At 35.0% G+C, this 63511-nt stretch overlaps 1 protein-coding gene and 6 non-coding genes across 8 annotated transcripts; 6 read left to right on the top strand and 1 right to left on the bottom strand.

Moving 5' to 3' along the window:
- Window positions 1-22417: 22417 nt before the first annotated feature.
- On the top strand, window positions 22418-22497 carry Trnat-agu (transfer RNA threonine (anticodon AGU)). Its single transcript has one exon. It is a non-coding gene; the product is annotated as a tRNA-Thr (tRNA).
- A 2238-nt stretch (window positions 22498-24735) lies between these two features.
- Trnat-agu (transfer RNA threonine (anticodon AGU)) lies at window positions 24736-24809 on the top strand. The gene has a single exon. It is a non-coding gene; the product is annotated as a tRNA-Thr (tRNA).
- A 15049-nt stretch (window positions 24810-39858) lies between these two features.
- Window positions 39859-39932, top strand: Trnat-agu (transfer RNA threonine (anticodon AGU)). Its single transcript has one exon. It is a non-coding gene; the product is annotated as a tRNA-Thr (tRNA).
- A 733-nt stretch (window positions 39933-40665) lies between these two features.
- On the bottom strand, window positions 40666-40739 carry Trnat-agu (transfer RNA threonine (anticodon AGU)). Its single transcript has one exon. It is a non-coding gene; the product is annotated as a tRNA-Thr (tRNA).
- A 2869-nt stretch (window positions 40740-43608) lies between these two features.
- On the top strand, window positions 43609-43682 carry Trnat-agu (transfer RNA threonine (anticodon AGU)). The gene has a single exon. It is a non-coding gene; the product is annotated as a tRNA-Thr (tRNA).
- Window positions 43683-44052: 370 nt separating this feature from the next.
- On the top strand, window positions 44053-44126 carry Trnat-agu (transfer RNA threonine (anticodon AGU)). The gene has a single exon. It is a non-coding gene; the product is annotated as a tRNA-Thr (tRNA).
- A 2241-nt stretch (window positions 44127-46367) lies between these two features.
- LOC132560076 (calcyphosin-like protein) lies at window positions 46368-60585 on the top strand. Of its 2 annotated transcripts, XM_060224730.1 has the most exons (6): window positions 46368-46382; window positions 46502-46648; window positions 48519-48696; window positions 49154-49363; window positions 57133-57228; window positions 58085-58186. In XM_060224730.1, the coding sequence occupies exons 2-6, from the start codon at window positions 46515-46517 to the stop codon at window positions 58184-58186; spliced, it is 720 nt and encodes a 239-aa protein (XP_060080713.1). In that variant the 5' UTR covers window positions 46368-46382; window positions 46502-46514. The 2 variants fall into 2 exon arrangements, with proteins under 2 accessions (XP_060080713.1, XP_060080714.1); XM_060224731.1 differs by lacking the exons at window positions 57133-57228; window positions 58085-58186 and adding an exon at window positions 60463-60585.
- Window positions 60586-63511: the final 2926 nt, after the last annotated feature.

The following is a 63511-nucleotide window of genomic DNA, read 5'->3' on the forward strand; positions in this document are numbered from 1 at the left end:
CGAATCTTTCAAAGTTTCTGTACTATGAGCGATAACCAACATGTGTTGAAGACCTGATACTGTGGTCCTGTTTCTTTTAGAGGATATTTATCATAGAATATTTGGCAAACCATTTTGCACGTATGTCTCTGCGTCATACCAACATGTTCGCACTAATGGTAAGGGAGAGCAGCACCTGGCCATGTCAAAGTTGGTACGGTGAAGAGGCTAACGAACCCACCAGGGGTGCAACGATGGCTTCCTTTAGAGTTGGTCTGTAGGGCCATCCATTGAAGCCAAGCCTGGCTACCGAAACACGTGCATACGGACAAAGTTAGAATATGACGTTTTAATGTAGGTTTCATAATATGAAGATAACAGGAAATCACGTTCCGGTTAATGTGATCATCATAAAGATTGTCTGAGACGTCTCATTTCTAAATCCTTAAGCCTAGTTTGCTATGATATCGGCGAATTTAACAAGATCATGGCTTATCGCGTAGAGTACAGTGTGATACCGATTTTCAAATCATTTAACCATTCCTTTAAAACAAATCATCTTCTCAGAAAATAAATCAAAATGAAGCTGAACATTTCGATCATAATAGATATAATAATATCTTCTGTATACAATGTACTTTAAAATCACCTGTATCAAATTAATTATTTTAGCAAGTTGAAAATAACGTACACATAATTCAAGAAATGAGATGGATTCAACTGACGTTAAGTAGCAACCGAAATATACGACCAAGTTATTTCAACTTAATTGATCACTCTTTTTGACCCGGATGAAATGGCGAGGGGTCTTACTACGGGAGGAAACAAGAAACATACGTGGTCAGGCAGATGACTTCAAAACCAGAAGGAAGGATAAACGTCTTCTGCCCCTTCCACGACACAGGCAATATATATCGTGGTTTTTAGGAACTGTCACGTTCTCAGACCAAGAACCATGTCTATGACAACGAAATCACAAGGCATATTAATGTCACACAAGGAAACAGAGTATTCCCACGAATTAGATATAAATCAACGAATCTTTAAAAGTCATACTTGTATTTTCACTGCAAATAACTGTATTCGATATGCTTTCTTTAATTTCTATATGTCATACAATCGCCATGTGTATATCGTTATAATATCTGGTGGGAAACGGCAAAATTATGTAACACGTAAACATGCATGCTGTTATGTCGGGTTTTCACACTGTCGATGTAGAGATTCCGTGTTCTTTTTAACCATATTGAGCAAACGATCAGGTGGGGCGAAGAAGTACTTTTTACAGATTTCTGAAACACTCAACTCGACCTTCTTAAAATTTGAATTGCTCATCTTATTTTTTTCATTGATTTTGACAAATTTATTTGAAAACAAAATTAAGGATATCCCCGATAAACAAGATCACTTGTTTCAATGATATATGAATATAAGAACACATGATATACTTGTGGTTTGTAATGTTAATATTTGTCTCCTGTTGCCATGATTGGAGATATCGAATTACTGATATATATATATTTCCTGACTTGAGAACTTGTAAGAATTAGGAAGAGTTAAAGGATTGTCAACCATTTCTTGCGAATTTGAAACGGCTTCCACACATAGATTTACTCAATAAAATCTTTCTAATCACGTGAGATCTGCATTTTGTATCTCTTACCTACATATATTGGGTTTCAATACACCAAGCTATCATTTACAGAATATCTCTAATCCCAAAGGCAATAAAGAACATAGCTACCTCAAATCAAAATATGATCTCAAGTATAATGATATGACTGGAACCTAGAAATCGCGAAAATAAAAGAAAATCCAATATGAACGACAACAAAACAGTCTAATATAATATCATTTGGTGTTAAACAAATACTTAAATTAGACTCCAGTTAAGAAAAGATATTGATGGGATATTGGCAGAACGTATGTAGTCATTTCGATTGTAATTCAATAGTATGACGTCAAGTATTTTTTTCCTAATTATGCAACTAATTAAAATATAACAAGTGAAAAGAACATTCTATTATTTAAAATAAAAGTTTACCATTGGATTAACGATAAATATATAATAAATTTTGTCTAAAGCTCGAAATAATATAAAAAGAACTTTAAGTGGTACTGGGAAGTAGCAATTAGTTATTATTTAATCTTAAGTGTTGTTTTTTCAAGGACAGGAAAACGTCTGGTACAGTTATTTAATGTATGGCCAGAACAGATGACAAGATACAAAGATGTATATGATATCAAGAATATTGCTTATCAACAGGTACAAGCGACAGTGATTTAGCACTTTACTAGATAAATAATCTTTATCTATTTCAACGCATCTGAAAATTTTCATATCAGCTTTTCCACATCGTTTTTTTGCATTTTTATATGCTAAATTGTAGCACATGTCTGCTGTCGTTGGTAATTCAAATAATTTGCTACAATTTGTATTTAATCAAAGTGTGAGGCTTTGCCTTTATGGTCCGTATAAATCTAACTTCCTCCACCTTCATGCTCTTCTGTAACCCATCTGTATGTGTAATAGAACTCACACCAGGGAACACGTACTGCTGACTCTATAACAGAAATATGATCATTCTTAAAGCGCACAAGGATCCACTATTCGAAAACAATCGTGTATCCATTCAGGTTCTGCAATCACTTGGTATTTCGTTTTCTCAGATTGACCATCATGTCATATGCTATACTTTTAATCATATTATTGAAATTGATTTTAAGTATTGTCATTTTTTTTTTCAATACATCAAATTACTGTCAATGTAATGTTTTAGTATACTTTAACGCCTTGCGGGCTGACAGTAATGCACTAAAATCTTATTGCTGTAATTGCACTTTGTTATGTGATTTACAAAGCCGTTTTTGTGGGTGCAGAAATTTATCATTGCGCTTAAAGGTCAAAAAGGTGGCAATGCACTTAATTTTGATTGTGGCAAATTAAGAACGTCTACAGAATATGCTTTATAACATGAATCTAATGTGATTATGTTATGGAAATCTACACGTTTGACATTTTCATATTTAAGTGTCCACAATTGACATTACATCTGCTTAACTAAATTAATCTATTGCTGTTTAACATTACGCTTATGAAAGAAACTCTATATGTTGTAAAAAAGCTACACGTTGATGCTTTGGTTTTGATGAATAGAACGTCAAAGCCAAGAAGACCTTCACGTCATTGGATTGAAAATGATGCAAATTAGACTTCTAATTTATTTGTGAATTACAAAAAAAATGTCTTTAATGCTTGATTTTGAATGTCTCCTAAAGTATTTCTTTAATGATGTCCATATTTCAAAATAGACCTTTCTCAATGCATCATAATTGTTGCCGAGATATTATGAATTGTTCTGTTGTTATGGTATTGTGTTTATCAACAAAACCAACATGGTAAACAAAACTGACATTTTTTATATGAGGTATTTATGTCTGTATAAATATGATTTATTGACATCACAAAATAAAACTCACACTCTCTGCAGCTTTATTAAAAATTCCAATAGCACAATTACATTACTGCATAAGGTTGAAAATCATCTGATTACGTAATATGCAATTTTATTTCATTACAATATGATTAAAGAGGTTTATTATGTCGGATATATATTTTAATCGTCCGAAACATAGTGTCATTTTGCAAGAAAACGTACTGAATATGAATATGTCAAATAGGTTTTTCTCTTAAGGAAATGTGGCTTTTGTTTTATCCCCGTTGTTGATGCACAAAATTTCTTTAACATTTTAATTATTGTGTAGATGAAGATAGTTTATGAACGATTTGACTGTGTATAATATCTCCAGTTTTTTTATCACACCTCTACATTATACCCCAATAACTCATCCCTGTCCTGTCCCTACCAATATATTCAGCGTATTCCTACTTCTTTCTAAACCTGTCCGTCGTTCCTTCGTCACATTATATAAATGTTTTCGATAGACTCTCCTCTCTTTCATCTATGACGGATGTGTATAGTATTCTTGAGTGTGACGCCCAGGTGGACCTCATAGCCCTCTACGGAGCCGCCAGTACGTCTCCATCTGACTGCCCCCTATCATACTTAGCAGATAGCGGCGCTGAAATACTACCCTCACAGATGTACAGTCGGTTACAAGTCGCTCAGGTGTTCGCCAGTCAGACTGGCGACACTGGTATTACCCAGTCATTTATTCCCACCAGCTCAGTGTTCCGCACGTGTGTACTTGTAGCCGCTTCTAGGGGCCATCAGGTATATTCCGAATTTAAAAAGCGGTGTGTTGGAATTTTAACAACAATTGAAATTGTATTGAAGCTTTTCCTATTTGTCAATATGGATACATAGAATTTATATAAGGATTTAGATACTATATGGTAGCGTACCTATTTCAGAAATGTTAAGATGCCAACTATCGGTTTCAAAACCTTAAACCTATTATGATGCCAATACAAATATAGAAATCAAAATTCAATTTTTATCGGCATAAAATGATTATGGAAGCAACCGTGAATTTTAAAATAAGCATTGTTTTAAAGTCTCAAGAAGAAAACTATTTCTTTTTTCTCATTATCTTGTGTACATGATAGCTTTTAACATTTATTTTAAATTAAATGAAATATTCAAATATTCCTATTTAAGTAGCTTTCTACCATCAAACCTGCCTCCTAATTAGTGTTCTATTAGACGTCTGGGTTTATAAAAGAGATCCTTTATTTTGAATAATTGTACACTATTTGAATATTACATCACAATGAAACAGGGACAAATAACTAGATACAATATTTGGTTTAAAGACGTTATTTTGTTAGGGTCCATGAAATCTTGTAGTCAACAGGCCTATTTGTTTACCTATTCAGTATGATCTTAGTGTCTAAGGTTGTGCAAATGTATTCTGATACATATTAGGTAAGAAGATGATTCTGTGTGTATTCATTGCTCTAGGTGGGGCAGACACATAAAATTTTATATCTCTTTAAATATGGTAACAGCTGATACACAGCGTGATCTGTTTTAATGAAATTTCAAATTGGAAACAAATAGCTGTTAGCTATCGTTGCCTAAATAGAACATATATTGTTTAAACATGTCAATCATCCTACAGTGAACATAAAACTGGATCAGCACACATGAAAAATGCTGACATCTGGTTACTTAGGATTAATTTATCTACCAGTATAATTAATTTCTAGAATTAATTTTTATTATAGAATCCATTCCACAAGCAAAGGCAACATCGACAGAAGAAAGAAATATAAATGTTTAATAAGTTGTTCAGTTCCAGCAATGTTTCATAATTACAAAAGCATCATTAAATCTATTTATTTTCGACATGATACCTAGTAATGATGACATGAAATAGATTTTCAAATATTCAAAAAGTTTTGAAAGGTAAATTAAAATTTCAGAAGTCATACAGTCAGAATATTGATGTTTCATTCAAGTACATGCGTGTTCGCTCTTGTTGATCATGAAATCATAGTAAGATTAACATAATTTCAAAACCTGTCTGTTTGATAGGCATTAAAAAATTCTGAATAAAGACACAATCCATTTTTGCATCCTGGTTAATGACTCCTTCGTATTTTCACGCTTGTCGTCATAACACGTTTTTTTTCTCTTCGTCTTATTTTTATATCGACGCGGTTTTTTTCTAGTTTTTATCTCAGTTCACATGGTTTTTGCTGATTGTATTTAAATTGTAATGGTTTTGAAGTATTAACCAGTGTGTGGTTTTTTTCACATGTATAGCTGTCAGGTCGTGTTCGGTTTTCGCTTCATTGCACACGCTCCATTGCCCAAACAATCTGATAAGAAACTCGCCGCTGACTGACATGGAACGCAACATTCTAACACTATAACACCGATATCGTCAGTATTTAATCACCCGGGAGGAATTTAACGCCTCAACACTGAACAACATAATCAATTAACCTACGTTATGTTTGTTTTACATCAATATAATAGGAATAATTACACAATAAAGTCTGTGTATCAACGTACCTATGAAACCACAGATAATATTTCTCATAGTGACATTGCCCGTGATATTTCCTTAAAGGTATTGATTAATAATTTCTCAAAAAGACAGAAAATTCTATTTCGTTATTCCAATCAAAATTCTTCACGTTTTAAACTATTTTTGTATATTGGTGAAATGGAATTTCGTATGCCTTACTTGTTCTTGTAGTTTTTTACTTTAGATACTGAAAACAATATATTTTTTGTGAGATCAAAGATGTTCCAAATAAAATATCGTCAAGATCTATTATTTTTTCAGCATCATATTTCTTAAAGCTCAGAAAGATAAGTTCACGAAAAATAAGAGAGTGCAAAGTAGTAAGAATGATGTGTAGAATATATGCTGACTGATAACCTTACCGTTTATCTATCAGCAAACTTTAACTATAAAACATGATTATAATCTTTCACTTAATCTTTTACTAATCATCAAGGTTTAACTGATCATGAAACATTTTACCAACCACATAACCCTTACTTATGAGTTAACCGTTAAACGATCGTCTGACAGGACTAATCATTAAACCAAATTTCTAAACCAAAGTTTATCATTCATACCACCTGATCATTAAACCTTTCACTCGTCGCGTAACTTACCTAATTTATCATTTCACATTCAATTAGTCATTTAAAACAACTTTTATTTTTTATTTTTCTTAACTCATCGTGATACCTCTTACTCCTATCTTAACAGTTGAATTGCTACATGTTTTATAGTGTCTATTTTATTTAAAGTGTTTTTTATCAGGAGGTATGATCAATTAAAATATATAAATTCAAGTAGAAAAATATGAATAATAGATGTGCATTTGGCTCTTTAACACTATATTACTATATAGAAATATTCAAATCTCTCACATTCCTTAACGAGGAAATACAATAGTATACAATGGTAGTGAACGCACGCTTGTAAACAACATGAAACAAGCATGAAAATGTTATTAGAAGTCATTCTTAATATGTACTGCCGATGTAGTTTTACTGTCCTTAAAATTTGTCATTATTAACAATCCAATCCCCTATCAATTTATCCCATCAGAAATTAAAATGCGTGAAACGCGATGCAGGATATAGACCAGAAAATTAACACCGAAAAATAACGTTAAATATAAAGTTGGACCTGTTTGATGCTCGTCAGTATGTCTGCTGGTTCCATTGTTGTTTACCTCGTTCTCATTTAGGACATCACTTAGTTTGGTTGGTCAATATCTATATGGCGGGTGTCGTCGTTGAAACAAACGACGCTTACTATTCCAGCACGCGTGGTCTTATTCACCCTACCCTTTTCCATTGGTCTCCGTATAAATCTTACTATTGTTATTAATTTGCTATACTTTTATCGATTTTAGCTTGTGTTGACGTGTCGGTATTATTTGTTTATCAAATGTTTCATTATTATGAGGCCAAGGATGACTAGTGACTCTAAAAACATCAGTGGTTATTTCTTAATAAACTTATTTAAATTCAATAACAATAAAATTTAATCTTGAGAATCTATAAATGTGTGTATATAATGATCTACTATATTTGGCGTTTCGAGTGATAGACGTATCGGTATGTACAAAATCTTGTTAAACTCATCGAATAATTTGAAAAGAATCAATATTTTTATAAACTGTTTCAATTAAACTAACAAATGAGTAGCTGTCACGAATATTCCTCAAATACATATAAGATATAATAAAGTTTTAAAAATAAAAATAAATATTGAATTTCACACCAAACTATGTAGGTGTGAATGTATGCAAATATGTTGATTTCATAAAACCTAACAAATGGATTCTAGCATTATAAAAACGAGTAAGGCTGACCTTGAATAATGTGACTCAAATCAAAACTGGAGATATACATATTAAAATATGGTTCTTTCTTCCTCTCTACATTTGTGAGTAAATACATATTCTTCCCATGAAACAAACTGATGTAAAAAGTTATGCATTTCTGTAATCACTGTAATTCACAACTACAAGATGTGGCTACATCTGCTAATAACATCTTGATTTCAAGCTCAATTTTCCTCTTTAATCTTAGTGAAATTCGTCTATAACACACACGATCTCAACACGGATTCTTGAGGAACATCTGGTACACCTGTATTGTTTGGATATATCTATGTACAATCGTTTGAAGTCCAGATAAGGAAAAAGCAAGCGAGGGAGAATCTGACAAACCTTGCTGATGGTATTAACAGAATCTTCGTCGGTATGCAGCTGCAAGTTTAACAGTTATGGGACTAACGGCATCGCTTTGTAGGTATAACACGTGATGAGAGCTAAGAACTAAGCGTTATTGTCTGCGGTTTGACTTTTTCATTATTGTTCAGGCAAGAAATAGGTTGTTCACAAACACTTAAGAGGGAACCGATTAATTTATTAAAATTACGCTCACTTACAGCTCTCATACTAATTATGAGTGTTTCATATATCTTATATTGTACATTGTTGTAAATATCTACAAATGTATAACAAAGATATGAAATACACAAACCAGTTTCATAACAAAGAGAAGACAGAACAGCAAATAAAGTAAAGCTGAAACCGAATATGATATATTAATGTTTAAAATAAATTCTTGTGATGCCGAAGGACATTTAATGGTGTTGTGCACCAGGTTTCGGAGTGCACTTTATGCATTGATAATAACAGTGTTCATTTTCATTAAACATATGTGCATACATACATGTACCTATACACTCTTTGGACGCCAGTTGTCCTATTACCAGTCAATTACATGTAATCGTATGATAACTAGAGTCTCTTAGTCATTTCTAGGTCACTTGGTGTGAAAAAACGGCACATCTCGTGTTCCCTGTTAACTTGCCATTCTGGCATGTTAATTTATTAGTTACCTAAATACATATGTCAGTTAAACTGTCAATGTGTGCAGCCATATTGTGTGTTAGGTAGACATTGCTGCAATACTTTCTATATAAGTGTATGATATATAGCTGATTTTTAAAGTTAACGACTTTTTCTGATATTGTGTTTGACGCCATGCAGACGTGGAATGATATATATGACATGTTTTATGCACGTGTTGCAATATAACATGATCTCATTATACCCTTTTTTGATTTAACAAAAAAATATGTAAATGTCTCCTATCTGAGTCGCCCGTGTATTTGTTGTGCACAAATGATTAAATATTGCACATATAATATCTAATATTGTTCGAGAAATTATTTTAAAATTGAGTTATTTATCAATATCTCGTATAAAAACAATAAAGTTTTAAAATGCTGATTTACATATGAGTCATGATCATTTTTACTTCCATCAGTTACAGATCTGGAAATTTTCGTGAAGATAGCAATAAAACAAGTATGGCCAAAAAGATTAAAATTACTTATAAAGCACAGTACAATGATATTTCTTTGTTTCATCCTTGACTTTTTCAATGCAAAAGATACATTTCAACAAACTTGCCAAAAAAAACCCACAAATGAGAAAATTAGAAAGTGTCTATTTAGAAATTTAATTAGTCGATACAACGGCTCTTGTCACCAAAATCACGTGACATTTTGCAAAACCTAAAGTTATGTTGCTGACAAACAACGAATTACAGAGCTATTTCTCTACATTAATTTACCTTAAATAATGGTAAAGCATGACATGATTAATAGCAGGATTTTGGACATTAGAAAACAAATTTTACTTACTAGGTACATTTAATAATTATTACGAGATTGTCTAAATACGACGGAAAACGATTAAGACCACTTTGTGCCTAGTATTAATCATTTTCAGAAAAACAAGTTTCTTTCTTGAAACAACATTTTCATTTTTCACATAAACGAGGTTTTTTTTCATGCACTAGAGAACAGATTCCATGTTTATTTTTACTGTAATCCTTCTTGGCTTCCAAACCAAAATTTACGAAATAAAAGCAAAACATTCGTTGAATTCTGTCAGAAAGGTTTCGCTTCCTTGTTCTGCTATTTTTTCAGAGCACAACACAAATAACTGGTTTTATAAATTTTATTCCGACTGAAAATATGCAGGTATCTTATTAAAGTTTTGAAACAAGAATGAAATCTTTGTAAATTAAAATATTGTTCAAACACTCACTCATATGGGAATTCAAAATGTGTTAAATAGATATCTAGAATGTACTAGTGTATCAAATTAACATATATTAACACAGTATCCTTTTGACCATAAACAATAAAATGTCTTTCGGACTAATAAAACCATTATCTTTCTGTTTTATGATAATTAACATAAGGCTACGATACAGGGTATAACTATATCTAAATAAATGAAAATGAACATTTCTTTTGAAAATTATTGAATTTGACAAAAAAAATCTTCTTTTCCAAGAGTCACATCAAATCACAATGCACATGATAAATACTGCTCTAAAATAAACACCAACATTTGAAAGCAGATATAAGACGGTACACGGATCATAATTCATAAAGCAATCCTTGGACAAGTCGGGACAGAGCTGATGTATCCTCTGTGAATCATTCGGGAAGTGGAAGAGCATTACATACATCAGAATTGCACAAGTTTTCTATATGAAAGGAACTAGACAAGAACGTTCATATGCACGGCATTTGGGTAACGTACATTTGTGACATAACCTTGTGTTAAAGTCAGACATGAGGTGTATAATATAGCGATACAACAATAATAAGCTGGATTGAGACTCTGTAGTATTTGCACTACTCTCTCTTCCGCTAGTAATTAGGATCAATATCCCCCCATTTATCGCCCCATTAAGGTCTTTATCGCAGCTATCATAACTACTTTTATCAATGACTCTCTGATTTTCCCACACTCGTCGTTACAGCTGGCGGAGACGACACCAAGAAAATGTCACCATCATCAGTTTCACATACCGATAGAACCATACAATAACTGTATCAATTAATATCTTCTTCTCAAGGCAATTGTTGACACTGTGCATATCATCTTTCAGAGCAAAGTACCGGTGTGTCTGTCGCGAACTGAGAAAGGCCCATAAACCCAATAAAATTTTACCTGCCTATCAAAAGGATAAATATCTACTTTAAGTAAACTAAACTGAATCAATTAATAGCATTTCACCTTTTCCACATGAAAAAAACCTTGTTGTCGGTCATAAAATCTTGAAACAGCTGCTTATGATCGGTATTGTAATAGTATGTACAAAAGGCCTATAGAAAGGTTGATTATGTGTCTTAGCCTAGCGAGCCCCGCTATTTACACGAGTGGCTGTCTAACACAGTTGACGCCAGTCTGTCTACTAAACACCTGTGCTGGGGCGAGATCCGACCACATGTTATCGCTGAAGTTTTGACATGCATTCTTACACTCAAAACCGCTCCAGGCTTTGATAGCTTTAATACACACACGTGTGTGTATGACGAGTAAGGTCTATTGCTTGAGCCGTCAGTTAAAGCGACCATTTCCGGATTTCCCACAGTCCGTCCATCGTTTTGTTTATCATCCCACACCTTGTACTATTGAGATTAGGGGACGCTCACCTGGCACGAGGGTATCAACCATGTCCGCATCCAGCCAACATGTCGCCGACTCTTTATTTAATCCGTCACGGTTGCTACTAATAGTTTATTTTGAAAATATGATACCCCCTGTGTGTTTGTGTTGGAGGTAGTAGCCTCGGACTTACAGAGGTGTATTATATCATAGACCTGTTATCAATTGATATATCAATTATGTTTTTAAACATTATTATCTGATTCTTTTGTCATTAATATAATGATAATATTCCATTGTTTCACGAATTGATTGTGTTTATATATAGGATAGTCCCCGGGATGTTTATATCTTAAAACTATCAATCAACATCAATTACATTCTTTACATAATTACATTCAGTGTGTATAATATAAGAAATATATTTACGAAGAAAAATGAGTCCTCAAATTCTGGTTTGTTGTATTTTCTCACAGGATATGTACATTGAACCTTCTATCAGATATGCAAACACTGATATAGTATTTGGGGTCATGACCCTTCCTCTGTGAGCTCATGACTTCCACTTAGAAGGGTCATAACCCTGCCTGACTGTCAGATAAAACAATATGATAGTCATAGATTAAATCCATATTTGTACCAGTTCGAGTTCGCTGAGATTATTACAAGAGATAAACAGATTTGACATGTCAGATAACGAACGCTTATCCCTAAGGACTTCAAAATGACAAGACGAGTTCATTCCGGCTTCCGTATACATTTCTCTATCACATTCTCGTAAATAGTATACTTGTTGATTTCGAACGCTATGCTTCATATGGCGTTCCTTCACCATACATAGCTCCGGGGATTTCATCAGGTGTTCAGTGGGTTAGGTCCGGTCATGTGTAACATGACAGTGTATGATAACAGCATTTATATCGGATTGGTGCATTTCAATAAAGTTTAATTGATTACATAGATGTATTTCGATCGCGTTCAAAGGTCGACCTCATGATGGAAAAGAAGTCAGAGATAGCGCCTAGAGGTTTACAATACAAATCTGCCAAGGGTTTCTATGGAATGGTCTTCAATCAACAATGTGGATTTTTTCTTTGTTTTGATCTGTTTGTCAACTCTTAGCAAAGCATGACTTATGTTGATATTGTTAAATCCTGTTGTATGTTGTTGCTTTGTTCATGATGTTGTATGTTGTTGTTTTGTTGACCCTGTTGTATGTTGTTGCTTTGTTCATGATGTTGTAGGTTGTTGTTTTGTTGACCCTGTTGTATGTTGTTGCTTTGTTCATGATGTTGTAGGTTGTTGTTTTGTTGACCCTGTTGTATGTTGTTGCTTTGTTCATGATGTTGTAGGTTGTTGTTTTGTTGACCCTGTTGTATGTTGTTGCTTTGTTCATGATGTTGTAGGTTGTTGTTTTGTTGACCCTGTTGTATGTTGTTGCATTGTCCATGACGTTTTAGGTTGTTGTTTTGTTGACCCTGTTGTATGTCTTGTTGTGTTGTTGACCCTGTTGTATATTGTTGTAAACAAGTAAAACTTCATTCTCATTGTGATGTAATCTATGATGTACTTATATCTAAGCTTGTTCCTGTAACATTTTTTCATTGCTGTGGGTTTTACTTTGAATATCGAAACTATGGTATTGTTTGGATTTGACTGTTGACGCTGTACTGTTGTTTGGCTTTGACTGTTGACGCTGTGATGTTGTTTTTGACTGTTGATGCTGTGATGTTGTTTTTGACTGTTGACGCTGTGATGTTGTTTTTGAGTGTTGACGCTGTGATGTTGTTTTTGACTGTTGACGCTGTGATGTTGTTTTTGACTGTTGACGCTGTGATGTTGTTTTTGAGTGTTGACGCTGTGATGTTGTTTTTGACTGTTGACGCTGTGATGTTGTTTTTGACTGTTGACACTGTGATGTTTTTGACTGTTGACGCTGTGATGTTGTTTTTGACTGTTGACGCTGTGATGTTGTTTTTGACTGTTGACGCTGTGATGTTGTTTTTGACTGTTGACGCTGTGATGTTGTTTTTGACTGTTGACGCTGTGATGTTGTTTTTGAGTGTTGACGCTGTGATGTTGTTTTGTTTTTGACTGTTGACGCTGTGATGTTGTTTTTGACTGTTGACACTGTGATGTTTTTGACTGTTGACGCTGTGATGTTGTTTTTGACTGTTGACGCTGTGATGTTGTTTTTGACTGTTGACGCTGTGATGTTGTTTTTGACTGTTGACACTGTGATGTTTTTGACTGTTGACGCTGTGATGTTGTTTTTTGTTGACGCTGTTGTTGTTTTTGACTGTTGACGCTGTGATGTTGACGCTGTGATGTTGTTTTTGACTGTTGACACTGTGATGTTTTTGACTGTTGACGCTGTGATGTTGTTTTTGACTGTTGACGCTGTGATGTTGTTTTTGACTGTTGACGCTGTGATGTTGTTTTTGACTGTTGACACTGTGATGTTTTTGACTGTTGACGCTGTGATGTTGTTTTTGACTGTTGACGCTGTGATGTTGTTTTTGACTGTTGACGCTGTGATGTTGTTTTTGACTGTTGACGCTGTGATGTTGTTTTTGACTGTTGACGCTGTGATGTTGTTTTTGACTGTTGACGCTGTGATGTTGTTTTTGAGTGTTGACGCTGTGATGTTGTTTTTGACTGTTGACGCTGTGATGTTGTTTTTGACTGTTGACGCCGTGATGTTGTTTTTGACTGTTGACGCCGTGATGTTGTTTGGCTTTGACTGTTGACGCTGTGATATTGTTTATGGTAGTGTGTGTGTGTGTTTGTTGACGCTGTGATATTGTTTATGGTAGTGTGTGTGTGTGTTTGTTGACGCTGTGATATTGTTTGGCTTTGACTGTTGACGCTGTGATATTGTTTATGGTAGTGTGTGTGTGTGTTTGTTGACGCTGTGATATTGTTTATGGTAGTGTGTGTGTGTGTTTGTTGACGCTGTGATATTGTTTATGGTAGTGTGTTTGTGTGTTTGTTGACGCTGTGATATAATTTGTGTGTGTATGTGTGTTTGTTGACGCTGTGATATTATTTGTGTTTGTGTTTGTTGACGCTGTGATATCATTGTGTGTGTATATATGTGTGTTTGTTGACGCTGTGATATTATTTGTGTGTGTATGTGTGTTTGTTGACGCTGTGATATTATTTGTGTGTGTATGTGTGTTTGTTGACACTGTGATATTATTTGTGTTTGTGTTTGTTGACGCTGTGATATCATTGTGTGTGTATATATGTGTGTTTGTTGACGCTGTGATATTATTTGTGTGTGTATGTGTGTTTGTTGACGCTGTGATATTATTTGTGTGTGGGGGTGTGTTTGTTGACACTGTGATATTATTTGTGTGTATGGGTGTGTTTGTTGACACTGTGATATCATTGTGTGTGTGTATGTATGTGTGTTTGTTGACGCTGTGATATTATTTGTGTGTGTATGTGTGTTTGTTGACGCTGTGATATTATTTGTGTGTGGGGGTGTGTTTGTTGACACTGTGATATTATTTGTGTGTATGGGTGTGTTTGTTGACACTGTGATATCATTGTGTGTGTGTATGTGTGTGTGAATGTTGACGCTGTGATATTATTTGTGTGTGTGTTTGTTGACGCTGTGATATCATTGTGTGTGTGTATATGTGTGTTTGTTGACGCTGTGATATTATTTGTGTGTGTATGTGTGTTTGTTGACGCTGTGATATTATTTGTATGTGGGGGTGTGTTTGTTGACACTGTGATATCATTTGTGTGTATGGGTGTGTTTGTTGACACTGTGATATCATTGTGTGTGTGTATGTGTGTGTGTTTGTTGACGCTGTGATATTATTTGTGTGTGGGGGTGTGTTTGTTGACACTGTGATATTATTTGTGTGTATGGGTGTGTTTGTTGACACTGTGATATTGTTTGTGTGTGTGTGTATGTGTGTTTCTTGACGCTGTGATATTATTTGTGTGTGTATGTGTGTTTGTTGACGCTGTGATATTATTTGTGTGCGGGGGTGTGTTTGTTGACACTGTGATATCATTGTGTGTGTGTATGTGCGTTTGTTGACACTGTGATATTATTTGTGTGTATGGGTGTGTGTTTGTTGACGCTGTGATATCATTGTGTGTGTATATGTGTGTTTGTTGACGCTGTGATATTATTTGTGTGTGGGGGTGTGTTTGTTGACACTGTGATATTATTTGTGTGTATGGGTGTGTTTGTTGACACTGTGATATCATTGTGTGTGTGTTTGTTGACGCTGTGATATTATTTGTGTGTTGGGGTGTGTTTGTTGACACTGTGATATAATTTGTGTGTATGGGTGTGTTTGTTGACGCTGTGATATCATTGTGATATCATTGTGTGTGTATATGTGTGTTTGTTGATGCTGTGATATTATGTGTGTGTGTTGGTGTGTTTGTTGACGCTGTGTAATCATTTATGTGTATATGGGTGTGTTTGTTGACGCTGTGATATCATTGTGTGAATGGGTGTGTTTGTTGACGCTCTATTATTTGTGTGTGTGGGTGTGTTTGTTGACACTGTGATATTATTTCTCAAAAGGTATTGACACTATGTTGCAGTTTGTCTATGGTATAAACGTTGTGACATATCTTGTGTGTTGCTGTGACATGGTTTGTCCATCTGTGTTGACGTTGTGGCATGGCTTGTCCTTGTGTTTCGACGCTGTCACATTGTTTTAACAACATGATACAGCTATCTTTGTTGTGGTTTTTTTTTTGCTGGTGGGCATGTTCTTCTTGACTTCTGTATCGTTTTTGACCGATGATACAGCTTGCCCTCACGCTGGTCTTGTTTGTCCGTTTGTGTTCATCCTGCCCTCCTCAACAATGATTGTCTCCCCTGTGTGTTGAGTCTTGTGATATGCTTGTCTCTGCATGTTGACGTTGTGATAAATCCGCCTGATGTATATATATCATACTGAACATATTAATAAGATGTCTGTTTTTCTTGTTATTGAATGCATTTTCAAAAATCTTAATCCTAACTGAACAAGCCGCATCTCTGGAACATCTTTAAAAAATGACGAAAAATGTTGCAAACATCCATTTGTTATCCACTTTTGAGCTGTTTCACAGTGAAAGTAATCAATACTTTTGTATTAGAATATGTGGTTACAGAATTGCATTAAAAGTACAGTGTTACAGACTACTCCCATCAATATCACTTCTTTCTGTGGTGTTGAATGATAGCGTTATCTATTTATTGAAATAATCAATCATTATTTCGTATTGTTGTGCCAAAGCAGTTTCTGATGGATACGATATGGTTTGTCCTTTGGCAGTTTATTGGGATTTACACTTTAAACTGTTGGTGTCTTTGGTACTTAAGAACGAGACAAGTAATTAGGTTTTTGAAAGGGATCCGATATACATGTCAGAGACACAGAACATTAGCCGTTTTATCATTTTTTCCGTTTTTGTCCCATTCCGTCCTTGATCATATTAAGATATTATTCGTTGTATATCCCTCAAAGCATTAGTAGTAAAAAGTTTTATTAAACTCTGCATGGCAATTAAGCATGTTTATCTAAACGACATCCTACAGTGAATAAAAAAATCATGGAAAAAAGCGGGACCTAGAACAATAAAAATAGAAAAATCACTTATAAATAAAGTCGGTCAAATGACACGAAATAAGAGTACAAAACATTATTTAACAGTTTACGACATCTTTCGAATTCTTAATTATGTTTTTAAAATACTGTTGTTTTCCCTATCAACCGTCGTGTGGTATAGATCCATGTGATATACTTGTTTGTCTATTTTAATGGACAACAACAAATTCCTATTTAATTCTTCTGGAAGTAATTTACCGTCTTTGGTTTTAAAAGGTTTTTTAATAAAAAAAAAAGAGTTATCGTTAATATCTTCTACCTTTTAAATTATGCAAAAATATTTCTTCACAGAGAAGAATCTTTTTTTAAGTTTAATTAAAAACAGGTATTAAATTTGCCTGTGAAGCAGCAGTCTTTACATGTAAGGACACATACTTGTGGCTAATCGGCCCATATCAGAAGTGTCGGTCGGTTGGGTAGAGATTGTAACGTAATTTCTGGATTACATTATAAATCCGGCTAATATTGTAAGATAAAAAGCACACAGGGGTAATCTTTACTGGCGCTGCAGTAAATACAAGAAAACAGTACTTAGTCGTCCGGTTTGTGTATATTTTTATAGTACTTAAGTGTATGGATGGCGCCAGTCTGGCGGGCCTCGGCTCTTCTCGCAGGTGTGTAAGTGTGAGGAGGCATAGCGTATTGTGAACGAACAATTCATAAAGTAATTGTCCGCGGACACCTGTGCGGAACCAGTGCTTACATGTATATGTATATATACGTACAGTACGGGCACTGCCCCATTGTATATTCAAAGCCTTGTCAACTTTTGAATTTTGATAAGTGAATTCAATATTTCAAAATATGTATTCATGAAAATCATAATTCTTTAAATTATTAGCTTTAATTCCATTTTAAATACCTTTTCTCCGAAAAGCAATTAACAGTTTTAAATAACTTTGTTTCGTTTTGAGATATTTGCTTTTAAAATTTAATGTTTTAAAGTTTGAAGTTGACAAAGCTTTTTGTACTTGACCAGTCTCTGTAACGTTATTGACAGACATCTACATACTGAAATCTCTATATACCGGTGATCGTGTCAATATTTTAAACTCACAAATACCCCCTCTTTAATTATAAATCTCGTAAGAATCCCTTTCTTATTTCATTTAAGGATGTTTGTTCTACATACTTAATGGTATTTTCGTCTTAGTCTGTATTTCTGTACCTAAGTATACCACCTGTCTAAACTCTACTTATCTGTATACTGTAAGGAACTATTGTTATGTTAAATGTGTATTCATGACATTGTATTGAAGTTTTAATGAGCAAATGTAAGAAGTGACACTTTAAGGATATTTGTTTGTGAGATATCAGTGATAAAAAAATAATTAAAGGTTGCAATAATTGCTTGCTTCATTATCCGTTTCGCCATGGTTTGACGTTATCTTACAAGCTATTGAGAAAAAACGAAAACATGATGCTTTGCTATGAAATTAACACATTGTGTAATTTTATTACCGTCAACCTTGAAAACGAAGAAAAGTTTTATTAGTGACAATTAATAGTTTTTTCTTCAATTTTCGTGGGAAGGTTTGGCGGTACAAGTAAATGATAAATACATCTACATATATATATATTACATGTATTAGAGTATCATTTCATTTTTAAATATAGTGTTATGAAAGCTATTTTATTTCTCTTTCTACATTAATACGTTCAGACAATTTGAGAGGCAAATATCAGGAAGTTGACAGAAACAAAAACAGGGAAGATTTTCCAGAGTTGCAGATAGATGAAGTTTTCCAGGAATTATTACGATAGCTATCGTAATATCAATGGGAAATTAAACAAAAGAAAAAAGTTTTACTTTCTTATAAAAAAAACCCAACAAGACTATACCAACATGTGAATATAATTATAATCCAAACTCAAAGTCAATAAAACTAAAGCGAAATTTGAAGATTTACAAAGAGACTTATGAAAAAGAACAAAGATAATAAGACCATGTGTTAGGTAAGAGTAGGCGTTTTCTGCTTCATTGACGACACCCGTCAAGTAAATCTGGGTCAGCCCAAGTAAATAATGTCACGTTCTCAAATAAGAACAAGGTACACTATCAACAAGCAAACTAACGAGTATCAAACACGGCCAGCTTCATAGCATACACATAAATTAGAAAATTTGTCAATGAAATCACTATGACGGCCGTAATGCTTTCCCATAATTTTCATCAACCTGCATCGTTTGAACCCTGTGTTATGTGTTTGCCAGTCAGTTGACGACATCAAACAAGAAAATCATGACATTGGGAATAGGCCCCTGAATAGCGAATCAACTACAAAATGTGAACACCACAGGTTGGGATGCAGTAATGTTGCTAGCCAGAAATGGAAACTTTACTACAGGGGAATTGAAATCATATCATTTGGTGAAAAGCTGTCCATGTTTGTTTCGTTGTATGAAAAATCGAGATAAGCAGCTGATGTATAAGGTCTTTGGTATCGGTTCGTTTTATTAGACGATCAAAAAGTAAATCAGAAGTGTTGTTTTTTAAGAGATCACACATTCTGTATTCACTTTGAAATATTCATAATAGTTCGTACTTTCATATATGAATCTGCTGTTTGTTAATAACTTTGCTGTTTCTATAAACTGTAGGTAAGTGGATATCACTTCAATGTCGTAAAGACATATACTAACAGTCAAAATTGATTAAGGGGAGACAACTCTAGCTGCATCTTTTATATATGAACAGATCGGGCTGTACTGAACCCAAAACTGGTTGTCATCTAAATGCATGTAATCTTTTTTCCCTTTTTAACGAATATGGCTACTTTTTTCTATTAACTACAATCTTTTAGCGTCTTCCCTGAACTTTTTAAAATATTTTCATCATTGTACAAAAGGGAGCCAAACAATGAACTGAAATGTTCCATCCTTCCTTATGAAGCCAATTCTCAAATTAAACTTTGAGACCTTGGTCTCCCGAGTTGATGACGCTCTTTCACAGGCTCATACTTAACAGACTGCATGGTCTCATTCTCTTTTTATTTCTTAAAGAGGTCTTTGTGTTTTATTTGTTCACATTTTACCCCGTTTCATCGATGTTAAGTTTAAATTAAGACTTTATTAACATATCGGTATATTCTTGTTTTTTTCTTTTTTGTTTTGTTTGTTGTTTTTTTTTATCTCCACTTCTCCCAAAGGTTTTCAATTGACATGTCTACATGCAATGCAATCTATAAAATTCTAATTTGCAATTCGTCGTAATCTGCATATTACGTTTTAATTTATCAAAATAGTAGCTTCAGACCATACTTATGTTCTAGACGTTCATCTTAAAATCACTCGATATTGGTAAATTATTACATTTGATAAATACATGGAACAAGTCAACTCCTTATCTACATTTAGATATTTCTTTTCCACATTTTAAATTTTCCTCAGTTTTAATTCTTTGTATCACTGACATGTTGCAGTTCACAAGTTGGTTATAATGTATCTAATTCTACATTGGTATTGCAAGGCGGTATTATGTGTTTACACAAACCTGACAGTAGTAGAGATAATATCATTTTTGTTGTTTCTTTATGCAACCTTTCAGGAATTAAGAGTTAAATGACTCTGTAACTATAGCATTCCTACCACGGATTTTATAGACACAGACATGATACATTCAACCATTACAATAGAGTGGCATAACAACAGACAACGGGCTTCCAAACAGAATATGTGTCACACTACATTATATCAATGAAAGAGTCGGCTATCTCACGGGACGCAACTTTTTGAGATTCTACAGAGGGAAGGGAGACAACTCGAATATGTTTCATCCTTGGTGGCCACCCAACGGTGTATATGATGCCTGAAGCACACAATGGGTCCTCAATTCTAGTATTCCATATTGAACACTCTTACACTTGCTAGTTGATGAATATTGAAGGAAAGTTTTAAGGTCATCATACTGATCTCATCGAGAAAAAGTAAAGGTTACAGAATGAAAACTCGTTGCGAACCTTGAATAAGCATAACATCACTTGTGAAAACAGTTAGCGAACTTTTAATTACGTTCGTATGGAGGAGGAAACGATTGATATACCCCCAGAAAAGCAGGAAGTAATCAAGTTTCTGGAATTTGGTACAATATCTTACAAGTTCTACCGCGAAATAACGACTTGTTCAGAAACCCTTTCACTCGATATTTTCCCAATCAGCAATAAACATTCTAGGCCCGGTGTAAAAATAATCTCATTATATTAATGAAAAATGGATCAGTTGAAACAAGGAATTTTTCAGGGTTCAAATTTAGTAATGATCCTTGGTTCCACTTTTAATTTTTCTGATTAGTTACAGAGTTTAAAATGTGCACATGCACTTGAAGTTCTTCTGAAATTATTGAAAAAAATAAGAAAAAATACGAAATGTATTGAATTTTGGAGCTAGTGTACCTGCCCATTTAGTTTTTTTTTTAAATATTCCTTTCGATCAATTTTTATTTTCTTCGGTTGCCTCCTAGATTTCAAAATTTAGGTCTTGGCATAAGTGACCTGTCCAAGCAGAAGGAAACAGTTGCATGGTGCAGTTTAATTAATTGATCGGCTATGCTGTATCTAATCATAAATTTTAATTGAAAGGTCTCTTTTACATGTATGACTTTTCTATAATTTTAATGATGGAGATATCTTATGCTAGCATTTATAAATATGAACGAAAATGAAGAGCAATTAAAGGTAGCCTGAAGGGTCCTTAATAACATATAGTTCTGTTTGTTTTCCCTGCTTTGAAAGAAATAATTTTAATGCTGGAGTCATGTTACGGAGGTTTTGATAATTTTGTTTTTATTTGTTCTATCTATGCTGATGATTCCTCCTTTATACAGAATATGCAAAAGTAATAAACGTTCTTTTTAAATTATCTGATATGTTTTCACAAAATACAAAGGTCATTTAATTGTGGAGCTAGCGCACTTTGTCATTAATATTTTGATGTTTCTTTCGAACACATTGGATCAGCACCTGAGGAACCTCCGAGGTTTAACATCTGGCCTTAGCACCGCTGATGAGTCGAATAAGACCCAAACAAGTGTATGATGTATGAACGTACGGGTATAAATGGTGATTAAGGAGTTTTCTTGCTATCAGAAATTATACAAAAGAGTCACACTAGCAAAGATCTGATTGATGGAATTTCCAGATATCTGTTTATGTTTATAAATGAATATGTTAGATATTAATAAATAGAAAAATATAAACAAAACAAGTCTACATGACGTATGTATGTTTATATACGTGTCCTATATATTTATAATTTCCTTTGTACGTTCTCTATTGACATTTTAACGATATATATATATATATATCTGTTTCTAACCTAGCCTAACTGGTCAGGATATATACATATCTATAAATAGACCTATAATCCATCTTCGTTACTTATCGCCTCCATAGCTCAGTTGGTTAGAGCGCCAGTCTAGTAAACTGGAGGTCGAGGGTTCCCCCTGGAGTCCCCCTGGAGCCTCCTATTTTATAAACACTTCTTGTTCCATAGAAACATAGAAAATGTATTTAGTATTTATAAACGATTTACTTAATGAGATAGGGAATTCCGACTTAGGGGCAGTAATTGTAGATTTAAATGTCAATGTTCCTACACAAGCAGATGACATCTGTCTGGTAAGTACAAGATCTACAAATCTTCAGAAAATGATATTTATATGTGAAAATTATAGTAGAAAATGTCGATTTTCTTTTTCTGGTTTAAAAAGCAAACTTGTAACTTTCACAAACCCAAATATTAGAACTTGTATTGTGTACAACCATCTTTATCTTTATGACTGTATTATGCCACAGGTTGACGAAATTACTCATGTGGATATTTTATTAAATTCTAAACGAAATTCTTTTGAGAGAACAACACGTGCGTGTAATAAATTAAGATCGGGCACGATGGCACTTACACGTTCTGGGGCTCATCCTTGTGCTCTTAACCCCCTTACAGTTGCAAAATTGATAAAAATTAAAGTGTATCCATCTGCCCTATTTGGATGTGATCTCTGAAATTTAACAAAAACTGAGATATTAATGTTGGAAAGAGCACAACATTTCATCGTTAAATCTATACAGGGGTTTGAAAAAAGAACAAGAACGGATATGTGTACATCTCTTCTTGGTTGGACCTCTATTGAGGCATATATTGACATTAATTTTTTTTAATTTTTTGGTAGATTGTGTAGAATGAATGCAATGTCGCTGGTTTATAAAATTTTTATTACAAGAATCTTTTTGTTTGAATTAGATAGACCGTACCAACAGGGATTTATTCCTGACATAGTAAGGATACTGAGAAAATAGTCATTGTATCACTATCTCAGCGACTTTGTTGAAACTGGAGTATTTCCAAAGAAATGTACTTGGAAATTTATTATGTATACTTCTGTAATGAAATATGAAGAACATAATTTAAATGAAGGTAGGAAAGATGATATTGATTTCTCAAGATTCGTTGAAATACAGGACCAGCTTAAACCTAACGTCTTATGGAAACTAGCGCTCCAGTTTCCCCAACACATGGAAAATATACAATATATAATGAAAATAGTAGTAACTATTCGAAACTTGACGACAATGGAATTATGTCATAAATGTGGGTTTCTATATCATGACCCAATAGCACATTTAGTACTACAGTGTAACTATACTTCAGAGTTGGGAGATCAACTATGGTGCTGTATAATCAATGTCAAGGATATACTGTTTAGTGTATATTTACACTCCCTATCAGACTCCGAAATGCTACATATATTGATTGGAGGAAAGGTTAACCACAATATTAGCGAAGAAGAGTTGATCGATTTTAGATTAATATCAATCACGTATGTTTACAAAATGTGCAAATATTACTATACCTAATGTATGAATCAATTATATTAATTATGTTATAAATGAAGATATATTGTATGTGTATGACATATTTACATAATTTTGTGTAAATTTGTGGGTTCCCCAACCCCTGTGTGATACTGGCCCACAAATCTATCCTTCTAGTGCATACCTTACACATTATTGTATTACACAAGTGTATTAATACTTATTTATCATTATGCTGCTGATATTGTATGTCTCAAAGTGAATCCTAATTCATATGACATACACTTGACATGTGGAATTAAAACTATAACTTACTATGTATATGTAAACTCTTCCACATATACTCTATGATAATTTATCAATTTGATGTTTCACGTCCATGTGCACCTATATATACATGTATATAATATTTATCATATATTTATACTATAAAATGTTTTCTATCCATGTTCTATACTCTCTGTACTCTTCATTTTGGAGACAATAAAGAGAATAATAGAAACATAAAAAATGTGAAAATGCATAGTTGATTAGGTACAGAATTACCATTTTTCAACAAAGGACTAGAATTCTACCGGTTGATGTACAACGAAAGTACAGATTAGCAGATGGTGCTGTTAGTGACTGATCAAGCCTACAATACGAATTATGAATTATGTCTGATATTTCATTATGTTTATAAAAGTTAGATATAATCAATAGAAAGAAATAAACAAATCGACTGGACGTATACATGTTTATATGATATATATAATCTCTATTGACTTCTTAATGATATATATCTGTTTCTGACTGAACCTAGCTAACTGATAAGGAGATATACATCTCTATAAACAGTCCTGAGGGAAACAAGTGTTTACTGAACTATAATCATCTCAGGTGACTTATCGGCTCCATAGCTCAGTTGGTTAGAGCGCCAGTCTAGTAAACTGGAGGTCGAGGGTTCGACTCCCTCTGGAGCCTCTTATTTCTTGTTCCATAGAAAAAGTGAATTACCATTTTGTAATAAATCACTAGACTCATACATGTTGGTGTCCATGAATTGTAGATAGCGCTGTGAAAGACCAGGTAAACCTATTTAAAACTCAAAACCTTGACACAAACAGAAAAGACAAGTGACCTTGTTAAAATGACCAACAGCTCTCAGGTATTGTCTAGATATTTTAATATCTGAAGACGAGCAATGCCAACGTTGTCTTGATTTTGCTAATTGTACTATCATGTGATGTAAACATAATTTATTCGCTAATACACAAATGAGATCATACCGTATTTTCCCGTAAAATGTCAGTAAGTACTATTGTTTTCTCCACTGAAATGTTAGTGATGATCACCGTCTTCTTTCGTAAAATGTTAGTGATGATCACCGTCTTCTCCCTTAAAATGTTAGTGATGATCACCGTCTTCTCCCGTAAAATGTTAGTGATGATCACCGTCTTCTCCCGTAAAATGTTAGTGATGATCACCGTCTTCTCCCGTAAAATGTTAGTGATGATCACCGTCTTCTCCCTTAAAATGTTAGTGGTGATGACCGTCTTCTCTCGTAAAATGTTAGTGATGATCACCGTCTTCTCTCGAAAAATGTTAGGGATGATCACCGTCTTCTCCCGTAAAATGTTAGTGATGATCACCGTCTTCTCTCGTAAAATGTTAGTGATGATCACTGTCTTCTCCCGTAAAATGTTAGTGATGATATTACCGTCTTCTCCCGTAAAATGTTAGTGATGATCCCCACCTTCTCCCGTAAAATGTTAGTGATGATCCCCACCTTCTCTCGTAAAATGTTAGTGATGTTCACCGTCTTCTCCCGTAAAATGTTAGTGATGTTCACCGTCTTCTCCCGTAAAATGTTAGTGATGATGACCGTCTTCTCCCGTAAAATGTTAGTGATGATCCCCACCTTCTCTCGTAAAATGTTAGTGATGTTCACCGTCTTCTCCCGTAAAATGTTAGTGATGATGACCGTCTTCTCCCGTAAAATGTTAGTGATGATCACTGTCTTCTCCCGTAAAATGTTAGTGATGATCCCCACCTTCTCTCGTAAAATGTTAGTGATGTTCACCGTCTTCTCCCGTAAAATGTTAGTGGTGATGACCGTCTTCTCCCGTAAAATGTTAGTGATGTTCACCGTCTTCTCCCGTAAAATGTTAGTGATGATCACCGTCTTCTCCCGTAAAATGTTAGTGATGATCACTGTCTTCTCCCGTAAAATGTTAGTGATGATCCCCACCTTCTCCCGTAAAATGTTAGTGATGATCCCCACCTTCTCCCGTAAAATGTTAGTGATGATCACTGTCTTCTCCCGTAAAATGTTAGTGATGATCACCGTCTTCTCCCGTAAAATGTTAGTGATGATCCCCACCTTCTCCCGTAAAATGTTAGTGATGATCACTGTCTTCTCCCGTAAAATGTTAGTGATGTTCACCGTCTTCTCCCTTAAAATGTTAGTGATGATCACTGTCTTCTCCCGTAAAATGTTAGTGATGATCACTGTCTTCTCCCGTAAAATGTTAGTGATGATGACCGTCTTCTCCCTTAAAATGTTAGTGATGATCACTGTCTTCTCCCGTAAAATGTTAGTGATGATCACCGTCTTCTCCCGTAAAATGTTAGTGATGATCACTGTCTTCTCCCGTAAAATGTTAGTGGTGATGACCGTCTTCTCCCGTAAAATGTTAGTGATGATCACCGTCTTCTCCCGTAAAATGTTAGTGATGATCACTGTCTTCTCTCGTAAAATGTTAGTGATGATCACCGTCTTCTCGCGTAAAATGTTAGTGATGATCACTGTCTTCTCCCGTAAAATGTTAGTGATGATCACCGTCTTCTTTCGTAAAATGTTAGTGATGATCACCGTCTTCTCCCTTAAAATGTTAGTGATGATGACCGTCTTCTCCCGTAAAATGTTAGTGATGATGACCGTCTTCTCGCGTAAAATGTTAGTGATGATCCCCACCTTCTCCCGTAAAATGTTAGTGATGATCCCCACCTTCTCCCGTAAAATGTTAGTGATGATCCCCACCTTCTCTCGTAAAATGTTAGTGATGATCACCGTCTTCTCCTGTAAAATGTTAGTGATGATCCCCACCTTCTCTCGTAAAATGTTAGTGATGATTACCGTCTTCTCCCGTAAAATGTTAGTGATGATCACCGTCTTCTCCCGTAAAATGTTAGTGATGTTCACCGTCTTCTCCCGTAAAATGTTAGTGATGATTACCGTCTTCTCCCGTAAAATGTTAGTGATGATTACCGTCTTCTCCCGTAAAATGTTAGTGATGATATTACCGTCTTCTCGCGTAAAATGTTAGTGATGATCCCCACCTTCTCCCGTAAAATGTTAGTGATGATCCCCACCTTCTCTCGTAAAATGTTAGTGATGTTCACCGTCTTCTCCCGTAAAATGTTAGTGATGATCACCGTCTTCTCCCGTAAAATGTTAGTGATGATCACTGTCTTCTCCCGTAAAATGTTAGTGATGATCGTAAAATGTTAGTGATGATCACTGTCTTCTCCCGTAAAATGTTAGTGATGATCACCGTCTTCTCCCGTAAAATGTTAGTGATGATCCCCACCTTCTCCCGTAAAATGTTAGTGATGATCACTGTCTTCTCCCGTAAAATGTTAGTGATGTTCACCGTCTTCTCCCTTAAAATGTTAGTGATGATCACTGTCTTCTCCCGTAAAATGTTAGTGATGATCACTGTCTTCTCCCGTAAAATGTTAGTGATGATGACCGTCTTCTCCCTTAAAATGTTAGTGATGATCACTGTCTTCTCCCGTAAAATGTTAGTGATGATCACCGTCTTCTCCCGTAAAATGTTAGTGATGATCACTGTCTTCTCCCGTAAAATGTTAGTGGTGATGACCGTCTTCTCCCGTAAAATGTTAGTGATGATCACCGTCTTCTCCCGTAAAATGTTAGTGATGATCACTGTCTTCTCTCGTAAAATGTTAGTGATGATTACCGTCTTCTCCCGTAAAATGTTAGTGATGATGACCGTCTTCTCGCGTAAAATGTTAGTGATGATCCCCACCTTCTCCCGTAAAATGTTAGTGATGATCCCCACCTTCTCCCGTAAAATGTTAGTGATGATCCCCACCTTCTCTCGTAAAATGTTAGTGATGATCACCGTCTTCTCCTGTAAAATGTTAGTGATGATCCCCACCTTCTCTCGTAAAATGTTAGTGATGATTACCGTCTTCTCCCGTAAAATGTTAGTGATGATTACCGTCTTCTCCCGTAAAATGTTAGTGATGATCACCGTCTTCTCCCGTAAAATGTTAGTGATGATTACCGTCTTCTCCCGTAAAATGTTAGTGATGATTACCGTCTTCTCCCGTAAAATGTTAGTGATGATAATACCACCTTCTCGAGTAAAATGTTACTGATGATCCCCACCTTCTCCCGTAAAATGTTAGTGATGATCCCCACCTTCTCTCGTAAAATGTTAGTGATGTTCACCGTCTTCTCCCGTAAAATGTTAGTGATGATCACCGTCTTCTCCCGTAAAATGTTAGTGATGATTACCGTCTTCTCCCGTAAAATGTTAGTGATGATCCCCGTCTTCTCCCGTAAAATGTTAGTGATGATCACCGTCTTCTCTCGTAAAATGTTAGTGATGATCACCGTCTTCTCCCGTAAAATGTTAGTGATGATCCCCACCTTCTCTCGTAAAATGTTAGTGATGATCCCCACCTTCTCTCGTAAAATGTTAGTGATGATCACTGTCTTCTCCCGTAAAATGTTAGTGATGATCCCCACCTTCTCCCGTAAAATGTTAGTGATGATCACTGTCTTCTCCCGTAAAATGTTAGTGATGATCACCGTCTTCTCCCGTAAAATGTTAGTGATGATCCCCACCTTCTCCCGTAAAATGTTAGTGATGATCACTGTCTTCTCCCGTAAAATGTTAGTGATGTTCACCGTCTTCTCCCTTAAAATGTTAGTGATGATCACTGTCTTCTCCCGTAAAATGTTAGTGATGATCACTGTCTTCTCCCGTAAAATGTTAGTGATGATGACAGTCTTCTCCCTTAAAATGTTAGTGATGATCCCCACCTTCTCTCGTAAAATGTTAGTGATGATCACTGTCTTCTCCCTTAAAATGTTAGTGATGATCACTGTCTTCTCCCGTAAAATGTTAGTGATGATCACCGTCTTCTCCCGTAAAATGTTAGTGATGATCACTGTCTTCTCCCGTAAAATGTTAGTGGTGATGACCGTCTTCTCCCGTAAAATGTTAGTGATGATCACCGTCTTCTCCCGTAAAATGTTAGTGATGATCACTGTCTTCTCTCGTAAAATGTTAGTGATGATTACCGTCTTCTCCCGTAAAATGTTAGTGATGATGACCGTCTTCTCGCGTAAAATGTTAGTGATGATCCCCACCTTCTCCCGTAAAATGTTAGTGATGATCCCCACCTTCTCCCGTAAAATGTTAGTGATGATCCCCACCTTCTCTCGTAAAATGTTAGTGATGATCACCGTCTTCTCCTGTAAAATGTTAGTGATGATCCCCACCTTCTCTCGTAAAATGTTAGTGATGATTACCGTCTTCTCCCGTAAAATGTTAGTGATGATCACCGTCTTCTCCCGTAAAATGTTAGTGATGTTCACCGTCTTCTCCCGTAAAATGTTAGTGATGATTACCGTCTTCTCCCGTAAAATGTTAGTGATGATTACCGTCTTCTCCCGTAAAATGTTAGTGATGATATTACCGTCTTCTCGCGTAAAATGTTAGTGATGATCCCCACCTTCTCCCGTAAAATGTTAGTGATGATCCCCACCTTCTCTCGTAAAATGTTAGTGATGTTCACCGTCTTCTCCCGTAAAATGTTAGTGATGATCACCGTCTTCTCCCGTAAAATGTTAGTGATGATTACCGTCTTCTCCCGTAAAATGTTAGTGATGATCACCGTCTTCTCACGTAAAATGTTAGTGATGATCACTGTCTTCTCCCGTAAAATGTTAGTGATGATCACCGTCTTCTCCCGTAAAATGTTAGTGATGATCCCCACCTTCTCTCGTAAAATGTTAGTGATGCTCGTAAAATGTTAGTGATGACCGTCTTCTCCCGTAAAATGTTAGTGATGATCCCCACCTTCTCCCGTAAAATGTTAGTGATGATCACCGTCTTCTCTCGTAAAATGTTAGTGATGTTCACCGTCTTCTCCCGTAAAATGTTAGTGATGATATTACCGTCTTCTCGCGTAAAATGTTAGTGATGATTACCGTCTTCTCCCGTAAAATGTTAGTGATGATTACCGTCTTCTCCCGTAAAATGTTAGTGATGATCACGTAAAATGTTAGTGATGATCCCCACCTTCTCCCGTAAAATGTTAGTGATGATCCCCACCTTCTCTCGTAAAATGTTAGTGATGTTCACCGTCTTCTCCCGTAAAATGTTAGTGATGATCACCGTCTTCTCCCGTAAAATGTTAGTGATGATCACCGTCTTCTCCCGTAAAATGTTAGTGATGATCCCCACCTTCTCCCGTAAAATGTTAGTGATGATCACTGTCTTCTCCCGTAAAATGTTAGTGATGTTCACCGTCTTCTCCCTTAAAATGTTAGTGATGATCACTGTCTTCTCCCGTAAAATGTTAGTGATGATCACTGTCTTCTCCCGTAAAATGTTAGTGATGATGACCGTCTTCTCCCTTAAAATGTTAGTGATGATCACTGTCTTCTCCCGTAAAATGTTAGTGATGATCACCGTCTTCTCCCGTAAAATGTTAGTGATGATCACTGTCTTCTCCCGTAAAATGTTAGTGGTGATGACCGTCTTCTCCCGTAAAATGTTAGTGATGATCACCGTCTTCTCCCGTAAAATGTTAGTGATGATCACTGTCTTCTCTCGTAAAATGTTAGTGATGATTACCGTCTTCTCCCGTAAAATGTTAGTGATGATGACCGTCTTCTCGCGTAAAATGTTAGTGATGATCCCCACCTTCTCCCGTAAAATGTTAGTGATGATCCCCACCTTCTCTCGTAAAATGTTAGTGATGATCACCGTCTTCTCCTGTAAAATGTTAGTGATGATCCCCACCTTCTCTCGTAAAATGTTAGTGATGATTACCGTCTTCTCCCGTAAAATGTTAGTGATGATCACCGTCTTCTCCCGTAAAATGTTAGTGATGTTCACCGTCTTCTCCCGTAAAATGTTAGTGATGATTACCGTCTTCTCCCGTAAAATGTTAGTGATGATTACCGTCTTCTCCCGTAAAATGTTAGTGATGATATTACCGTCTTCTCGCGTAAAATGTTAGTGATGATCCCCACCTTCTCCCGTAAAATGTTAGTGATGATCCCCACCTTCTCTCGTAAAATGTTAGTGATGTTCACCGTCTTCTCCCGTAAAATGTTAGTGATGATCACCGTCTTCTCCCGTAAAATGTTAGTGATGATTACCGTCTTCTCCCGTAAAATGTTAGTGATGATCCCCACCTTCTCCCGTAAAATGTTAGTGATGATCCCCACCTTCTCCCGTAAAATGTTAGTGATGATCCCCACCTTCTCCCGTAAAATGTTAGTGATGATCCCCACCTTCTCTCGTAAAATGTTAGTGATGATCCCCACCTTCTCTCGTAAAATGTTAGTGATGATCCCCACCTTCTCTCGTAAAATGTTAGTGATGATTACCGTCTTCTCCCGTAAAATGTTAGTGATGATTACCGTCTTCTCCCGTAAAATGCTGGTGATGATATTACCGTCTTCTCGCGTAAAATGTTAGTGATGATCCCCACCTTCTCCCGTAAAATGTTAGTGATGATCCCCACCTTCTCTCGTAAAATGTTAGTGATGTTCACCACCTTCTCCCGTAAAATGTTAGTAAAATGATGATGTTCACCGTCTTCTCCCGTAAAATGTTAGTGATGATACCGTCTTCTCCCGTAAAATGTTAGTGATGATAACCGTCTTCTCCCGTAAAATGTTAGTGATGATCACCGTCTTCTCGCGTAAAATGTTAGTGATGATCACCGTCTTCTCTCGTAAAATGTTAGTGATGATTCACCGTCTTCTCCCGTAAAATGTTAGTGATGATCACCGTCTTCTCCCGTAAAATGTTAGTGATGATCACTGTCTTCTCCCTTAAAATGTTAGTGATGATCTTCTCCCGTAAAATGTTAGTGATGATCACTGTCTTCTCCCGTAAAATGTTAGTGATGATCACCGTCTTCTCCCGTAAAATGTTAGATGATGTAAAATGATGTTCACCGTCTTCTCCCGTAAAATGTTAGTAAAATGAGTGATGATCACTGTCTTCTCCCGTAAAATGTTAGTGATGATGACCGTCTTCTCCCTTAAAATGTTAGTGATGATCACTGTCTTCTCCCGTAAAATGTTAGTGATGATCACCGTCTTCTCCCGTAAAATGTTAGTGATGATCACTGTCTTCTCCCGTAAAATGTTAGTGGTGATGACCGTCTTCTCCCGTAAAATGTTAGTGATGATCACCGTCTTCTCCCGTAAAATGTTAGTGATGATCACTGTCTTCTCTCGTAAAATGTTAGTGATGATTACCGTCTTCTCCCGTAAAATGTTAGTGATGATGACCGTCTTCTCGCGTAAAATGTTAGTGATGATCCCCACCTTCTCCCGTAAAATGTTAGTGATGATCCCCACCTTCTCCCGTAAAATGTTAGTGATGATCCCCACCTTCTCTCGTAAAATGTTAGTGATGATCACCGTCTTCTCCTGTAAAATGTTAGTGATGATCCCCACCTTCTCTCGTAAAATGTTAGTGATGATTACCGTCTTCTCCCGTAAAATGTTAGTGATGATCACCGTCTTCTCCCGTAAAATGTTAGTGATGTTCACCGTCTTCTCCCGTAAAATGTTAGTGATGATTACCGTCTTCTCCCGTAAAATGTTAGTGATGATTACCGTCTTCTCCCGTAAAATGTTAGTGATGATATTACCGTCTTCTCGCGTAAAATGTTAGTGATGATCCCCACCTTCTCCCGTAAAATGTTAGTGATGATCCCCACCTTCTCTCGTAAAATGTTAGTGATGTTCACCGTCTTCTCCCGTAAAATGTTAGTGATGATCACCGTCTTCTCCCGTAAAATGTTAGTGATGATTACCGTCTTCTCCCGTAAAATGTTAGTGATGATCCCCACCTTCTCCCGTAAAATGTTAGTGATGATCCCCACCTTCTCCCGTAAAATGTTAGTGATGATCCCCACCTTCTCCCGTAAAATGTTAGTGATGATCCCCACCTTCTCTCGTAAAATGTTAGTGATGATCACTGTCTTCTCCCGTAAAATGTTAGTGATGATCCCCACCTTCTCTCGTAAAATGTTAGTGATGATCACCGTCTTCTCTCGTAAAATGTTAGTGATGTTCACCGTCTTCTCCCGTAAAATGTTAGTGATGATCCCCACCTTCTCCCGTAAAATGTTAGTGATGATCCCCACCTTCTCCCGTAAAATGTTAGTGATGATCCCCACCTTCTCTCGTAAAATGTTAGTGATGATCACCGTCTTCTCCCGTAAAATGTTAGTGATGTTCACCGTCTTCTCTCGTAAAATGTTAGTGATGTTCACCGTCTTCTCCCGTAAAATGTTAGTGATGATCACCGTCTTCTCCCGTAAAATGTTAGTGATGATTACCGTCTTCTCCCGTATAATGTTAGTGATGATCCCCACCTTCTCCCGTAAAATGTTAGTGATGATCCCCACCTTCTCTCGTAAAATGTTAGTGATGTTCACCGTCTTCTCCCGTAAAATGTTAGTGATGATCACCGTCTTCTCCCGTAAAATGTTAGTGATGATCACCGTCTTCTCCCGTAAAATGTTAGTGATGATTACCGTCTTCTCCCGTAAAATGTTAGTGATGATCCCCACCTTCACCCGTAAAATGTTAGTGATGATCCCCACCTTCTCTCGTAAAATGTTAGTGATGTTCACCGTCTTCTCCCGTAAAATGTTAGTGATGATCACCGTCTTCTCCCGTAAAATGTTAGTGATGATCACCGTCTTCTCCCGTAAAATGTTAGTGATGATCCCCACCTTCTCCCGTAAAATGTTAGTGATGATCCCCACCTTCTCCCGTAAAATGTTAGTGATGATCACCGTCTTCTCCCGTAAAATGTTAGTGATGATCCCCACCTTCTCTCGTAAAATGTTAGTGATGATCACCGTCTTCTCTCGTAAAATGTTAGTGATGTTCACCGTCTTCTCCCGTAAAATGTTAGTGATGATCCCCACCTTCTCCCGTAAAATGTTAGTGATGATCCCCACCTTCTCCCGTAAAATGTTAGTGATGATCCCCACCTTCTCTCGTAAAATGTTAGTGATGATCACCGTCTTCTCCCGTAAAATGTTAGTGATGTTCACCGTCTTCTCTCGTAAAATGTTAGTGATGTTCACCGTCTTCTCCCGTAAAATGTTAGTGATGATTACCGTCTTCTCCCGTAAAATGTTAGTGATGATCCCCACCTTCTCCCGTAAAATGTTAGTGATGATCCCCACCTTCTCCCGTAAAATGTTAGTGATGATCCCCACCTTCTCCCGTAAAATGTTAGTGATGATCCCCACCTTCTCCCGTAAAATGTTAGTGATGATCCCCACCTTCTCCCGTAAAATGTTAGTGATGATCCCCACCTTCTCCCGTAAAATGTTAGTGATGATCCCCACCTTCTCTCGTAAAATGTTAGTGATGTTCACCGTCTTCTCCCGTAAAATGTTAGTGATGATCACCGTCTTCTCCCGTAAAATGTTAGTGATGATCCCCACCTTCTCTCGTAAAATGTTAGTGATGATCACCGTCTTCTCTCGTAAAATGTTAGTGATGTTCACCGTCTTCTCCCGTAAAATGTTAGTGATGATCCCCACCTTCTCCCGTAAAATGTTAGTGATGATCCCCACCTTCTCCCGTAAAATGTTAGTGATGATCCCCACCTTCTCTCGTAAAATGTTAGTGATGATCACCGTCTTCTCCCGTAAAATGTTAGTGATGTTCACCGTCTTCTCTCGTAAAATGTTAGTGATGTTCACCGTCTTCTCCCGTAAAATGTTAGTGATGATCACCGTCTTCTCCCGTAAAATGTTAGTGATGATTACCGTCTTCTCCCGTAAAATGTTAGTGATGATCCCCACCTTCTCCCGTAAAATGTTAGTGATGATCCCCACCTTCTCTCGTAAAATGTTAGTGATGTTCACCGTCTTCTCCCGTAAAATGTTAGTGATGATCACCGTCTTCTCCCGTAAAATGTTAGTGATGATCACCGTCTTCTCCCGTAAAATATTAGTGATGATTACCGTCTTCTCCCGTAAAATGTTAGTGATGATCCCCACCTTCTCCCGTAAAATGTTAGTGATGATCCCCACCTTCTCTCGTAAAATGTTAGTGATGTTCACCGTCTTCTCCCGTAAAATGTTAGTGATGTTCACCGTCTTCTCCCGTAAAATGTTAGTGATGATGACCGTCTTCTCCCGTAAAATGTTAGTGATGATCACCGTCTTCTCCCGTAAAATGTTAGTGATGATCCCCACCTTCTCCCGTAAAATGTTAGTGATGATCCCCACCTTCTCCCGTAAAATGTTAGTGATGATGACCGTCTTCTCCCGTAAAATGTTAGTGATGATCCCCACCTTCTCCCGTAAAATGTTAGTGATGATCCCCACCTTCTCCCGTAAAATGTTAGTGATGATCACCGTCTTCTCCCGTAAAATGTTAGTGATGATCACCGTCTTCTCCCGTAAAATGTTAGTGATGATCACCGTCTTCTCCCGTAAAATGTTAGTGATGATCACCGTCTTCTCCCGTAAAATGTTAGTGATGATCACCGTCTTCTCCCGTAAAATGTTAGTGATGATGACCGTCTTCTCGCGTAAAATGTTAGTGATGATGACCGTCTTCTCCCGTAAAATGTTAGTGATGATCACTGTCTTCTCCCGTAAAATGTTAGTGATGATCCCCACCTTCTCCCGTAAAATGTTAGTGATGATCACCGTCTTCTCCCGTAAAATGTTAGTGATGATCACCATTTTCTCTTGGGAAATTGAAGTTATTATCATATGTAATCGTACTTACGAAATTAACTAATATATAACAAATAGATACATTTCAAAATATGGAAATTATAAAGAGCACCTCCATATGTTATTACAAGATAAAATTCATCTTTGAATTCAACTATGAATTTTGTTACTTGAAACTCAACTGCACATATCTAAAGAACGCTTAACTATGTGTTGTTTTCTGAAGATTGCTTCTACGTAATTCATTCATATGTATATTTATTGTAATTTTTTGCATTTCTGTTGTGTTGTATTTCTGCATTTCTGTTGTGTTGTATTTCTGTATTTCTGTTGTGTTGTATTTTTGTATTTCTGTTGTGTTGTATTTTTTTGTGTTTTATTTCTGTTGTGTTGTATTTCTGTTGTGTTATATTTCTGTAGTGTTGTATTTCTGTTATGTTGTATTTCTGTTGTATTTCTGTATTTCTGTTGTGTTGTATTTCTGTATTTCTGTTGTGTTGTATTTTTGTATTTCTGTTGTGTTGTATTTTTTTGTGTTGTATTTCTGTTGTGTTGTATTTCTGTTGTGTTATATTTCTGTTGTATTTCTGTATTGTTGTATTTCTGTTATGTTGTATTTCTGTTGTATTTCTGTATTTCTGTTGTGTTGTATTTCTGTTGTGTTGTATTTCTATTGTATTTTTGTTATGTTGTATTTCTGTTATGTTGTATTTCTGTTGTGTTGAATTTATGTTGTGTTGTGTTTCTGTTGTGTTGTATTTTTGTATTTCTGTTGTGTTGTATTTCTGTTGTGTTGTATTTCTGTTGTATTTTTGTTATGTTGTATTTCTGTTGTGTTGTATTTTTGTATTTCTGTTGTGTTGTATTTCTGTTGTATTTTTGTATTTCTGTTGTGTTGAATTTCTGTTGTGTTGTATTTCTGTTGTGTTGTATTTCTGTTGTGTTGTATTTCTATTGTATTTTTGTTATGTTGTATTTCTGTTATGTTGTATTTCTGTTGTGTTGAATTTCTGTTGTGTTGTGTTTCTGTTGTGTTGTATTTTTGTATTTCTGTTGTGTTGTATTTCTGTTATGTTGTATTTTTGTTGTGTTTTATTTCTGTATTTCTGTTGTGTTGAATTTCTGTTGTATTTCTGTTGTGTTGTATTTCTGTATTTCTGTTGCGTTGTATTTCTGTCGTGTTGTATTGAAAATCCTCTAATAGACAGTTTATTTGTATGGAAATTTGTTCCAATGTTGATGAGATTATTGTTACTTGAACGACTTATCGTATTTTCGAGAATAAATAAATAAATAAACTTGCAGTTGCATGTTTATATTGTCCGCTGTGAGACAAATACAACAACATGTAGCGTTTGTTTATCTTTTCATTTCTTTTTAATACTACTGATAAAGATATACAGTATACATAGATACATACGGTGTACGTGAAAATGTAGTACAATTACCCCGGGAAACTAATGATTAAAAACGTGCATCACTTATTATCTACATGGCACGTGTACGATATAAGATTTATCGGCTCCTTAGCTCAGTTGGTTAGAGCGCCAGTCTAGTAAACTGGAGGGTTCGACTCCCTCTGGAGCCTCTTATTTTTTAAAAAGTGGTGAAAACAAAAACAAAGAAAAAAGCTTGCAATCTATCGAAAATACTCAAGTGCGTTTTCGTCTGACATTTCGTAGAATGCTTAGAATCTGTTACAAAAATAAGTTGAAGGCAATATGGAGATTTAACATTAGCGTCGGCCCAAACGTGGGATTTCAAAATCTGATAGAGCCTCGTTCAGGACAATTTAGTTTCAGAATGCCGTCTATGAACAAGAGCCCCAGAGGGTCTATATTGCTCAACTGGTTGAAGTGAAATTGATGTCAAATATTGAAAATATGCTATTTATTTATTGGATTTTATTTTAAATCGAGATATTCTAAGACTTCAATGATCACTAGAGTAGTAGATGAGATGTGAAATCATTTTACAATCAAGTGTTGCAAGACTAGGTCTAACAGAAACTAAGTGATAGACCCCGGGTAAAATTCAAACATCGCAATTGTGTTTTCTTTTTGGTGAAGATTTTTCTGCTTAAATCTTCACTAAATTGAAAACTACTTGTTTGAAAAAGTGTAATAGTTTGATACAATGATGATACAATTTCATAGAAAGTGTTATTTAAAAATGCACAGCACCTTTAACGACCACACAGATGTTTTTGTTATAACTCCGTCACCCCCATCCGCTCCAGTATGTGGTACCAGGTTCCGGTGTCCCCCACCAGCCCAGTTCTGTGGTACCAGGTTCCGGGGTCCCCAACCCGCCCAGTTCTGTGGTACCAGGTTCCGGTGTCCCCCACTCGCCCTGTTCTGTGATACAAGGTTCCGGTGTCCCCCACCCGTCCCGGTATGTGGTACCAGGTTCCGGTGTCCCCCACCAGCCCAGTTCTGTGGTACCAGGTTCCGGTGTCCCCCACCCGCCTAGTTCTGTGATACAAGGTCTGTGGTACCAGATTCCGGTGTCTTCCACCCGTCCTAGTATTTGGTACCAGGTTCCGGTGTCCCCCATCCGCCCAGTTCTGTGGTACCAGGTTCCGGTGTCCCCCACCCGTCCCGGTATGTGGTACCAGGCTCCGGTGTCCCCCACCCGCCTAGTTCTGTGATACAAGGTCTGTGGTACCAGATTCCGGTGTCTTCCACCCGTCCTAGTATTTGGTACCAGGTTCCGGTGTCCCCCATCCGCCCAGTTCTGTGGTACCAGGTTCCGGTGTCCCCCACCCGTCCCGGTATGTGGTACCAGGCTCCGGTGTCCCCCACCCGCCCAGCGACAGCAGCAGCAACATGGATTCAGTTTTTAACATCCTTTTACGACAAACGTTTCTGGATCACAGCAGCAGCAAGACTGTTTTCAAGACAGTTTTATGAATCCAAGTTTGGGATTCATGAAAAAGATACATAAAATTTTGTGTTTCTGGTGTGATTCTGTTAACATGGCGATGCTTTCTTGTTGTTATATGGACGTTCTTTTCATGAGCTCCAGTATAGTTCACAACTATGTATCTATTCTGCCGTGTAACTGTTATAACAATCTGATAAACCCTTAGTTTAGATATTGTTACCGTTAAATAAGACAATTTACGTAGCGTAAGACATCGCTCAGTTCTACATTGGCTAAGTTTGTACATTTAGGAGGTGGTGAGGGTATTATTCTTAAAACTAGACAGAACTTTTAAGCCTAATAATTGAACACAATAACTTATTGTACGTGTGCAGGACAATATATATTAAATTATAATTCAAATAAGCGTGACATAGCAATGCATATCACTATTGGCAGAGAAAGAGCTAAACCGCTGTATGTCCTAGATAAAAGGTTTATAACACACCGGTATGCTTTTACTAGCCCGATAAGGGTATACCAATAGATAGATGTACATGTACAGATTTTGATATATATATATCAACAAAGGTAGCCGGAAGGAAAACGGATATTATTTCAAGATTCAAGAAACTTTATGTATCATAAAGATATGGGCTCCATAGCGCCAGTCTAGTAAACTGGAGGTTGAGGGTTCGACTCCCTCTGGAGCCTGAATTTTGTAAACGATTTCCAATCAATGAAAGATTTAAGCACACTTATCACGTAATGATTATGCAATTATGTGGTGTTTATTCCTTTTTTTTTTTTGTAAATATATTCATCTTTTGATGAATTCAAATTGTTTCTAGTCAATTAATATTTCATTCGCCATCAGTCGTTTAAGTTTGTCCTAAATCCATTTTCGTCGTCTTCTAAACAGCGTTTAGGAAAGTGATAAGGGACAAGTATTTATTTGTGTACAGTAGTGACCAGTTGTACACATATATACATGTAAATAGCTTGTTGTACGTTATATGTTGTTTTACCATTACATATTACAATTATCTTTTCTACTGTTTCTATCTAATAAACATGCGGATATTGATATGAAAGTGTATATAAACCTATGTATTTGTAAGTGTTGTTTAATATCGTGTAGATTAAAACGGTTAATAACGGCTCCATAGCTCAGTTGGTTAGAGCGCCAGTCTAGTAAACTGGAGGTCGAGGGTTCGACTCCCTCTGGAGCCTCTTATTTTATAAATGATTCTTATTCCATTGAAGATGTGAAAATGCATTATTGTTGGCTGAATATAGAATTACCGTTTATCAGTAACTAGAACTAGAATCCTACCAGTTGATGTACAATGATTGTACAGATTGTACTGTTATTGGCTGATCAAACCTCTAATATGAATTATGCCTGATATTTCATTATGTTTATAAAAGAATATGTTAGATATATATGTTTATATAATATATATAATCTCTATTGACTTCTTAATGATATATATCTGTTTCTGACTGAACCTAGCTAACTGATAAGGAGATATACATCTCTATAAACAGTCCTGAGGGAAACACGTGTTGACTGAACTATAATCATTTCAGGTGATTTATCGGCTCCATAGCTCAGTTGGTTAGAGCGCCAGTCTAGTAAACTGGAGCCTCTCATTTCACAAACGCTTCTTATTCCATGAAAATGTGAATTGTCATTTTACAAGAAATCACGACTCCTACCTGTTGGTGTCCGTGTTGCGCCGTTAAAGACTGATCTAACCATTTAAAAATTATACACTTTATAAAAATGTCAGATCTGAGAATCAGTAAATACATTATAACTTATATAACACTCTAAATGAATCTATTGAGATAGGTAGTTTCGTGAGCAAAATATTTGTCAATCTAAGATCGGTATACGATACATCATAAGATCTGTATTGCAATATGATTCCTATATATATCATGATATTTATAAAAGAAGAGGCTCCAGAGGGAGTCGAACCCTCGACCTCCAGTTTACTAGACTGGCGCTCTAACCAACTGAGCTATGGAGCCGATATGCACTGTACAAATACATTGATATATGTATATACATAACGTCTACACTTACGTAATCTTTCTTGCATATTGCATCATAACTTTGAACACTTTAATTAATATCATTTTACTACAAAGGTATATCACGTTACATTTGGCATGTACGTACAAAATCTACATTCTTATCACGAGAATTGACATAGAAATAGACATATGTCTGTCTGCCACATATGGATCAATTCACATGTAAGGCTGGATGTTTTTAATATAACATACCAAACATGTTGACATCCCATCGTCACAGTAGATATGTTTCGATCATTTAATCCGTAACTTTTCATTCACATTCTCTTACAAATAGCGAAGGCATTGCGTTCATATTTCATTGAACACCTGTATTAATATTACATTGCCCAACCCCAGTTTAATATTTGCATTATTAATAAACTATTCGATGATGCTTACTTAGCAGAGGTACGTCATCTTAGATTATTTTTATTACTCTATCTTAAAATTTAATCATGACACATTTCAAATGTAAATTTTAATGGAAAGTAAATTATAGTGAAATAGTTTCAACAGATGTTCATTCCTATATATAACCTTCACTAAAACATCGCGATATGTATTGAAATGCTAACTGAGAGTTATATTTCAATATTGCATTACCTGGTCGATTTCAATATAGCTTGTTCCTAGTTCCATCAGTGTAGTATAAACAGTACACAACAGTTGGTTTTTAACTGGAAGTAATTTATTTTGAACAAAAAAATAACATTTATTAAAACCTTTCAATCTGGTTTCTCATTCATATATATATCAGCAGTAAATATTCTTATCGTTCTTCTGATGAGGACGACGAGGATGAAGAAGACGAGAAGAGGAGAGCGATGATGCAAATGCGTCATCAATAACAGGTCAACGCTGAAAAATATAAGTATAAGAATATTCATGAGGTAAGTCTTCAACGTGGACATATATAATACTCAATTACATATGTATGGTGTTGAAAAAAATGCAGAAATTTGTAAATAAGACGTGTATTTGCGCAGTATATTGTTCCAATTTTACAGTAATCCGGAGTTCCGCAGTGTCAAAGTACTATTTTATCAAAAATATATTTACATCGGGGTATATAGGATACATTTTTCAGCAATTTTGATAAAGGGTCCGCATTCACGTAATATGTACGGTTGAACTTTAATATTGGGTCAAATATAAGTTTTTTCTTACTGTAAATAAAACGTCGTGCAGTGATTTCGTCAATATGTGTTTCTTGGTGACGTTGAACCAGAATGATTCTGGAATCGAAAGATTGGTTAAACAAGAAAATTACGGCATGGTGTGTTGTTTTGTGGCAGGACTTGTCAAAGTGTCATGAAGAAATGAGATCTTGTTGAAATAAAAAAAAAAAAACCAAATAAATAGATAAATTTATTTTCCATTATATGGCATGTTGTTTATCAGTTCGGAAGCTCTCTTGAAAATACTGGTTGTGTCCGTATTGAAGTAAATAATCCGAACAAGGTTTATGACACACCAGGTTCAGTCCTTGTATAATCTCTCTTGTATAACAGGTTGTACCAGATTTTGTTCCGAGTCTCACTTTTCTGTCTCAACTCGGCATCCTCCTCGTGAGGAAGACACGTGGCCAAGCCAAGGGTGATTTGGATTCTGTTGTCAATAAAAAATGTTTGTCGATATAGCTTGTTTATTGTAATGCCGTAATGATAAACTAAAACAAATTTATAAGTTTTGAAAATTTGCCTAAACATCCTGTGAAGTGGTACAGCCGCTAGGAAGGTTCTCTTTAATTGTTTGATAAATTTCTATACAAGCGTCTGTTTCAGTAAGATACAAATAAAACTATTTGTGTAGTTTCTTTGAGTTTATAGACTATTTTCGAAACAAAGTTAACTGTGTTTTTGGTTACATATAGTCACGTATCTCCTGATTCCTTACTTGGTAAATTTGGAAGATACTGACTTATAAAACATCTACACACAACGTGTTTACATAATTTCTGCGTCCAAGGTCGGAAAGGACGTTAAATTTCCGTCGATACCCCACCCACACCCACCCCAGTACACACATCGTGACAAAATGCAAACAAAAATTATCAAACTTCATATATAATCTAACGAGTACTTATAAACAACGTAGAATTGTCTCCCCTTACATGTCTAACAGTTAAGGCTAATTACATGTATGTTCAAATGACCACAAAAAGCGAAGGGTCCGGTGTCCTTATCGATCCACTGAATGACTCTGATTCTTGCAGATACTTTCCATAGTTTTGCGAGAATAAATAAATAAATAAATAAATAACGCCCAAGCTATATAGTTTTAAATGTGTTTACTTACTGTGACTGTAGCCGACCTTTGGATTCGGTGCTATCTTATTCAATTTGATGTATTTTAATCTCTCCAGAAATTCAGCTGGAAATTAATTTACAAATAAGATTAAGATTTAGTTTTAATAAATATATATGCATTATCTTGGAAAACATTCTGTGTTAGTATATTAACCGTTTGAAAAGCGTTTGATGTCTTAGAACTAGACGAATTCAAGATGAAACTCACAATAAGTACAGTAGTTGATTCAGACTCATTAAATACTGAAAATAAAACTCTTTAAACTAATATACCGATTCAAAAAGAAGATACAGACTTAACAAATAAATAAATAAACCAATATATAAGATGGAGACTTATTGCTTTTATCAAATTGTGTAAAAGACACACAAATGACATTACATTACATATTATAATTGTCTTTTCTACTGTTTCTATCTAATAAACATGCGGATATTGATATGAAAGTATATATAAAACTATGTATTTGTAAGTGTTGTGTGATATAGTGTATATTACAACGGTCAGTAACGGCTCCATAGCTCAGTTGGTTAGAGCGCCAGTCTAGTAAACTGGAGGTCGAGGGTTCGACTCCCTCTGGAGCCTCTTATTTTATAAATGATTCTTATTCCATTGAAAATGTGAAAATGCATTATTGTTGGCTGAATATAGAATTACCGTTTATCAGTAACTAGAACTAGAATCCTACCAGTTGATGTACAATGATTGTACAGATTGTACTGTTATTGGCTGATCAAACCTCTCATATGAATTATGCCTGATATTTCATTATGTTTATAAAAGAATATGTTAGATATATATGTTTATATAATATATATAATCTCTATTGACTTCTTAATGATATATATCTGTTTCTGACTGAACCTAGCTAACTGATAAGGAGATATACATCTCTATAAACAGTCCTGAGGGAAACAAGTGTTGATTGAACTATAATCATTGCAGGTTACTTATCGGCTCCATAGCTCAGTTGGTTAGAGCGCCAGTCTAGTAAACTGGAGGTCGAGGGTTCGACTCCCTCTGGAGCCTTTTATTTTCATGACGATTTCTAATAACATTTTAACACAGCTTCAAGAGTAAACACATCGAAACTCTAACAAAAGAACGAGATTGCAGCAATGTGATGTATATGAAGATAACCAATATGATGTCTACACATTACCAAATAAGGTACTTTACATGGTATCGAGATGAACATGAGACATAATTTTTCCTTCCAGAATTTTCCGTTTTTAATTACAATGTATTTAACCGAAGAAATATAAGGAAGCTCGAAAATATCTGGAAATATATATTATATAAGAAAAACAAAATCGTTGCTGTGACTTTTCAATGGAAGATAGGATGAAGCCGATTTTTTGAATTTAGTATTAATTAGTACTAAGGGTATATAAAGAGAGACAACTCTTAGTTCCACAATAGAAATGTTGTCTTCGTAACGAAAACTAGTGCGTCCGGGACGAGTATAAAGAATACACGGCAAAGGTTAGAGATTATATGATACCTAGTAGCGACTAGAAGGTACAAATACAGGGTAGATACTCGCTTTTGTGTTTAGTTTAAACATATTTTATTGTCGTTAAGCAAAAGGATTGTACACAAATTACATCAACATTATCAAAGCCATTTCCATTAGAAGAAAAACTATTGCATATATACATTACAAGATGGCTCAAAATTATTATGTACATATCATTTTCAATTAATTAAGAGAGAGAGAGAGAGAGAGAGAGAGAGAGAGAGAGAGAGAGAGAGAGAGAGAGAGAGAGAGAGAGAGAGAGAGATTTACTCAAATTTCATGGCTAAATAAACATATTTGTACACAATGCATTTTAAATATATCATTAAACCCAATCATACCTATTTTTTATTAACAAAGTAATAATTATTGGTAATAAATTGATATATAAGATGATTGCCATGTAAATGATACCATCCAGTGCATGTTTACCACCCTTCGCTGTTTTTGATCAAAGATAGCCGAGTTCATAACGTGACCTTTCGTTTTAATATGATTTCTTACTACATATAAATATGTAATTAGCAAAAACTTAATTTGCCAGTCATGTTTCAATTCTTATTTTGTAAAATGACCTCTTGTTTCATATTATACGCGTGACACAGCGAAATGAATGAAATTGAATTAAGCTGAATCTAAAATTTGCATGCGCAAAGACAGTGTTTACACTCTCCGAACGAAAATGATATGAATTAGTGTTGGGTCGCGCCCGTTTCATTTTGATTTTTTTTTTCATTGTTGATAAAATGGTTAAGAAAACTTTGAAATATCATGATTAACAGAAAGTGCGCAACCTTTTATAGATATTTAAATGTTATAATGTTTTTTATCAGTTATGAAATGACTATCTCACCATTTAGTAACTGTATTAATAATTATCATCATTGTTTTGAAATTCTAGAGCTAAAGGAATCTAAATTCAAATTCAGGCGTGTTCTATATGCAAAAGTCGTCGTACCCTACATTGGATTGTAATGATGCATTTCTCAGAAATGAGAGGAAAGCTTCAAAAGTGAAGTATGAAAATTGTTCTGACTGGCCAATATTTGTCGAGCATTCTGGATTAACCCTACAGAATTCAACCTCAATTGTGAGTTTAAAAGCTACCCGAAATATTGCTGTGGTCCGTGCGCTATCAGAAAAGTTCTGTCATATTTGAAACGATATGAAGTCCCCTTCTTACCAGACCTCGTTTTACACGCTTCGATTTGTACATCGTTGTACATTTTGGTGACCCCGATGTCGCGATTGGACACGGTGGGAGACTGAAAGTGATAGTAATTCTTCAAGTATCGAGGATAACATCTTTAAGAAATTTCCTTGATATTTGTAGTAAATTATTGCTTTCAAGAAAATGAGAATAAAAATGTCAAACCTTGTAAACATCAAAACTATTAAAACCAAAAGAAAGTCATTTGTCTTTAGATGTTTTACAGCATCATCAATCAATGCTGGCGATTTACAAATATCATTTTGATTTTTTTCGACAACTGCACTCGGTACCGAACTTCTTCAAAATATGGAACGGCTATATATCAAGTTGATACGACTTACGTGAAATGAATACTTAATAATTACATAAGATTTACAACATAAAAAAATGTGCCGTAATCCTCACGCTAAGTTGTGTTTTCAAACTGAAATAACGACCGCTCCCTCGGTTGCTATAGCAATAATTAAACACTGTCCACGCAGGTACTGTCGGAAGTACATACGACAAACGTAAACACGTTTGTTGCGACGCCGCTTAACCGAACTACTACAAAGTAAGGTTGCATTTGATACAAACATTGGATAAAACACTCAGTTAGAAAATCAGAGTTTTACATTAATTCGGTAGTGTTAGACCATATAGATCCAGATAAAGGTAACACGTTTTTTTCAGGTAAACCGCTAACATGGCTACAAGTCGTGGAGAACGTGAACTGCAGCAGAAAAGTAAGAAAGCGCTCCGGAGTGCCACTGATCCCGTAGAAAGATTAAGACTACAGTGTCTTAGCAGAGGAGCATCTGGAATCAAAGGGCTTGGCCGGTAAGTAATTTTCAGTTAAAAAATTTAGCTAAATTTACCTTCATGATGAAAAATAAGATGTTGAAGTGTAAACAACCTGTCGGGGCAAGTCTGAACGTGTCAACTGTCGTCCGTAGAATTCTCCCTTCCTAACACATTCATTTGTTTAAATTGGTATTAATTTTCAAGTAAGATATAAGCAACGACATGAATTGTTACTTAAATTTACGATTGTCAAATGATGCATTTTTTTTTTAAAAATATCTTTGGATAAGCTAGGGGCGTACACATAAATATCGTCGCCCCATATTCCGCAGTAGTAGATATTGATGTTCCTAACTTTTTACAAAGTAGAGGTTACCATTTGTGTTTAAAATTCCATAATTGCTCGAGTTTTATCGTATACACGCAATACGATAGAATTAAGTTACGACTGATACCGGAAAAGCCACGGATGGGTGTCTGCAAGTATGCAAGTATCAAAAGTTTAAAAATAAGTTTTACCCAAATTATTGCATGTGTCCAGACAGTCGGTGTATAAAGGGCTTTACTTGTATAAGGAATAGGTATTTGGTAAAAATATGAACGGAAACGTGGATTTTCATGGAATTTACCAATGTCAGAAGTATAATAAGGATAATAAGCATTCACAACTTATATGAATAAATTACAGAAAATTTAATAATAATTCAATAATATTTTGGTGGTGTCAGGTAATATAATGTAGTGTTCTGTAACAGCAAAAAAAAAAATGTTTGCAATGATTTGCTGATATTGCAGTTTTATTAATTAGTACTTGGGTAGTATTGGAATATTGTTGGTAGTATTCAGTGATATTGGGTTTTAGAGGTGCTTGCTTGGTTTATCTATGGCTAGGATATCTTGGTATTACCATTATTTCTAGCTCCCATTACCACAGATGATCCATACATAATCTCTGGCTCCCATGACTACAGTTGATCCATACAGTATTTCTAGCTCCCATGATAATAGTTGAAACATACATTTTCTCTGGTTCCCATGACTACAGTTGACTCATACATTATCTTTGGTTTTCATGTCTACAATTGATCGATACATTATTTCTGGTTCTTATGACTTCATTGAATCCATAAGTTATCTCTGGCCCCTGTGACTGTGACCCCTAATGGAGAGCATATAGTTGCTGCTTTGTCTGCCTGGAGCATAACACAAAAACTATTAGTGGTATCAACATAAAACTTTTTAGTGTTCAAGAACCATCACTCTCTTTTTCATAATTTAGAAACGTCAAAATTAGATAAATCTCAACAAGGAGAAGTGCAGTGCACAAGAACCTTTACTCTTTCTTAATTTATGAGTTATTGCCCTTTGTTGTTTTCCATACTTAACTTTTGTCTGGAGCATTACTCTAAGCCTATAAGATGTGTTAACATGAAACTTCCTAGTTAGATAGATCTCAATGAGTAGGAGGTCAGCGTACAAGAAACATAACTCTTATTGCTCTTTGTTATTTTTCAAACTTAAATTTTGTCCCAATTGGGGAGCATATTCCAACTCTGATGGCCCATGTTATCATTGTCATTATAAGTGTTCCTGGTACATGGTGTTGTCTCCCTTGACAAATCTTATTGAAGACATTGATTTTATCTAACCCCTTTGATCATTAACAATCCAAAAATTCAGTTTGTCCAATTGACTAAGAATTATTCACAATGATGTATTGTTTCTAGTCCCTGTGACTTTCTGGATCTTTTGACTAATAATCATCTCTGGTGATTAATTGTTTCTGGTCCTTGTGACTTTCTGGCCCTTGTGATTAATAATAATCAATAGTGATATATCAATCCTGGCTCCTGTGGCCAACAAATTATTGTCTGTCGTGATTTGTTTAATCTTGTTTTTATTGCAGAGCATTCAAAATAATGGATGATGATGGAAACAGATCAATAGATTTTAAAGAATTCAGTAAAGGGATCCACGATTATGGAGTTGTGATGGACAAGGATGAAATAAAAACATGTTTCAGTAACCTTGATAAAGATGGTTCTGGTGCATTAGATTTTGATGAATTCTTACTGGCATTGAGGGTATGGTATATCAATAAAGTAAAGCACTACAAAAAGTTTCATGATAAATGAGATGTTTTTCAATGACTGTCCAATGTTACCCATCTTAGCGTTCCTCAAAGAACATGTTGTTTTTCTTCCTAACTAATGTACAACACCTTTTGTTCAAGGGACATTGTTCATTGACCTAATCTAATGATAACAGCTTTATATTCTATCCTTAACATATCATAAAACATTTTGTCAAGCGAGAGTTAACATTGATAATACAGATATATTTGATGTCCTTACAATCACCATTGAATATCAAGTAGACATGTAAAATGAAACACTTTCTTTTGAATGTTAGATATGTAGACAATTTTCACTCATTGACTGATAATCAGTGCTTTGCTTCACACAATCTATTGGTGCTTATTGCAACTACAATTGACTGACATTCACAAATGTTATGAACAAACATCTTTCATAATTACAGCCGCCAATGTCAAACGCACGAAAAGGATTGATTACAAAGGCATTTCATAAGTTGGACAAAACTGGAGATGGTGTCATCACTATTGAAGATCTTAAAGGTGTTTACAACTGTTCAAAGCACCCCAAATATATAAATGGAGAGATGACAGAAGACCAAATTCTAGGCATATTTTTGAAATCGTTTGACACCCCAAATGACCCAGATGGAACGGTATGTTTTTAATATATATATTTTCAGTTGATATTCTGCTAATCTAATGCATGACTTTTGAACCTGTATCCATTGCCTATCCCTTAGCTTTCCCTTACCTATTCCTTGCTACCAATGAAAAATCGGTTAGTTTCTGAGGATGATTGACCTGTCATTATCAATTGTCTCCCTCCCTTTATTGCAGGTTATATTGTATTCAAAGAATGTGTTAACTTGGTTAATCACATTGTTAACAAAAATAATACTAAAAAAATCAAAAACACTTTTCAGTTGATATCTTGAAGAATTCTGCTGATATTGATAATATAATCAAACCTGTTTATTTTTATGAATCAAAATACTGGACCATTATGAATTAACAAAATGAAAAATTTATGGATTAATGAAGGGAATGAGAATACATTTCTTGTGACAGGAAAAGCTTCCTATCATACTATAGCGATCTGTTGGCTGCTTTCATGTTAACCTTAAATATGTAGCTAGTTCTCTTTTTTGTAGACATCCCATCAAGTCTTTCTTACACAAAAACTAACAATATCATTGTCATATCACTGATAAAAAGCTGCTTTGCAAACTGAATTGGAGATTTCCATCAATTAAATTTGAATTACAGTTGATCAGGTGTATGATGTTTTAATAAATAATATATCAATATTTATGTGCTTCTACTACATATATAGCCAAAAACTACATATACCTGTATTTTTAGTGTTCACCCAGAACTGTATACATTTGTATTTAAGAAAATCTGAGATTGAGATTGAGATGGATGGGAAGGTGGGAATTATCTTGAGATGGATGTGGAGTTAAGAAAATGATATTGGGATGGATGGGGAGGAGGGAATGATATTGGGATGGATGGGGAGGAGGGAATGATATTGATATGGATAGGGAGGAGGGAATGATATTGATATGGATAGGGAGGAGGGAATGATATTGATATGGATAGGGAGGAGGGAATGATATTGATATGGATAGGGAGGAGGGAATGACATTGATATGGATAGGGAGGAGGGAATGATATTGATAGGGAGAAGGGAATACTGATATTGATATGGATGGGGAGGAGGGAATGATATTGATATGGATAGGCAGAAGGGAATGATATTGATATGGATAGGGAGGAGGGAATAATGATATTGATATGGATAGGGAGGAGGGAATGATATTGATAGGGAGGAGGGAATGATATTGATATGGATAGGGAGGAGGAAACAATGATATTGATATGGATAGGGAGGAGGGAATAATGATATTGATATGGATAGGGAGGAGGGAATGATATTGATAGGGAGGAGGGAATGATATTGATATGGATAGGGAGGAGGGAAAAATGATATTGTGATGGATAGGGAAGAGGGAATAATAATATTGCTATGGATGGGAAGGCGGGAATGATATTGATATGGATAGGAGGGAGGGAGTGAAATTGAAATGGGTAGGGAGGAGGGAATAGTAATATTGGGATGGATGGGGAGGAGGGAATAATAGTAATGCGAAGGATGGGAAGGTGGGAATTATCTTGAGATGGATAGGGAGGAGGGAATGATATTGAGATGGATTGGGAGGAGAGAATGAAATTGATATGGGTAGGGAGGAGGGAATGGTAAAATTGGGATGGATGGGGAGGAGGGAATAATAGTATTGCGAAGGATGGGAAGGTGGGAATTATCTTGAGATGGATGTGGAGTTAAGAAAATGATATTTGGATGGATGAGGAGGAGGGAATGATATTGAGATGGATGTGAAGCAGGGACTGATATTGAAATGGATTGGGGAAGGGAATAATGATATTGTGATGGATGGGGAGGAAAGAATGATATTGATATGGATATGGAGGAGGGAATGATAATATTGTGATGGATGGGAAGGTGGAAATGATATTGTGATGGACGGGGAGGAGGGAATGATACTATTGAGTTGGATTGGGAGGAGGGAATGATATTGATATGGATATGGAGGAGGGAATAATGATATTGAAATGGATAGGGAGGAAGGAATGATATTGAGATAGATAGGGAGGTGGGAATGTTCTTGATAAGGATATGGAGGAGGGAATAATACTATTGTGATGGATGGGGAAGAGGGAATAATGATATTGAGATGGATTGGGAGGAGGGAATGAAATTGATATGGGTAGGGATGAGGGAATAGTAATATTGGGATAGATGGGGAGGAGGGAATAATACTATTGTGTTGGATGGGAAGGTGGGAATTTTCTTGAGATGGATGCGGAGGAGGCAATGATATTGAGATTGATGTGGAGGAGGGAATGATATTGAGATGCATAGGGAGGAGGGAATGATAATATTTGAATAGATGGGGAGGAGGAAATAATACTATTATGATGGTTGGAGGGGAGGGAATGATCTAGATATGGATAGAGAGGAGGGAATGATATTGAGATGGATGGGGAGGAGGGAATGATATTGATATGGATAGAAAGGAGGGAATGATATTGAGATGGATGGAGGGGAGGGAATGATATTGATATGGATAGGGAGGGGGAATAATGATATTGTGATGGATGGGAAGGAGGGAATAATGATGTTTTGATGGATGGGGAGGAAAGAATAATATATTGAGATGGATGTGTAGAAGGGAATGATATTGATATGGATTGGGAGGAGGGAATAAAGAGATTGGGAAGGATGAGAAGGGAATATTGATATGGATTGGGAGGAGGGAATAATGAGATTGGGAAGGATGGGGAGGAAGAATGATATTGATATGGATAGGGAGGAGGGAATAAAGAGATTGGGAAGGATGAGAAGGGAATATTGATATGGATTGGGAGGAGGGAATACCGGTAATGATATTGTGATGAATGGGGCGGAGGGAATAATACTATTGAGTTGGATGGGGAAGAGGGAATGATATTGATATGGATATGGAGGAGGGAATGATATTGATATGGATATGGAGGAGGGAATGATATTGAGATGGATGTGTAGAAGGGAATGATATTGATATGGATTGGGAGGAGGGAATAATACTGTTGAGTTAGATGGGGAGGAAGGAATGATATTGATTCAGATGGGGAGGAGGGAATAATGATATTGTGATGGATAGGGAAGAGGGAATAATGATATTTTGATGGATGGGGAGGAGAGTTATACAGCAAAAGAAAGGATACAAGCATTATAATTGTACTGTATCTAGTTTTGAAAATCATATTTGGAAATGTTTTCCATTATTCAAAAGTAGTCTGTTACAATTAAATTGACCGTGCATGCTTTGTATCAATTGAAGAAGGTGATGAAAGTGCATGCAAGAATACTGCCTACATGCAGCATACGGCAGCTATAATGGTTTGCATGACAAGATTATACCTAGAAGCATGACCTGTTACCTGTACCTAATTCTGGTGACATATAGTAAAATGTATAATCATTGCATCATGCACGATGCTTATCGCGGTTAAATCGCTTGTACATCGTTCACCAATAAGACCAGTGGGAATCTGATAATCTACCAAGATAGACCAGCCTCTTACGGACATCAGTGGTATCACTGGTAAGTTAAAATTGTTGTCACATTCTCCATTTGTTGTAATCAGCAGCTGGATGTGTTTCATTTATATAATTTGGTTTATGATTATCTGCTAATTTCAGTTTTCAAATTTTAAGTTTTAATTTGGTTCAGTGAATTAAAATATTTGACAACATGTGAATTGTAATTATCAAAATAGTGAACATTTTTCCATATTGTTGAGTCACCTGTTATAGTTTATCATTTAGCATGTATAGCTAGTTACCTGATCCAACCAAATATGTATGCATTATACACTGCTACCATAGTTATTGACCTTAGTGAATCAATTTTGTATGCATTATTTACAAGTAGTCATCTACTTGTACAAACATGTATGCATTATTCATAGATAGTCTGTTGCACCTATCATTTATCCAAAGTTTAGTTGCTGTAGCTAGATGGTAGGATATCTTATCGGTTTATACTGATATAAGTATACATCCTAATCACATTTATTGTGAAATTTTAAAAACTTTATTTGACCTACCAACATTGTGTTGTATGGTTATTTTTTTTTTCAATTTTCACAGCATACTATGAAAAAAATTGGCTATAACAAAAAGTTTGGTCACTGTAAAATTAATTTGGATGAATTAGCATAGACTATACATACCGTAGAATTGATTTGTGTATATGTTAACAATTGATTAGTTTTATCAGAGACAGATTTTATTGTCTAGTACAATTTGCAATTTATGTGCCACAATGCAGAAGAGTAAATACAATCTGTACTCCGTTTGATACTCAATGGAATAGGATTTATCTTTGTAATAATTTTGTCCCATTTTCTCTGAAACACCACTACCAATATTTTTAACAACAGGCATCTATATTTCATAACTTCATAATCAAACTTTTTCACAATGTTTAAGAAATTCCATATGACCAGCTGGATAGTTCTTTCTGTGTTACATTCATGATAGGATTTTCAGATAGTAAAACCATTCTTTCAAACACACACATTGATATTCTACATGGTCTCAATAACTATTGATATTGAAAAAAACATAACATATATATCAAATATATTGTATTAAGATATGTAATTCAAAATCTTAATTTTTTTTTACAAGATTTTAAAAAAATGTAGACTGTAACTGTTCAGTTCAAATGTTCAGAGAGTTACTTGTTTGCTAGTTGTCATTAGCAACTGCAGATTTTGACCAAATGTTGTCAAAACCATCCTTCTCAGAAAAGGATTCAGTTTTGTTTAAATGGTGGGTCGGACCCCCTACAGGACCAAAAAGGGAAATTTAGCAAATTCTTTAAAATTCTATTCCTCCTGTAGGTGTTATTGGATTTTTTCCAAATTTGATCTGAATCATGTTTTGGTGAAGGGCTAATAATTTTATATAAATGGTGGGTTTTGCTCTCTGGGGCAGGAGAAGCCAGGCCCAATAGAGGAAATCGAGTAAATTAATACTCATCCAGTAGGAATGATTGGATGTTGTCCAAATTTGGTCCTCAGGATGTTTGGGTGAAGGAAATCAAGTTTGTTTAAATGGTCCATTTCTGTTCCCTAGTGCTGGAGTGGAGGGGCTCAATAGGTAAATGGGCTATATCTTTGAAACAGTTGAGATCCTCAACCCATTTATTAGATTGCATGGCATCACGAGATAAACTTTATCATGATGTGAAATTTGACCCTTGAGTATGCCTCAGGACTTTCTGGGTTATGTCTTTAAAATACTTGTGATCCTCACCATATAACCATATATTGCAATGATGAGCATCAAGAGATAAACATATTCATGATGTAAGAACTGGCCCTTGGATGTGGCACCACCCCTTTGAAATGATTGAGATCCCCACTCCATTACCATATATGCTAGATCTCGAGTGATAAACCAATCACGATGTAAGAATTGACCTTTGGGTGAGGCACACATCTAGATATTTAGTTTCTTGGTCATATTTTTATATAGTTGAGATCCCAATCTGATAATCAAATAAACTCTTGCTGGTTATCAAAAGAAAAAGACGGTCAGGATGTAAGAACTTACTCATTTGTCGTGCCCTGCCAAAGAGGCTAAGTGACTGAGTTGTAATTTAGAAATATTTGTCATCCCGTACCTTAAGGCTTGTATACCATTGCTAGGCTTTAAAATCCAGATGATAAATACAGGTCTTGTTGGCCTCTTGTTTTTTAAATCCAGTTATATTCATGGTAAATGTTATGTTTGTTTATTATGATATCCAGTTGTGTTTGTCGCCTATATCATTTTTTGTTCTTTCTTGTAAACATCATTTTCTTTTCAAACTGTAGATAACAAATGAGGAGTTTGTGAACTACTATGCTGGCGTCAGTGCTAGTATCGACAACGACTGCTACTTTATAATGATGATGAACAATGCATGGAACCTTGATGGCTCTTCTGATAGATATAGAAAGAAGGGAGTCCGTTTGTCATAAACTGAACCTTGGAAGTATTTGTTGAATTTTACTTAATGAAAATTCAGCTTTAGGAGGTGCCACTTTGCATGGACAAGTAATTATTGAAAAGGCATATCATTTAAACTTTAAATTGAGAAAAAAGGATTTTTACTATAGCAATAATATTTACACTATCTTTAGGTTAGTTTGATATTACACAGACTAGTATCCAATTTATATAAGATACCAAGCGAGATAAAATGTTTGAAATATTTAAACTAAAGATGTAAATGCAGGTTTTTACAGTAATACTTCACAAGGCTATGCTTACTAAAGTAAAAAATATTACTTTGTAAATGACACAAATCATGCTTGCAAAATTTCCTTATATAAAATATGGTTATATGATCAGTATCATACATATTCCTTAGTTATAATGAATTTGTATAAATGCACCATATTCATAGTTAATAGCTGCAAATCTCAGTTACTGGTTCATAGTGTCCTTTGTTGGGTTTTGGTACACGTATCCAGAGTACTTATAGGTACCTACTATATTTCAATTGTCACAAGCAGTGCTCAGTAGTTGTATTGTAATAGTTGGAAAGTAATAATTCATATAACACATATCCTATGCTATCTTTTTCTTGACTATACTGTTAGTTTTTGATAGAAATATAACATTCTGGCATCCACGTTTGAAATTTCAATTTGGAATTGCTTTACAAAGCTCATATTTAATTTATTTCTTTACAAGGGCTTTACAGAATGGTGTTTTTTACTCCGTCATATTATGTTAACCGCCTGTTACTGATGATGTATATTTTCACATATCGAGTGAAATAAACAATGTACATATTGTACAAAGCTCAAATCAAATTTTGTTTATTATTTTTCTGCTTATAATATTTTATCTTAATAAGGATATTTCGTAGTTCCAGATGTACTATCCATATTGCTCATATTCAGGGGCTGTAGTCAAGGATTTAGGTAAAGATATATTTCATATTTTGAGTAAAAAATCCCCCATAGATACTTCCCTTTATTTCAGCCTATCAGATGTTATAGCAATAAGCTTGACAGCCGATAGTGGGGTGGGTGGAGGGGGGATCAAATGTTTATTCTGTAAACCCATAAACTTTACATTTTACATTTTTTATGAAAGTAGCTTGAATTAATATATATGGATCATAATTTTTAAGTTGATAGGTCAAGGGGTAAAACTAAAAGATTTTTGTTTTGCTCAATAACAGTAACAATACCGATGATGTATCATAACATCATAGACTACAGTAAAATTTGTTCTGTCATGATAATCAAGTGATTAAAAACAATAGTGCAACTTTGGCAATGTACTACAATGTTGATGTAGAGGTAAACATGAGAAGGCAGTAACTATAGATATTTACTCAGTAGTAGTGTTACTAAATTTCTGGCCACAAAGTGTTGGTATAATTCTTTACTTCTTCAGTACTAATCATATTTCCAATTAAATTTCTTTTTTTTCCTGAAATTATAACTTGTATAAAATTGAAGTTGATCTTTTTCTGAACTAGTGTTTCTGTCATGTTATAGACTTAACATAAGTTTCTTAGGTTCAATGTAAGATAACGCAAATACTGCTTGAAAAAAATATATAATTTCATTTTATTTATATAAGTATTTTATGTACATTACACATGTATTCTATCGCTTTATGAACTACAAGTTTTGACTAATTTTTTTGTATGAAATAATTATTACACCACCTGCTTAAATTGAAAGGAATTTAAATAATTCAAATACTTGATATGTACCAATGTCCTTGTATGACGAACTAATATCATAGTCCTAATATCCATGTTGATGTATTTCATAACAGATCACGGAAGAAGAATTTCTGAATTACTACTGTGGAGTCAGTGCATCTGTAGACAACGATGCTTATTTTGCTCTGATGATGAAAAATTCATGGGGTGTTTAACCCAATACCGCATTTTTGTTAAAATTACTGTAGATGTAGTTCAGAAATAATGTGTTATATGTAGATAAGAGTTATTGTAATGAAAAGGAAATCCATGTAGATATTTGTGGTTTTTTTTTTTTTTTTTTGTAATCTTCAATTCATATTTTCTTAACAGTGAAACTGTAGATATTTATATATATATAAATATAAATAAAAGAAGTACAGAATATTAAATTTTGTTGATTATCATGTAATTATATTTACATTTTTATGAACAATGAGGTGATATTCATGACTTACAGAGTTTGGACTACCTGTGTCAATAGTGTTTGTAAATTTTATCTTATTTCAACATGCATTTCTTTCAAACAATAATAGCAAGTATGCTAATGATTAAACATTAGCAACTATAAAACAGAATGTGGCATATCTTTTCTTTAATTTTGTGTGTAGTAAAATTATGTTGGTGAAAAATGTAAGAATTGTCGGCACAGAATCCAATAAAAGAATATGGTTAGTCATAATACAACTAGAAATGTTGAACAAATTACGAGTGAATGTGTCTCTGATCAGGTGATTTTTTTTTGTTTTAGGTTGTAATATTACTAATACAAAGTATAATTATTATTGCAATGTTATCGGTAACAAAACAAATTTTGGATAAACTTACATAAGTATATTTAAGATTGTTTCAATGATTTGATTACAACTCGCTATTCTTTGAGATTATAGCATGTACTATCCGTATTTTTTGGAAGTTTTGTTTGTGTGTGCACCAAGACAATTTTTAGTAATAATCGAAATTAAAGACAAAACCTTTGTTTCTTGACTGATAGACAAGTAATCACTTTCATTATATACCTTACAGGTAACAAAGGAAGAATTCGATAATTACTATGCTGGAGTAAGTGCGTCTATAGATAATGACGCTTATTTCAATCTGATGATGCAAAATGCGTGGAAAATTTAATAAACCAGTCGTTTGATAGGATGCCGAGAAGTACGGGTAACATATTTTTATAAATTTTGTTGTATTTTCGTGCTGCTACCAAGTACAGTACTTGGCAATATTTAATCCATCGCTTTATTATCTTTTTATATATCGGTGATGTGTGGGATTTGAATTTAAAGACGTGATACCTATATTAATGCTTTGTAGTTTTTTAGCTTTCAGGTTTTACTGTTATCTGAGAATAAATAGGAGTGTATATGTAACATTCGCGAATCCCTGAACAGGCAGCCTATCCTATTTGTATATAAAATGCTGCATGCCGATGTAAATTGACTTTATTCGTATCAATTCGTTCTATGAGAAATGCGCTTCAAAGACTAATTTCATTGGCCAGAGCTCTTAATGTTTAATGTAAGACTTGAAATGAGCTTTGCTATTGACAGTGTTTGTCTGTCAAGTTGATGAACTGCGGTCAAGAGGATTTTGTTTCAAATTTTCTAAATGCCATTTGATTGCTCCTCATTATTTCAAGCATGTTTTATAAAATATTTGCATGTAAGTCGGCATTTGTGTGAATCTCTGGTTCCCTTATAAGTCATTATCATCCAATGCATTGTATGATGTCATCTGTTGTGATGAAGTACGTCGAAATATCCTAGTGTCTTGATTTTATTTGTTTTCCAAACTTAACCATTTTCTTAACAAATGATTCTAGAAGCTAACAAACTCTTACAGTCTGTTGAAATGTTAGCTCTATCGAGTTATATTCAACACCTCCTAACAGGCCGTTGTTGCATGTGTTCTAACTTACTGGTGTGTGCTGATACATATTTGAGCTTGATTTATATATATATATATAATATATATATACAAAACGATGAAATTACAAACAGTATATCAATAACTATGGTATAAAATACATTATGAATAGAATATTAATAATTTTCTAATCGTGAAAAAACTCAAAGCATTTGGGAGATACATATCTATAATCAAGATTCAAAGCTTCCATAATATGGCATTTCCTAATGTAATTCAGTATAATGTCAATAGGACATTAGTTTACCATCGTATGCAATAACTTGAGATTTCAAACATGGGCAACTATAGTAATTAATTAAAAATACCACAGAAAATCAAGGTTATCAAGAACCATTTCCTGAATTGTGACCTGCATTTCAATATCTAATAACTTACAAATAACAGATTTTTGAGAATTCATAAATGATTTGAGATTGGTTATGCAAACATTTACGACTGATTCATTGTCTTGTTGTAGATTACTGGAGAGGAATTTATGAATTACTACTCTGGAGTTAGTGCTTCCATCGATTCAGATGTGTATTTCTCACTTATGATGAAAAATGCATGGAAAATCTGATACATTTAACACATCGGCATCGTTATAAAAAAGCCCAACGGTTTAGATTGTTTAAAAAAACTCATTGAATCAAAGTGACATTAAAGTAACAATTATGTTTGTTACTCCACACTTAGACATACGTTTAGGGACTAATAGTAGCAAATGTAACTACTATCACTCATTTTAGCTTTACGAATGTTTGAACATGAAATGGTCATATTAGCGAAGGAAAAATAGTGTTAAGCGTGTTAATGATGTACTGAAACCAACAAAAACATCAAACTTTGTACGCTTTTCATCTGTGTAGGTGCCTCTTGTACAATCCCATGAATTCATGCTTCTTAAACAAGAACTTTTTCTTGCTTCTGTCACGACTCTGACCTAGAAAGACACTCTTAATTGATGCATGTTTCGATTGATACTTGGATATCAGTTGTAGAGCAACCGAAATCGTTTTACTCCAAACAAGTTTACACTTAATATCATAACACTGCAACTCGGATTAGATCACGCCTGTTGCACACGCAAACATGAGTGATTAACACCTCTTGCACCAAGACCTCAGACATAGGAAGACGTATTTCTCGTCGGAAGGAGACGCGTCTGACTGATCACATGGAGCGTCACTGATCAGTCACAGAACATACCTATATGCATGCTTTCACGAACTTTTATATGTTGCTTGTAAATCGCCATCATTTATGAATTTGTTCTCATTCTGTAATAGTTGCACGAGCAGAGGGAGATCACCAATATTTAAGCTAAGCTATGAGTTCAATCTGGTAGACTGTCATGATTTGCTGTGCAATAAATACCCAATGTGAGCCAGATATGGAACAAATACATGTGCATTGTGAATATGAGCTATAGCATATTTCATCGAGAAAAAACAACATGAAATTGATCAGTTGATCGTTTGTTTTGATTACAGATTACTGAAGACGAGTGGTTCAATTACTACAGTGGAGTTAGCGCCTCTATAGACAATGACATGTACTTTGCCTTGATGATGAAAAATTCGTGGGGCGTATGATGGTTAAAGATAACAGAGATTTATTTCGTATCGTACTACGATATATAATACTATGAGGATGTATACTGGGAAAACGTTTATGAAATTGATGGACGATGAAATGATACTTTTGTTTTATTCGGGAAAAAAATATTTATTTAAAGACTCGATGGCATGTTGTATCTATCGAAACAACTTACGTTTACGTAGTTGCGTAGAATAGATTCTAAACTAAAACTAATTTGACATGAAATGGCCTGACACGGCATCCCTTTTTGCTGCATTTCTGCTTGTAAATTTATTCTGAAATAACGCGTCATCACTATCACCATTCATAAATATGACTCGCATTAAACTAAGGGTGAGATCAGAGTTGACAAAAATTCCAGCAAATACTGTTTACGCGACGACTTGATCAAGTGAATAAGAATGAAATGAAGTTCGTACGTGTTTCATCAAATAGTTAAGTAAAAATAGGCGCGAAAATTTAGACGTTGCGTATTTTATACAATAACCGGTTATACAAATGTAATATCCATGTAGGAAACCGGTGACGTGTTTGTTTCGAATTCCTATTTAACAGCAGGTTTATCATTTAATTTTTCAACCATATGTAGTCGTTCAGTTCAGGTTTGTGGACTAAGGAAATTTGAATACCATTGCTTTTTTATACATTTTAATGACTGCAACATCAAAAACATTATGTGATACCTGTTATAAATTTAACGAAGGTTTCACATAAAAAGATCATCTGTAATCATTGATAATCTATTGACAAACTAAGAAATATATATAATGCTCAGTTATATATAATATGACAATGATAGGCGAAAATGTCGAAATAGACATGGTTTATCTTTAAATTTTAGAAAAAAGAAGAAAATCTCAAATATTGTTCTCTATTCTTTGAAATGTTTATATATATCATATAGCATCATAATGAACGGTGCAAGTTATTTTAATTTTGTATTATAAAATGCGTGTATTTATACATGTTTTCATCGTCTCTTTTTAATTGTCATTCTTAAACTTTTTAAATTTCTTTAATTTGATACTTGCATTTTTTGATCGGTCAGAATTGCCATTTTGCTTCTCCCGTCTTTTGAATTGAAAATTGAAAATCTGAATTGTTTTCATCACACTTCCAACTAGTTATATGTTGGCTAGAGATACCATTTAATGTTTCTTGATTAGGTGGGATATTCTTTTCATGGTTGATCTGAACTCAAAATCATAATTTACATTGATTACCGTATTACATCTAGTATGTGTCTTTCCGCATAAAAAAACAGCCAAGGCCTTTTGCATCTATATTAGAATATGAACAAATTATATATATATATATATATATATATATATATATATTAGTTGAACTGTATTTATTAACAACTGTTATAGTTTTACCGACTTCACATAAGAGATTCTGAGCCGTTTCGTCAGCACTTTTAGTTCTTGGGACCAGTGTAGTTTTTCCTGATGGTAAAATATTTTAGGCAAACATCTCTTCTTAATAGCTAACTATTTTGAAATTTAGAAAATATTGTTTTTACTTCTATTTCATATCTTAGAATTTTAAATAATTAAAATATGAAACAAGTTGTTTTGTTTGTTGTTTATGTTGACATTTACAAATATAATCAACTGTAGCTAAAAGTAGCAAAAATCCGTCATTTTATTTTGTTTCTACATCTCGGGCTTGTGTTGTACCATGGAGACTGTGATGGCATGGAAAAACAAGAAATTTTTATTTTCGTGTTACGAAAAAAAGATAATTTTACCACTAAAAGTGTTTCTTATTTGAAAGGCAATTCAAATAACGTTCTTTGTTATAACAGTCAAAACTGACACTGCTAATTAACTTGGATGTATTTGAGGTAGTCCAAATTTATCATATTTAGCATTTCTTGATGATACACTTTATTGATCGCGTCCGAAAATTTGTAATGCATATACACTTGATGATGCGTACTCCACACGTGCTATATATTAGTGATAAGAAGCATATGGAAGGAAAGAATACAAAGAAAACGTTCATATATATAAATATATATTTATTTCAATGAATAATATTTCATTGTCTGGTCAATAGTTTAGAGCACGAAGTTTGTATATTTATAATCTAAAATATGGAAAAGTCTTGCGATGCATATTTCGAATTCCCTACCTTTTTAATAATTTCAATATTGGGAAAGAAACTACTGGGATATCATGCCCACTAGGTGCAAAATAATGATTAAGCCTTTCGGTTGCAATATCGCTGAGTGCATTGTGGAACGAGAACTCCAGTAGAGACCGGATCGGCAGGTCGCCTTTAGTCGATGCTATTGTGAGACATTTTCACTTTCTTGAGTCAAGATATATCATTTAGGCCATTAGCATCACATACAAGGAAGAACCAGCTATGTAGTGCAGTAAAAATCATTGTTTGGTTCTACTGTATCTAACTCTTTAAGTTATTAAATGGTGTTATTTCGGGCTTTTGTCTTTTGTACAATCTCTATCCTTGGGTCTTTTTACTTTGTGAAACACGAAATTTGCCGAATCGTTCCATTAAATGAGAACATTAATTTTTTGATATAATACTATTGCGACACTATTGACATGGTGACAAATGATTGAAACAACAACGGAATACCCCCGTCTCAACTCTCGGGAAAGGACCCTTTTCAGGAAATGGATATTATGCAAACAGAATGATTTAACGAGACGTTGAATTTTGTGGAGTTGATACCAAGATCAACATTTTTGTGTTGAGGGCACAATGCTATCTGAAAAAGGTTTTGTTTTGTTAAAGATAAATTTTATTTTCTAGTTGCAGTTAATTGTATTGTCGGTTGATTATGACAATTTTTGACTTCACAGCCATAGTCTACGGAAAGGTCACATGTCGGACATTTAATTTCACCTAATATTACAGCCGTTTTATAATTTTTTTATCTGATAATTTTCTGTCGTGTCACGATTTTGT

This window comes from Ylistrum balloti, unplaced genomic scaffold (assembly GCF_031769215.1).
Source record: "Ylistrum balloti isolate Yb309-2 unplaced genomic scaffold, AGI_CSIRO_Ybal_v1 Utg371012, whole genome shotgun sequence".
NCBI lineage: Eukaryota > Metazoa > Mollusca > Bivalvia > Pectinida > Pectinidae > Ylistrum > Ylistrum balloti.

Coding starts and splice junctions, on each gene's coding strand:
- LOC132560076 (XM_060224730.1), top strand. CDS start 46,515: ATGGCTACAAGTCGTGGAGAACGTGAACTGCAGCAGAAAAGTAAGAAA. Junction 46,649..48,518: donor GGAATCAAAGGGCTTGGCCG/GTAAGTAATTTT, acceptor TTTTTATTGCAG/AGCATTCAAAATAATGGATG. Junction 57,229..58,084: donor TGATGAAAAATTCATGGGGT/GTTTAACCCAAT, acceptor TATACCTTACAG/GTAACAAAGGAAGAATTCGA.